This window comes from Gobius niger (genome assembly GCF_951799975.1).
Source record: "Gobius niger genome assembly, contig: SCAFFOLD_66, whole genome shotgun sequence".
Taxonomy (NCBI): Eukaryota; Metazoa; Chordata; class Actinopteri; order Gobiiformes; family Gobiidae; genus Gobius; species Gobius niger.
Genome location: NW_027639167.1, coordinates 111,868 through 173,213, shown reverse-complemented (window position 1 = coordinate 173,213; position 61,346 = coordinate 111,868). Strand labels below are relative to the sequence as shown.

The 61,346-nt window shown below is 42.8% G+C and overlaps 1 protein-coding gene across 1 annotated transcript; it reads left to right on the top strand.

Annotated features, from left to right (window-relative positions):
• Window positions 1-688: 688 nt before the first annotated feature.
• Window positions 689-19,745, top strand: LOC306982816 (uncharacterized protein; the record flags this gene model as incomplete). Its single annotated transcript, XM_079583266.1, has 6 exons — window positions 689-743; window positions 11,643-11,800; window positions 14,923-15,133; window positions 16,089-16,454; window positions 19,468-19,553; window positions 19,650-19,745. The coding sequence occupies 6 exons, from the start codon at window positions 689-691 to the stop codon at window positions 19,743-19,745; spliced, it is 972 nt and encodes a 323-aa protein (XP_079439392.1).
• Window positions 19,746-61,346: the final 41,601 nt, after the last annotated feature.

The following is a 61,346-nucleotide window of genomic DNA, read 5'->3' as shown; positions in this document are numbered from 1 at the left end:
CCTCTCCTCTCCTCCCCTGTCCTCTCCTCCCCTCCCCTGTCCTCTCCTCCCCTCCCCTCCCCTGTCCTCCCACCACTGTGATCTTTATGCTACAGTGGCATCACTGTCTGCTGTTTATTTAAAAAGCTCTTCTTGGGTCCTTCCAGATTATTGGTGTAATATTATAAATGTCAGGTCAGATGCTGACCAGCTGAGGTCTCTGGAGTCTCACCGTGTTAAGACAGAATGGTTCTTTCACAGGAAGTGACGGTATTCGACAGGAAGTACTTCAGTATAAAATAGTGTCCATTACACCTTGTATGTTTTAACAGGTCTCTCTTGCAAATGAGACATTGAGTCTCAAGAGACCACTTGTATAAATAAAGAATAATAATATTATTTAACTCTAACCCTCGGTCCAGTTCTGTGATGTCAATCATATTATTATATTATTTAACAACACTCCTGTCTGTCAGATATGATTGAAACCATCCCGACACATGACTCCAGACGGGATCTTTTTAAAACGGCCTCATTTTGACCATATTCACTTTATCATTTCTGAGCCTGAGCCTCGGCTTCAAGTCTCTGCAAGTGACGCAGTTCTTCTGTTCAGACGCAAAGCCACAGATGAGGAGATAAGACAGAGCAGAAAACAGGAAGCTCAGCGTCGTCCTGCCTCAGATCTGCTCGGAGACGTCTTTCAAACATGTCTCTCTTCGTGCTCGTCTTCGCCCTGATGCTTCATAGGCTCTTCACGCTCGGTGAGTACAAATACATTTATAATAGTATCATAAAATCCCCTCTTTGTCTAATAAAGACACATTCTGCCATAACTCACTATGATCTGATAAAACGTCCCGCTGTCCAAGCATTTGTAAATCATCATTTCCTCATTTCTAAGACTTTGTTCATCATTTATAAAGAGTAATGACCTTCCTGAATATGTTTAGAGGCGATAAAAGATCAGTCAAGAGTTTCAAAAACTTCCAAAACACACGTCATGAGTTCTAATTCAGCTTTAATGTGACTTTCAAAGCTCCGTTTCCGCCTCCACCTTCCTCTGATCGGAGCCATTTTGTTTTTCCTCTGATCGGAGCCATTTTGTTTTTCCTCTGATTGGAGCCATTTTGTTTTTCCTCTGATCGGAGCCATTTTGTTTTTCCTCTGATCGGAGCCATTTTGTTTTTCCTCTGATTGGAGCCATTTTGTTTTTCCTCTGATCGGAGCCATTTTGTTTTTCCTCTGATCGGAGCCATTTTGTTTTTCCTCTGATCGGAGCCATTTTGTTTTTCTCTGTCCCGTCGGTGCTGCTCAACTACGAGTGTGATGAGTTCAAGTGCTTTTGTAACATAGTAAATAAGTGGAAAGTACGAGTGCGATGAGTTCAAGTGCTTTGTGACGTAGTAAATAAGTGTCTGGTTGTGTGGCGTGTATCTATGCATGTGTATGGGTGTGTGTGCTGTGTGTGTGTGTGTGTGCTGTGTGTGTGTGTATGTGGGTGTGTGTGTGTGCCTGTGTGTGTGTGTGTGTGTGCCTGTGTGTGTGTGTGTGTGTGCCTGTGTGTGTGTGTGTGCCTGTGTGTGTGTGTGTGTGCCTGTGTGTGTGTGTGTGTTTGTGTGTATGGGTGTGTGTGTGTGGGTGTGCCTGTGTGTGTATGGGTGTGCGTTGTGTGTGTGTGTGTGTGTGCGTTGTGTGTGTGTGTGTGTGTGTGTGTGTGTGTGTGTGTGGGTGTGTGTGTGTGTGGGTGTGTGTGTGTGTGTGGGTGTGTGTGTGTGTGTTTGTGTGTGTGTGTGTGTGTGTGTGTGTGTGTGTGTGTGTGTGTGGGTGTGTGTGTGTGTGTGTTTGTGTGTGTGTGTGTGTGTGTGTGTGTGGTGTGTGTGTGTGTGTGTGTGTGTGTGTGTGTGTGTGTGTGTGTGTGTGTGTGTGTGTGTGTGTGTGTGTGTGTGTGTGTGTGTGGGTGTGTGTTGTGTGGTCTCGTGGCCTCGTCGTCTTTTCCATTGCCGCTGTTGTCACCATTGCATCACTGTTGTTTTAGCAAACAATCATTAATAATAATAGTAATAATAATTAAAGCCGCGCGCGGCGATAAAGGCCCTCGCCCCTGGCGCACTCCCCGCTCGCTCTCGTCTCTTACGACCACCCGCTCGCTCTCGTCCCTTGCTACCACCTCCGCTCTCGTCCCTTGCGACCACTCTTCATCACACTAGGTCCTTGCGAGCCCCATGATTGAACTCGCTCATTTTGATGCGAAAATCCCTATTAAGTTGCATTATTCTGCTTTATATGTGAAAATCCCTATCAAGTTGCATTACAGTGCATTATATGCGAAAGTCTCTTTAAATTGCATTACTGTGCATTATATGCGAAAGTCTCTTTAAGTTGCATTACTGTGCATTATATGCGAAAGTCTCTTTAAATTGCATTACTGTGCATTATATGCGAAAGTCTCTTTAAGTTGCATTACTGTGCATTATATGCGAAAGTCTCTTTAATTGCATTATAGTGCTATTGTGAAAATCCCTATGTAGTGGCATAATTGTGTTCCCTATTTTGTTGCAGAAACTGTAAAAACTGTTGAAATTGCAGAAACTCTTAAAACTGTATAAACTGTTAAAATCACAGACAGACTTCACTGTATCATAATCCTATTAAATTGCCGGCAAGAAAAGAGAAAGCATTAGAAAAGTGTCACAGCCATATTTGAACCAGCAACCTCCTACACCAAAGACAAGCACACTATCACTGAGCTGTAGCTCCATAGTAGTTTGATCCTGATGTGCGCTACTTTTGTCTATGTTATCGAGCAGAAGTTAGTTCCCAGCATCCCACTGGAGGAGAGAGGTAGCTTCAAGTCATGCCTCCCCCATATATTTCCCCGATTGTTTTCGACATTTTCCCTAGTGTTGCCTCAATTGTTTTCCTACGATCTCCCCATTTCTAGCTCTTTAGTGTCGCATATGAAAGCGTTTTTCATGAGAGTGGGACCGTAGGTGCGGTTAAAAAAAAAAGAAGAGCAAAGGTCAAAATTGACCCAGCAATCTCATGGTTGGAAATCCAATGCACAAGCATTAACGCTACACGGGCACAGCAAATCTTATGAAACGTGCTGTACTCATGTGACAATGTGTGCAGTGGCCCATGTAAAAGGTGAAAGCAATAGAAAAGTGTCAAGGCTGTATTTGGACTAGCAACCTCCTTCACTTGAAACATGGGCCTGATGACTGCTTGGGTTTTCTAAATTCACAGGCAGAAATTTGATCCCAGCAACACACTGGAGGGGTCATTTCCCTGTTTTTAATGAGTGTGGAACCATCGGCGACGATGCATGTTCCTCCCAGAAAGTGCTGAGTCCAAAAGAAAAAAAAATGAAAAACAGTCAAGGTCAGGATTTGATCCAGAAGCCTCCTGTACACTAACCCAGCTCTCTACCAACGGAGCTACTTCGGCTGAGAAAACAACAGCGGATGTGAAATAAATGTCATGAGAGACTGTGCACTTAAGTGTTTGCAGGAAACGGATAAACAGTTTAGAAAATAATATATTGTATCATTTTGTAATTGGGGTAAATTCCTGGCTGCCCAAAGAGTCGCTGAGAGGGGGTTTCAGCCCTGCAGCACCCTCGATATTGAAGCAATTATTTGGTAAAACCCATATAGTATGAGGAACACACAGAGAGACGGACAGGAAACTGTCGAATTGAACTTCCTGTTATTGTACAGTTGAGAAAAACGTGAATTTGGAGGCAAAAACGTCCAAATTAAAGCTGATGTCTGTGACAGAGGGGTAGTATAAGTATATACAAGTCCAAAAGTGTAGTTTTTGTGAAGAAAGGGGGAAATTTGGAAAACTGGCGAATTTCAGGAGAAACCTCTGACAGAAGCCAGCATGCTGCCAGGCTAAGACCTCTGGCGATTTTCACGGAGGATGGGCGGGCCACTTACAAGCCACTTAAAAGACATTTAAAGGACTTTTTGGCGCTAGCGGCTGCGTGTGCACACCATTAGGTCCAGGTGGGGAATGTGCACGCGCGCCGGATTGGGTCTGTTCCAATCCGGCCGAGTCTGTGAAAGTTATGAGGCTTTGAAATTTGCTGAAAATGGCCTCTCAGTTGCGGCCTTGTCATGACCACGCCCAATAGTTTAAAAAAAATGTAGTTGATGATTTTGAAAGCCACATGGGTTTGGGACATGTTGGCCAAAATTGGAGGCGTTCCATCGAAAACTCGGGGATCAGGGGCCAGAAGTTCAAGAGGTACTATTTTGAAGGTTTGAGGTTCGGGCCAAGATGGCCGACTTCCTGTAGCATTTAGGGCGGGGTCATAATATCATTTTTGACATGTCCTGACGTGGTCTATGTCCCTGGCCAATGTCACTTTTGTACCATGATTTTTTTTGCGACCCCTCCTCCATTGGGTCAATGTAAACTGCCTGTTTGAGGGGGCGCCACAGAGCCAACTTTTATTATTCTCTCTCGCGAACCCCACCCAAAATTAGAGCTTGCGGAGCACTACGTTTTGATCCCTGTTACTTGCATATCAGTTCACTTTTGCTACGTGAATTCTTGCGTTTTCGTCCCCCGTTAACGGTTTTAATGAGTCCCTCGCGGGACACTGCGTGTCCGTTGCTCGGGCCTAATAAAAATAAATAAATAAATACATAAAAAGTAAAATCGAAAGTTGATGACATCTGGTGTGTGTGTGTGTGTGTATGTATATGTGTGTACGTGTATATGTAATTGTTGTTTTTTGTTGTTGTTTTTTACATCGGTTAGGCCATCAAGGTTTTTTTATTTTCAAGAAATGGGTAGGAGTTTAGAAGATTTTTTTTTCTTCATCCAACTCCTGTTCTTTTTTTTCATGGAATGTATTGTTTGTTTTTTGTTGGATTGTTGCTTTACTATCATAGCCACTTTAGCATAGGGACCTCTGATGCTAACTATCATAGCCAATGTAGCATAGGGACCTCTGGTGATAACTATCATAGCCACATTAGAATAGGGACCTCTGATGCTAACTATCATAGCCACTGTAGCATAGGGACCTCTGGTGCTAACGATCATAGACACTTTAGCATAGGGACCTCTGGTGCTAACTATCATAGCCACTGTAGCATAGGGACATCTGGTGCTAACTATCTTAGCCACTTTAGCATAGGGACCTCTGGTGCTAACTATCATAGCCACTGTAGCATAGGAACCTCTGATGCTAACTATCATAGCCACTTTAGCATAGGGACCTCTGATGCTAACTATCATAGCCACTGTAGCATAGGAACCTCTGATGCTAACTATCATAGCCACTGTAGCATAGGAACCTCTGGTGCTAACTATCATAGCCACATTAGCATAGGGACCTCTGGTGCAAACTATCATAGCCACTGTAGCATAGGAGCCTCTGATGCTAACTATCATAGCCACTTTAGCATAGGGACCTCTGATGCTAACTATCATAGCCACGTTAACATATGGACCTCTGATGCTAACTATCATAGCCACTTTAGCATAGAGACCTCTGGTGCTAACTATCATAGCCACTGTAGCATAGGGACCTCTGGTGCAAACTATCATAGCCACTGTAGCATAGGGACCTCTGATGCTAACTATCATAGCCACTTTAGCATAGGGACCGCTGATGCTCACTATCATAGCCACTGTAGCATAGGGACCTCTGGTGCTAACTATCATAGCCACATTAGCATAGGGACCTCTGATGCTAACTATCATAGCCACTGTAGCATAGAGACCTCTGGTGCTAACTATCATAGCCACTTTAGCATAGGGACCTCTGGTGCTAACTATCATAGCCACATTAGCATAGAGACCTCTGATGCTCACTATCATAGCCACTGTAGCATAGGGACCTCTGGTGCTAACTATCATAGCCACATTAGCATAGGGACCTCTGATGCTAACTATCATAGCCACTGTAGCATAGGGACCTCTGGTGCTAACTATCATAGCCACATTAGCATAGGGACCTCTGGTGCTAACTATCATAGCCACTGTAGCATAGGGACCTCTGGTGCTAACGATCATAGACACTTTAGCATAGGTACCTCTGGTGCTAACTATCATAGCCACTGTAGCATAGGGACCTCTGATGCTAACTATCTTAGCCACAGTACCATAGGGACCTCTGGTGCTAACTATCATAGCCACTTTAGCATAGGGGCCTCTGATGCTAACTATCATAGCCACTGTAGCATAGGGACCTCTGATGCTAACTATCATAGCCACTTTAGCATAGGGGCCTCTGATGCTAACTATCATAGCCACTGTAGCATAGGGACCTCTGATGCTAACTATCATAGCCACTTTAGCATATGGACCTCTGGTGCTAAGTATCATAGCCACATTAGCATAGGGACCTCTGATGCTAGCTATCATAGCCACTTTAGCATAGGGACCTCATATGAATCTACAATATTGTTCCGGCAGTTGAACATGAGGGGTCAAAGGTCGAGGCTCCATGTTTGTGTGGTTGTAAATAGGGATTAAAAGAGTCCAGGCTTTTGAGGAAAGTAATAACGTCATAATGAGGACGTTCTTGTTCTGACCGATAATGGACTCACACATCAGTCTGACTTTGTTTCAAAAACACCTTCAAATCTTACATCACTTTATATTTGATTATGACAATTAGAAAAAAGACACTTTTCTTCTGTTCATGGTCCAACATCACGGCACAGGTGTAACAAAGAGGCTCCAGTACTGTAGCCACAGCTGCCCTGCTGTTTCACAAGAGGAGGTGCATTCACAGCTGAGCCTGCAGCGCCCTCTACTGGACACATGTGGTGTTACTCCTGTTAAATGCAAATAAAAAATGATGTTTCTTAACACTTTCTTAATACAGCAACAGACACTGTACAATTATGTGGATCTAATATTAAACTAGACAGACTTTAGAGGCACCTCCTCCTCCTCTCTCCTCCACACACTTATGGCAGGCCGTTTTAACATTTATTATTAAAACTTGACTATCCTTTATTACAGTTATGGATATCTTTAATTGTATTTTGTCTAGTCATATTTAATTTTGACTAGTAAAAATGACAGTTGCAGATATCTGAAACTCAGTTTTCACTCGTCTTAATTAGAGTTAGAGATATCCATAAGTGAGTTTTTACTAGTCAAAACTCAGTTATGGATATCTATAATGACGTCATTTAGTCATCACAACTAAACGTCATGTGTCTTAAATGACATCAGCACATATCCATGATTGAGTTCTTACTAGTAAAAACTACAGTTTAAGATATCCGTAACTTCATTCTCACTAGTAATAACTGCAGTTTGAGATATCCGTTACCTCATTTTTACTAGTAATAACTGTCACTCGCGGCGCCATTTTGAAAGTGCTGCGGATCTGGCAACGCATCAAAACAAAGCAGCTTCACCGGACCACACCGGCGGGCTCGCAAAAGGTTGGTATTGCTCAACTTATTGTTACTGTATGTTGGCTTTGTGCGTGTGGATTTACTTTTAGTGAAGAAAAAAAAAATAGAAGTTGGTAAAAAATAAAAAAGTGACGTTAGCTAGCTACTGAAGGTGTTCGTGATTAGTTAGCTAGTGTCCCATGTGTCGTGTTCGTAGGTAAGTGTGCGGGGCTTTTTTTTTAATAACCACGCAAACAAATAATGATCTAAGTTCTTCACAATCATGGTGATATAAATGCCGTTATTTTCACTGCTTGGCGGTGCAGAAGCACACAGGGTTTGAGCTGGAGCGGAGAGTTGAGAGAAAAGCAAACCAGTGACATCAGGATTACTTGTTTCAGATCCTTGACCCAGCTTTTGTTTATAATTGTCCAGATTGTTAATCACCTATTCTGTGTGTGTATTTTTCTATCTAACATTGAATGTGTCATCAGTGGATAAGAAAACGAGGCTTCCTCTGTCTAGCCATGAATGTAGTGGAATAATTTAAAATACAAAACTAATAACACATTGGGCAAGACACTTCACCTACTTGCCTCCAGTGTCTGCTACATTGGTGTGTGAATGAGAGTATGAATGGGTGACTGGTTCCTCACTGTAAAGCGCTTTGGGACTGGCAAAGATGGAAAAGCACTATATAACTTGAGTAGTTTTAAAGTCTCTTAAATCACGCATGTAAGTACACCACTGTATGCCTCTCTTTTGCAAATATAACGCTCAGATGGTTTAGACTTGTGGCTGTCATTGGAATGAGTTTTTTTCACCCTCCATCTTCTCCATTCTTTCTGCAAAACATGTGTCCTTTACAGATTTGGAGAGATGGTTGATCAAGGACATGGACAGAGGAGCACGGAGGAGATCGGTTCTCTCAAATGCCTCCATGTCATAGAAGAGTGTTTTCCTGAGGTTTGCAGCGGAAAACATCACCGACTGTATTGAACCTGCTTGCACAGACACCTGGTACGGAAGATGAAGGCACTTTTCACTCACTCACTTGGCTAAACTAATCATCCGTCTGGAAAAGAGCGCAACAATACTTTTTCGTAGGGATGGGAACAGATGGAATCTAAATAAAATTCTATTTGATATGAATTGATAACAATTGAAAATAAGACTATAACCTTTGTAAGGTGTGCAATGTTCAAATGCAGGTCGACAATAAGATCAGTTGAATAATCGTGATTTAGTTTACGACTAAAAACAATTGTGATTTACCTATTTTCCTATAATTGAGCAGCCCTACATTTTATAGAGCATACTTAAAGTCAATGTGGTAATGAACATGTTAATTTGAAGAATACATGATCGTTTTACTTCAATTCTTTTTTTTTTTTACTTCACACCTAACAACTATTTGTAAATTGTGCCCCACAAGGTTCTCGGGACATGCCCTGACAGCCAGCCCCACCTGCAACGAGCTTGGATTATCAAAAAGGGAAGACTTTGGGAAATGCACATTTACTTGTCATTGATTGTGTACATTGAGGAGTAAAGAGTAAGGGCTTCCAAACTCTACAGTTGTGCGCTCTATGCACAGCCTGAAGTCAGGGGGGCTTTTTTTCCCTTGGCAAGGGATGCTTTAAGTGTTTATTTAAAATACTGTTGATGCAACATGACTCACACTTCACAGAAGTAGAGGAAGAATCATGGGGAAGGCTGTTAGTTTTAGTATTTAAATGACAAGTCAGAGTATTTGAAGTCGTGCACTTTCATCCACGTGCACTTTCTTGGAGTGCAGCACTGGACAGATGATCCCTGATGAACCTGTGACTGGGTTTATATAAAGAAATCACATGACACACACATTACGTAATGCTGTAAACACACACACACAGTAATAGAATGTCATGTTATCATAACTTGAAATATAGATGCAGTAAAGCAAGGATACACATAGATAGCATATAGATTCTCCAGTCATATATTTTTTTACATTCATTTGTGATCCTGGTTTGTTGTTTTTTTTGCACAGAAAGTAGTATCACACAAACACTTATCTGTGCTGCAAGTGCATACTGATGGATTTATAAATGTACACTTTGCATTTTTTTTATTTTTGACTGTAGGTCACATCTCAAAAACATTACTGGAACCAGGAGTGTGGAGATCTTAATGACCAACCAGATTCACCAAATGAGGACAACGACGAGGTCTTGTGGGAGCTGAGGAATGTATTTGTTGCTAATACAAAGACACCTGATCTTGTTTTTTTTTTTATGTACAATCAACCAAGCTCATTAGACAGGACTCAGGATAGGACAACTGCATGTTTTTTCCTTCATACAAGCAGTGGAGGATTTACCCAGATTTACCCAGACTTTACTTAAAGTACAACTTCAGGAGTATAACATTTACTAATAAATATCCCATGGAAGTGTTTCACGTGGATCATACTGTGACAGCTTGTGACAGCTATATGACAAACCTAGTCAAACTGATTTCTGTAAAATATAGTAAAATAAAAGAATAATGTAATAAGTAATGTAACCTTTAACTTTGTACTTTGGTAAATACCGCTATATTTCCTTTTTTGTAAAGTATGTCACACGTTGAACACAATACCTCTACATATCTGAATTGCTGTATTTTGTGCCATGGAGAGGTTTGTATTATGTCATTTGTGTGATTGTTGATAATCCTGTTTTGAAGGTACACAAACATGCCATGGGAAATGTCAAAGAAACTTGTGTCCAATGGAATCAAAATATCCCTTACAAATAAATGTTTTAATACAGACACAAATGTTATTGCATCTAATAGTTTTATATACAAGGATTAAAACCACCTGCACATAAAACGTTTTAAGATTCAAACTGAAAATATAAACATAACTAATGAAGTGAAAAATGCTGGGTTGCTGTTCAGGTTATAATATAGACTATATATATCAACATACACAACCATAAATGTGTATTTCTATGAAGGTTGCAAAGGTGGCAACCATTGCAATCTTCATAAAAAAATATACATTAACAAAGGTATCGTAAAATTCATCATTACAGAGAAAAAAAAACACAAATCCCACTAGAGGGGGGTGTCGTCTTAATCAATCCAAATTAATTAGCGCCTCAACCACAGGCAAAACACTTAGTTAACGCTGGGGAGGTAAAACTGGCCAAGCACAGTGTTAGTAAGTAATTGCTTTGCAAACGGACATCGAAATACTAGTGTTAAGATAGTCCTGCCGCCACTGTGGGCCAACCTGAGCAGCAGAGACCCGTCTGGCCGCCCCAGCGCTCCTCCCAGACGGTGCAGAGGCTGCCGGGTTTGTTCCAGTCCCAGAGCACGGTGTCCCTCCCGCAGCTTTCCCTTCAAAATATACTGTCAAATATACTGTCAATGAGCTCTCCCCACTCCACAACAGTCCCCCACCATCCTCCGAGTAGAGCACAGGCAGAGCCCTGCAGTTCATCCACTCCTGGACTATCCTTCCACCGAGCTAAAACCTCTAAACTAGCGCTTTCTAGCAACAACAAGACATGTATTTGTAAAAAAAACTTTCATGGATTTGACAAAAGCTATTTTTACCACAAAAAGCCTCTTAGATGATGCCAGATTTGTAACGCAGACTCGGATACGGTGACGTAATTGACGTCATTTTTGATATCTCTTACGTCATTTCCACTAGTAATAACTCCAGTTATGGATATCCATGACTCAGTTTTCACTAGTAAAAACTACAGTTGGAGATATCTGTTATTGAGTTTTGTCTAGACAAAACATCTATTGAAGATATCTTGAATTGTGTAAAGACCTAATAAAAATGAATTGCGGATATCTGTAACTTAATTAAAGATATCTCGAACTACATTGTTACTAGTAATAATTACAGTTAGAGATATCTTTAACTCAGTTTTGACTAGTAGCAAAGCCAATTTAAGATATCCATATTTGTTTGAGTATAGTCAAAAAACAGTTTTGTATATACCTAAAACATTTTAAAGATATCTTTAATAAAGTTGAGTTTTAAATATCTCTAACTAGAATTATGTCTAGTAAAAATTAGGTTAGAGATATCTCAAACTAGAGTTAATACTAGTCATAATTCAGTTATGACTCTCTCTCTCCTCACACTTCTCTCTCTCTCTCTCCTCACACTTCTCTCTCTCCTCCTCACACTTCTCTCTCTCTCCTCCTCACACTTCTCTCTCTCTCTCCTCACACTTCTCTCTCTCTCTCCTCACACTTCTCTCTCTCTAACCACTGTGCCACTGCCTGTTGTTTCAGAGTCGTCCAGTCTGAGGTTGGTCGATGGTCAGAGTCGGTGTCAGGGGCGGCTGCAGGTGCAGAGGGCGGGACAGGACTGGACTGATGTGGATCCTAAGTCCTACACCCCTCTGTGGTTTGTAAACAGAGTGTGTTTGGAGCTGGGTTGTGGTTCAATTGTGAGTCAGAAGAACAAAATAGTTTCATACAGAGAAACCGTTGATCTCTCTCCTCAACTCTGTGTCGACTCTTCACTGATCGGCTGTTTTGACCCTGGCACTGATCGCTCTGACTTCACTCTGGATCTGAACTGTTCAGGTGAGTCTGAAACACCACAGTCATAAATAATCCTACTCATAGTTTTCAGTGACTTAAAGGGCAGTAACCATGGCAACCAGACACAGGAGCAAATACTTTACTGAAGTAAAAGGATCCAAGTACCTACTTTCATAAGTACTTTCAGTAAAAGTCAAAGTATTTGAGCCAGAATTCAGGGAGAGGGGGGAGGGGTCGTTGGGGAGAGGGGGAGGGGTCGTTGGAGAGAGGGGGAGGGGTCGTTGGGGGAGAGGAGGAGGGGTCATTGGGGGAGAGGAGGAGGGGTCGTTGGGGAGAGGGGGAGGGGTCGTTGGAGAGAGGGGGAGGGGTCGTTGGGGGAGAGGAGGAGGGGTCGTTGGGGTGAACATGTGCTTTTGTTTTTATCACGTTTCCGGCTGAGCGAGCGCCGAGCGAGCGCTGATCCGGCTGTAGCTTCATCTCTTTCTCTGAGACTCGAACATTGTTTATCTAACGATGAATAAAGTTTTGAGTTTGTGCTTCAGGAAGAACACGAGGCCGTGCAGGCCAAGCGGAAACATATGTTTAAAGACATCACTTAAAAACACAACATGTGTCACATTATTTAGACATTTATACAGAAATGATGCATTATGGGTAAAGTTATTACAAAATATATCTGATGTGCAAACTGGAATAATAAGAAAATGAGTCAAATATGACTTTTTAACTTGTTTTACAAACAAAACAAACATTGTAAAGTTTAAAATATGAAAGTGTCTCTGAAGTTCCCACATAAAGACGTGTCTGCAGAGCCTGTGTCGCCCAATGGACATGTTTTGTTTCTTCATTTGATGAAAAAACTCAAAATGTTCTTTTGAGCCAAATTCTCTGAATCCAGAGTTTGTTTTTCTCCCATGTCTTTTATTTTGGAGCATTTTCTACACGTGCGCCCCCTAGTGGACAAACATGTACATGCTTTTCAAACTGTATAAAAAACACAGACTTTCATTTTTTTCATAAATCTCCAGAATCACTTTTCACCTTCTCAAAACTCCCAAACATCTTTTGATTTGGGGATTTGAACCCTTTGTTTGTTACAAAACAACATAAAAACCTCATTCTCTTTCAATAATGAGCAGGTCAGAGCTGGACTTCGCTGGATTTTAGGGCCTTGGACGAGTCAAACATGAAACAAAAATGGATTTGAATCATTTGTAGTTTTTCTGTAGTGACAGATTTACAACTTTGCTCACATGCGCCCCCTAGTGGACAAACATGTACACGCCTAAAAACAGACATAAAATCTACATTTTTACAGATTTGTTTCCACTTCTTTTTACATAAATCACATGAAGTACTTTTTCCCAAACACGTGAGTGTGATGATGTTTGTAATAATCACATGTGGAGCTGAGGCTGTGTCTGTGTTTGTGTCACAGATGAAGTGAAATGGATTTAATGACATTCATAGTTTTTCTGTGTTGGACGATTCTTTATGTGAAAATGGCAGCGGCTGAAACAGCCCCATTGACTTCCATTATACATGTTTTTCTTTGCTCTTCCAGAGCCGTTTGAAACTTCACTTTTTACAAAGTCAGCGTTTCATTTGGAAGAAAAGGAGTGAATTTGAACATTTTGACTGAGTTTCATCAGATTGGAGCTCATTCCCAGTGTCGGCACATGAACAAAATCACTGTATTTTCTCCTATTGAATATAATGGAAATGAGGCTTTTCCAATGGATTTACCCTGAAAACTGAAACTTTTACATCTCACTGAAATACGGCATAAAATCACTCAATCTGTGATGAGTTTTTTGTGCTAAAATCTGAATGATCAGCTGAAAGTGACCTCGACACACAAAGAAACGTGGACAAAGACCTGCCGTCTGGATTTATTCTCCTGTTTCCTCAGGTTTATAAACCTGGGCCTCGTTTTCTGCTTCAAAACTAACCACTGACTGTGACTAAACATTACTGTTGATAAATCACTCGTTCATTTTAAAATATTCATGTATTTTATAGAAAACACAAAGACAAACTAATCCTGTAGTTTCCCCTGGGCCACAGCTTCAGTATGAGCTGACTGAAGATACAGCATCTGTTACAATGTTAGAAAAGTGGAAAAGTCTAAAATGCAGTGAAAATGTGAAGTTCAGCTCCTTTTCTTCCAAATGAAACGCTGACATCACAGATATGAGACTTTTTCCTGTATTACAGTGAGATTTAAAATGTGAAGTTTGATGTGAGAAAAGTCCAGGTTCTGCCATGGCTCCATTATATCCTCATGGGAAAATAACAGGATTTCATTGATCTGGACGACAGGAACAAGGTCCAAACTGAAGAAATACAGTCAAAATGTCAAACCTGACTCTTGTTCTTCCAAATGAAACGCTGACATTATAAATATATGACTTTTATACGGAGACAGGAGAGCAAAGAAAAGTGGAAGTCCTGAATGTGTTTCTAATGGAAGTCAATGGGAACAAGAACATTTAGACATAAAGAATCGTCACTACAGAAAAACCACTAAAGCTTCAAATCAATATTAGTCACGACTTTGACTCATCCAAGGCTCTAAAGACCACAGCCCAGCTCCAATGTTCATCACTCAGAACATATTCAGGTTTTTACTTTTCCATTATATGTTTTTAGGCGTGTACATGTTTGTACAGGAGGGGCTGAATGTAAGAAAATGAAAGGCTTAAAAAAACCTGTTTAAGAATCAAACCAAACTCAGCAGAACAAACAGTGCAGGACAAACATGGACTCCCCACAGCAAAGCTCAGGTCTAAAGAAACTCTGGTCTGGAAGAACCTCCCGCAGGTGCACACTGCCATTGTGTCCATGAGCTCCACACTTCAGCCGCCTTGTCTCAGTGTGAAGGTGGTGTGAGTGAATGGTGCTACATAAAGGAGAGACTTCCTGCAGAGCGGCTCACACTGTGACCTCATCTTCATACACAGACTCGGCGCGGCTGGTCGGGGGGCGGAGCCTGTGTTCAGGATCTCCTCTGATCCGGGACCAGTCCTGGGCCGGGGTCTGTGAGGGGGCCTTGGGCCGTCGCGGGGCAGAGGTGCTGTGCAGGGAGCTGGGCTGTGGGGCTCCTCTCCTCCAGGGGGCGCTCTCTCCTCTGGGGCAGACGTTCCACTGTGAGGGCAACGAGTCTAAGCTGATGGACTGTCCCCGGACCAGGACCGGCCCAGAGACCTGCCCCACTCTCAACCTCACCTGTGCAGGTAAGGGGCGGGGCCAGGGGCGGGGCCTGTAGAGGGGCGGGGCTCACCTGTGTTTGTGTCCAGAGCGGCTGAGGCTGGTGGGAGGGGCCAGTCGCTGTGAGGGGACGGTGGAGGCGGAGCTCGGAGGAGAGTGGAGACCAGTGATGACCCCTGACCTCTGGGACCTGGAGGCGGCGGCCGCCGTGTGTCGAGGCCTGGACTGTGGATCAACTGTTTCTGCAGAAAAGAGAGACGGGTTTAACGAGAGTAAAGCGTGGTGGGTCAAGACTGACTGTGTGAAGGACAGATCTGCTGTGAGAGACTGTCTCGATGATGGTTATGTCTCATCTGATTCCAGCCGTCTCCTCATGGTTTGTTCAGGTTGGTTTGAATCCAGAGTCTCTTCTTCTCACAGTCTCTGCTCAGAGTCAGTTCACTGAATGTGGCGACGCCCCCTAGAGGAGGACACAGATAATCCTCTGCTCCCATTGGCCGAGGCGGGGAGTACTCACTTACTTTTACTCGAGTACTTTTATTTAACCTCTTACCCCCCGCTTTAACCCAGCACATGTTCACCAGCTCGGCTTTACCCAAATCTGAAGCTTCAGGACTGGAGATCACAGCCTATAGGCCAGAGTAACGCCTCATTTGAAAGCTAAGAACTAACTGATCTTTATCTTTTCTTTTTCGCTGAGTCGTCGTCACTTTTCTAAAGTTCTTTTTCATCTGATTTTTGTGGCTGTTTTGTGGCTGTTGAAGCTTTAGATTTGGGTAAAGCCAAAGTGGAGAAGCTGTGCTGGGTTGAGGCGGGGCTTAAGTAGTGAATCACGCAGTACTTTTACTTGTACAGTAGTTATTGTGTATCTGATCTTCTTCTCTCTGACCAGTGTTTATGGATTATTGGTTTTTCCCTCAAACTGAAACATAAATCCTGGTCTCCCTGACGCTCTGAGCGTCTCCCCCTTTGTCTCCTCAGATCTGCTGAACGGTGTCCCGGAGGTGTCTGTGTCTGAGGGGGTGTGGGCTCCGCGGGCAGAGGGCGAGCTCTGGGGGCCGCGGGCACAGGAGGGTGAGTGGGCGTCGCCGGGAGAGGGCGGGGCCTGGGTGCAGATGGGGGCACATTTCCGGGTCAAATGCTCCGTGGAGCCGCAGTACCCGGGAGGCTCCTTCCAGCTGCTCTCTCCCACTCTCAACCTCACCCTGCCGGCCGTCAATCACTCCGCCCACTTCCTGTTTACTGACGTGAGCCCCGCCCACAAAGGGAACTACACCTGTGTTTACCTCCTGCAGGTGTTCAACCACAGCTTCACCTCCAACAGCTCCCTCTACATCCACCCAGGAGGTAAGGGGTACGGGGCGCCGTCTGGGACACAATTCAGAGCAAAACCACACAGGAGTTCAGCATCAAACACAGCTCTTCTCCTCACACTTCCCTTTAATGTGGACGTGGGAGTCACTCCTGCTGAGCCCCCTCTGGGTGGAAACAAAGCCCACAGTTATATTGGTCCATGTGAGAGCTCTGGGGTCATTTCTCCTTCTGGGGATCAAATATTCCTCCACAGAGTCAGAGCCAGAGGAAAATGTCCGTTCTCGCTCACGGACACATCAGTTCACTGTCAGAGGACGATCGAGAGCTGTTTGATTTTGTATCGATCGCTTCCACCTGTCAGGAATCATCATTGGGAAAACAGCTCCCCCTGGTGGCCGCGCATCATCAGCCAAACTGTTCTGTTTATTCCAGCGTGTGTTTCTTCTGAACTATAGTTGAATATATTTGAAATGTGAGGAGAAAGACGTGTGTCTGACCAGGCCAGTGTGTCATGGCCCTTTGACGCTTTAGACTTTTTAAACTTCGTCAGCGTTTGGGCCGAATTCATGATTCTCTGGCTCTAAAAACGCACTTTAACCTGAGCAATAGTTCAATAAAAGTCAAAGCTGCTCAGGGACATTTGACTTGAGTGAAAGTATTGAAAGAAATGGACGTTTCTGACCCGCAAACACAAGGAAGAATTGACTTTTTTACTTCCAGGCCTTTACAGAAAGTATCAAGTTCTAAACAGAAATACTACTCGAGTAGATTCTTAAAAACTCCACTTTAGTACTGAAGTAAATTTACTTTGTTTCTGACCCCCTCTGGTTCGTATACGAGCGAATGTGTGTGTGTGTGTTCTTGTAGTTAAGACATTGTGAGGACCAGTTTGAGTTTTTAACAGAGTGAGGACATATTTGTAAAGTGAGGACATTTTTGGTGGTCCTCACTTCTTTGAAGGACTGTTTGAGGGTCAAGATGTGGTTTTAGGGTCAGGGTTAGAATTGGGTTTAGATTAGGGCTCAGGTTAAAGGCTTAGGGCTCAGGTTAAAGGCTTAGGGCTCAGGTTAAAGGCTTAGGGCTCAGGTTAAAGGCTTAGGGCTCAGGTTAAAGGCTTAGGGCTCAGGGTTAGAGGCTTAGGGCTCAGGTTAAAGGCTTAGGGCTCAGGTTAAAGGCTTAGGGCTCAGGGTTAGAGGCTTAGGGCTCAGGTTAAAGGCTTAGAGCTCAGGTTAAAGGCTTAGGGCTCAGGGTTAAAGGCTTAGGGCTCAGGTTAAAGGCTTAGGGCTCAGGGTTAGAGGCTTAGGGCTCAGGGTAAAGGCTTAGGGCTCAGGGTTAAAGGCTTAGGGCTCAGGTTAAAGGCTTAGGGCTCAGGGTTAAAGGCTTAGGGCTCAGGTTAAAGGCTTAGGGCTCAGGTTAAAGGCTTAGGGCTCAGGTTAAAGGCTTAGGGCTCAGGTTAAAGGCTTAGGGCTCAGGTTAAAGGCTTAGGGCTCAGGTTAAAGGCTTAGGGCTCAGGTTAAAGGCTTAAGGCTCAGGTTAAAGGCTTAGGGCTCAGGGTTAAAGGCTTAGGGCTCAGGGTTAAAGGCTTAGGGCTCAGGTTAAAGGCTTAAGGCTCAGGTTAAAGGCTTAGGGCTCAGGTTAAAGGCTTAGGGCTCAGGTTAAAGGCTTAGGGCTCAGGTTAAAGACTTAGGGCTCAGGTTAAAGGCTTAGGGCTCAGGTTAAAGGCTTAGGGCTCAGGTTAAAGGCTTAGGGCTCAGGTTAAAGGCTTAGGGCTCAGGTTAAAGGCTTAGGGCTCAGGTTAAAGACTTAGGGCTCAGGTTAAAGGCTTAGGGCTCAGGTTAAAGACTTAGGGCTCAGGTTAAAGACTTAGGGCTCAGGTTAAAGGCTTAGGGCTCAGGGTTAAAGGCTTAGGGCTCAGGTTAAAGGCTTAGGGCTCAGGTTAAAGGCTTAGGGCTCAGGGTTAAAGGCTTAGGGCTCAGGTTAAAGGCTTAGGGCTCAGGGTTAAAGGCTTAGGGCTCAGTGTTAAAGGCTTAGGGCTCAGGTTAAAGGCTTAGGGCTCAGGTTAAAGGCTTAGGGCTCAGGTTAAAGGCTTAGGGCTCAGGTTAAAGGCTTAGGGCTCAGGTTAAAGGCTTAGGGCTCAGGTTAAAGGCTTAGGGCTCAGGGTTAAAGGCTTAGGGCTCAGTGTTAAAGGCTTAGGGCTCAGGTTAAAGGCTTAGGGCTCAGGTTAAAGGCTTAGGGCTCAGGTTAAAGGCTTAGGGCTCAGGGTTAAAGGCTTAGGGCTCAGGTTAAAGGCTTAGGGCTCAGGTTAAAGGCTTAGGGCTCAGGTTAAAGGCTTAGGGCTCAGGGTTAAAGGCTTAGGGCTCAGGTTAAAGGCTTAGGGCTCAGGTTAAAGGCTTAGGGCTCAGGTTAAAGGCTTAGGGCTCAGTGTTAAAGGCTTAGGGCTCAGGTTAAAGACTTAGGGCTCAGGTTAAAGGCTTAGGGCTCAGGTTAAAGGCTTAGGGCTCAGGTTAAAGGCTTAAGGCTCAGGGTTAAAGGCTTAGGGCTCAGGTTAAAGGCTTAGGGCTCAGGTTAAAGGCTTAGGGCTCAGGGTTAAAGGCTTAGGGCTCAGGGTTAAAGGCTTAGGGCTCAGGTTAAAGGCTTAGGGCTCAGGGTTAAAGGCTTAGGGCTCAGGGTTAAAGGCTTAGGGCTCAGGGTTAAAGGCTTAGGGCTCAGGTTAAAGGCTTAGGGCTCAGGTTAAAGGCTTAGGGCTCAGGTTAAAGGCTTAGGGCTCAGGTTAAAGGCTTAGGGCTCAGGTTAAAGGCTTAGGGCTCAGGTTAAAGGCTTGAGGCTCAGGTTAAAGGCTTAGGGCTCAGGTTAAAGGCTTAGGGCTCAGGTTAAAGGCTTAGGGCTCAGGGTTAAAGGCTTAGGGCTCAGGGTTAAAGGCTTAGGGCTCAGGTTAAAGGCTTAGGGCTCAGGTTAAAGGCTTAGGGCTCAGGTTAAAGGCTTAGGGCTCAGGTTAAAGGCTTAGGGCTTCGTCCCGCTTTAGTGACGTGTGTCCCGTGTGTTCCAGTGTCTGACCTCCAGACCTTGGTGCGAGCGCTGGTCCTTCTCCTGCTGATGCCGCTGAACTTCATCCCGTACTTCTTCTACCGCCGGGTACGAGCGCTCCCTGAACCGCTGTTTCCTTGTTGCCGTGGTTACACACTGCAGCGCGAGTCGGGAAAGTGACTGTTTTGTGCGGTGTCGTTTCAGGCCACCAGGGGGCGCGAGAGAGCACAGAGAGCCAGGAGACGCAGAGCCCGCCCTGAAGAAGAAGAACGCACTGACGTCGCCTTTGACCAGATGTGATCCTGATACTTCTCCTGTTAGAGGTCGACCCATAAATCAGGCCAATATTTGGGTTCAAAGAAGCACCAATTATAAAGGAATTATAAAGGTTTGAATGAATCAGACCTGTGCCCCTATTAAAGCGCCCCCTACTGTCACGCTCAAAACAGACACATTTTTACAGCTCTGAAGCTTCGTACGCAGGATTAGAGACGAGACGTTTGGAAACATCTGCCATAAATATGCTTGAATAATATGTGCGTATCTTAGAAAAAGCCGCCGGTCGCCCTTTAGACTGCCCCATGTGGTTTTCCTGTAACCGCTGGTATTTAACCAGAACCATCGCAAATCCTCAACAACCCCCATGTTTTCAGCTGGGATCATTTGGGTCAAAGCCTCGTTAGAAATCACTTCATATAAAAGATTCTAAAAGCATCATAGTGACGTTTGTGCTGTTTGTGGGCTTGGACACACGTCTTATAACATATTACGGAAAAAGAATGAAAACACAAATATATATTGTTACATTATATTAGGATGATTTATTCGTGTGTCTGAAGTAAATGTAGGAATTCTCCTGGCGAGATCCCACGGCTCCCGGAGCGGCAGAAGGACCAGGGAGGCTTCGTTTGAAAGTTTCCAACACAAAAGAGCGCGAGTCTCGACCACCTTCTGTGCCGACGTTATGGAACAGAAGTCTGGGAGTTTCAAAGATTAAAGCGCAATGCAGCCCCCGCTCCAGCAGGTGGCGCCCTAGATCATTATTATCATTATTATCTACCCGCTGTTTAAAGGACGCAGGTTCTTGAGTCGTCGTCTGGACTCTGCAGTTGAAGTGTTGGACGTTTGGGGGGGGGGCTGTACTCGCACCTAAAGGGAAACAAACTGCAGAGTACAGATGAAGACTCAAGAGCCTTCGTCTAGAGGACAACTCCTGCACGACTGAGAGCTCACACAGACATGGTTCTATCGTTTTATTATTGTGTTTTACTGCGATTGTTCTGAGACGAGGATTTATGGAAACAAATCAAACGGAAGTGAAGAGACGACGGACCATAAATATTGTAAATAACTTTAGACGTTTTATTGAGCTTTAGTGTCTTTTGTTTCCACGACTGTTGCATCTGTTCAGAGACAGATTAAAGTCGTCATTATGTTCATCCCCATTCAGTTTGATCACTTTAATGCTTTTCATTTTGTGTCACAGAGTGAGGGGCCGGTCGTCACAGAGTGAGGGGCCGGTCGTCACAGAGTGAGGGGCCGGTCGTTTTAACATTTTCTCCCATTGACTCCAATTATAAACTCTCTTTTTCATGGCTCGGCCGTCACACTTTAAAGTCAGATTGTTTTGGTTGTTTGTGTTTCTTCTGATCAGAGGAAACATTTGTGGTTTTTTATTTTTCAAACTGAATTTCGAGCATTTACCCTGAAATGACATTTCCAATGCATTTCTATGGGAGAAACCTGACATCACAGTGAGGCTGTTTCTGTGCAGTTATGAGGCTCATGGGGGAGGGGCTTATACAGGGCGGTGGGGGGTGTTGGAGTGAGTTGGGGGTGGTTGTCCATGGTGGGGGTAGTTGTCCATGGTGGGGGTGGTTGTCCATGGTGGGGGTGGTTGTCCATGGTGGGGGTGGTTGTCCATGGTGGGGGTGGTTGTCCATGGTGGGGGTGGTTGTCCATGGTGGGGGTGGTTGTCCATGGTGGGGGTGGTTGTCCATGGTGGGGGTGATTGTCCATGGTGGGGGTGGTTGTCCATGGTGGGGGTGGTTGTCCATGGTGGGGGTGGTTGTCCATGGTGGGGGTAGTTGTCCATGGTGGGGGTGGTTGTCCATGGTGGGGGTGGTTGTCCATGGTGGGGGTGGTTGTCCATGGTGGGGGTGGTTGTCCATGGTGGGGGTGATTGTCCATGGTGGGGGTGGTTGTCCATGGTGGGGGTAGTTGTCCATGGTGGGGGTAGTTGTCCATGGTGGGGGTGGTTGTCCATGGTGGGGGTGGATGTCCATGGTGGGGGTGGTTGTCCATGGTGGGGGTGGTTGTCCATGGTGGGGGTGGTTGTCCATGGTGGGGGTGGTTGTCCATGGTGGGGGTGGTTGTCCATGGTGGGGGTAGTTGTCCATGGTGGGGGTGGTTGTCCATGGAGGGGGTGGTTGTCCATGGTGGGGGTGGTTGTCCATGATGGGGGTAGTTGTCCATGGCTGTAATTAAGCAGCTCTTTATAAAACACCTAAACACAGATTATAAAAACACAAAAAGTGAGTTTCTAATGGGAGTCAATGGGAGAAAATGTGAAAACTCAACTTTACATAAAAGCTAAAAAACGACTGAATCAAAGTTGTTCCTGACCTTTGACCCAAGAGTGTTTTAACATTTTAAATCCTAATTCTGCCCAAACTCACTTTTATATGAGAAATGAGCCACTTTGTTCATTTTTGAAATTGTCTTTAAAATATTTGAATATTATGTATAGTTTTGTGCAGAACTGAAGTGGATTTACATAATTATGTGAAAAATATTACTCAACAATATTTTTCCGGCAGTTGAAAAAGCGTCAGTAACTTTTACGGCTGATACAGAAACAAATAAAGCAGAAGTGAAGAAACCAGACGGATAAATATTGTAAATAACTTTATTGACTTTTCTGATCGTTTGTTTTCAGCGACTGCATCAGGTCAGATCAGGGGGGCCCAAACTGTTAGTCTCCGAGGCCACAGTGTGGCCCGCGGGCCAAACACGGCCACGTCAAGCCAAACATGTAACTGCAAATAATAATAGTTACTTTATTTGATTCTTTAGTAACAGCTACACGTTTGCATTGTGTCTATGCAAATAACACGCTACATTAAAACACATGTTCAGATGAAGTATGTTCCTCCCCTACATGTTCAGATGAAGTATGTTCCTCCCCTACATGTTCAGATGAAGTATGTTCCTCCCCTACATGTTCAGATGAAGTATGTTCCTCCTCTACATGTTCAGATGAAGTATGTTCCTCCCCTACATGTTCAGATGAAGTATGTTCCTCCCCTACATGTTCAGACTAAGTATGTTCCTCCCCTACATGTTCAGATGAAGTATGTTCCTCCCCTACATGTTCAGATGAAGTATGTTCCTCCCCTACATGTTCAGATGAAGTATGTTCCTCCCCTACATGTTCAGATGAAGTATGTTCCTCCCCTACATGTTCAGATGTTCAGATTCACTGACCTCAAAGAAAAAGCCACATTAGATCATTATCAACATTATTTTATAAGTCATGTCTGATGTCGATGCTACGCTAACGCTCTGTGATAAACACCAAGACGCCACAAAGGAGTGAAACAGCGCCCCCAATATGACGCTGGTGGCCAAACAGTGAACTGCACCCACATTTACCATTGAGAATGAATGGGAGAGAGTTGGTCTTAAGCAGATGAGGCTCAAAAGGAGGTCACTCTCTGGACAATGGGATTGTTCTGGCCACATTTGTCCCGCGGGCCACACTTTGGGAACCCCTGGTCTAGACTCAGATGCAGTGGTCATGATGTGAATGGAGTTTTACGGCTTTAAGAGTTTGACTTTTGTGTTTTACTGATGTTGAAGTGTTTTCTGCTGTGAAACGTTTGGTTTGTGACAGATTGAAACGTGCATTAGGGGAGAGAGAGCGGGGCTGGTCGTCACACTTGTTTAGACTCCAGTCTAATTCTCATCCACAAAACGTCCCACAAGAGTCGCACAGACGGAACAGGAAGTCTCTTCCTTTGAGACGACGAAAAACCTGAACTTTCTCTAATTATTCAGAAACGACTTTAACAAACGCTCAGTTATGAAAATAGTTTCTACTAAATAAAGATACAAAGACATGGAGACAAAGAGCAAAGAGGTTTAACAGCCCATAAATACATGAAGAATGGAGAACATGATGCTTCATGTTAGCATCGTGCTAATGCTAACGCTAGCTAGAGTTAGCTAGTTTTTTGCTTCTGACTTAGTTTGTACGAGATAAATGAGTTTATTTCTCGTCAGAAGATGAAAACATGAGTAAAAAACTGTGTTTCCCCCTCGGTGAGGCCACGCCCCCTTCTATGACGCCATGTCGTCTGTATCTATTGACGACGCACCAAGACACGCCTCTAAACATCCATATTTGGGCATGACCATGAGTTCATCAAGTACATGAGTACTTTATAAGTACTTTATAAGTACTTTATAAGTACTTTATAAGTACTTTATAAGTTCTTTATGAGTACTTTATGAGTACTTTATAAGTACTTTATGAGTACTTTATGAGTACTTTATAAGTACTTTATAAGTACTTTATGAGTTCACGAGTCATTTTGATTTCTTATTGAGAAACATCATTTTGAATTAAAAAAAACGTCCTTAAAAAAAATATTTCCACAGAATAAACTTAAGTAACAAGACTTTGATGTAACATGAAAAAGAATCAAAGTTGAATTATTTAAACTCACTGTTAAACCAGGACTTAAAACGATCAGTTATTGAAATTATAATTTATAGTTTTTTTTGTGGCGACATCAGTGTTTGAAGCCGTTTTATTGACGACCAGCCCCGTCTGAACTGATCAAAAACAGCAGAAATGAGAGATTTTGTAAATAACCAAAGTTTTTTGAAACGGTGTCATTTATTTCCTGATGTTAATCCTCAGTTTATACTTTTATTCTTGTATCTTTCACTGATGACGTATTTCCTGCTGATTCTGCTTCTTTTATAATATTTGACTTTTATGAGTTGATTCATGTATTAGACAAAAAAAACAATAAAAGTGAACAAAACCTCTTCATCCCAGAGTGACGTGTCGTCTCTGCTCCTCTTCATCCCAGTCGCTCAGATCAGAGCCGACCAATCAGAGCCAGGACCGTTCTCTTTGTCCAACAAGCTCAAGATCACATGACTCTCCTTTTAGCCAATCAGCACGAGGCTGTGTCTCCACCACACGAGACGCCATGAAGGGCCCGAGTAGAACATCTGTGAACATCTGCAGCAGCTCCTCTTCACTGGTTACAATCCAACACTCAGGAAACACTGAACTGGACTAAAGTCTGAGAGAGTGAATGTCCACCCTCGTCCTTAAGCCCACACTCACCACACAGGCCCTCACTATATGTGTCTGAATGTCCACCCTCATCCCTAAGCCCACACTCACCACACAGGCCCTCACTATATGTGTCTGAATGTCCACCCTCATCCCTAAGCCCACACTCACCACACAGGCCCTCACTATATGTGTCTGAATGTCCACCCTCGTCCCCCACACTCACCACACAGGCCCTCACTATATGTGTCTGAATGTCCACCCTCGTCCCCCACACTCACCACACAGGCCCTCACTATATGTGACTTTCTTCAGAGTGAGACTTTAGGTCAGACATGAGTGACAGTAACATGAGGCTAAACACAGTGAGCTCTTTGTTTGCAGTAAAAAGGCTGAGGCCTCATTGCTCTTCAGTCACAGACTGAGAAGTGAAGAAGGAAGTCATGGAGCTTCTGCTTTAGACACAACTTCAGACTCTGCTGCAGGTAAGAGTCATGTCATATTCTGAAACTCAAATCTGTAGTAAAAACATAATATATGGAAAAGTATTATTACAACTACAAAAAGAAAAATATTTGAAAATCCTGTATCTACTACATTTTTTAATTTTTTTTATTTACTCTCGAGTTTGAATTTTGGGCCAAAATCTGGGACTTTTCATCGATGTTCACTGGGTGAAAATTGTGACGGCGTGAAAGAAAGAAAGAAAGAAAGAAAGAAAGAAAGAAAGAAAGAAAGAAAGAAAGAAAGAAAGAAAGAAAGAAAGAAAGAAAGAAAGAAAGAAAGAAAGAAAATAATTTTCTCTCAGGAAAACAGTGTTTCCGCTCACGCCGGCGCCATAAACTATAGATTTGTGGAAAGTGCTCGCGCATTCCTACCTCATGGTCGAGGTCCTGTCGCCCATTGACTTTTATGGGCTCTGTACAATTACAATGTTGATTTTTGCATTATATCTGTATGTGCACGAGACGTGCACGACCAGAAGAAGAGTGCATTAGTGAGTGTTTGAGAGGAGGCCAGCGCTTCGTGCTCGTTTTTCTGTGGGGGAGTCTATACGATTACAAGAGGCCCTTCCCCAGCCCTGTCGTGTTAACTGCTAATGCTATACTCTGTGTTAGCCACTAATGCTAACCTCTGACCGTGTTAACTGCTAATGCTATACTCTGTGTTAGCCACTAATACTAAACTCTGCCGACCGCCATCACTTAACTCTGCTAGTCCTTATCTCTGCTAATGCTAAACTCCGCTGATGCTAAACTCTGCTAATGCTAAACTCTGCTAATGCTAAACTCTGCTGATGCTAAACTCTGCTGATGCTAAACTCTGCTGATGCTAAACTCTGCTGATGCTAAACTCTGCTGATGCTAAACTCTGCTAATGCTAAACTCTGCTGATGCTAAACTCTGCTAATGCTAAACTCTGCTAATGCTAAACTCTGCTGATGCTAAACTCTGCTGATGCTAAACTCTGCTGATGCTAAACTCTGTGTTAGCCACTAATGCTAAACTCTGCTAATGCTAAACTCTGCTGATGCTAAACTCCGCTGATGCTAAACTCTGCTGATGCTAAACTCTGCTAATGCTAAACTCTGCTAATGCTAAACTCTGCTAATGCTAAACTCTGCCGGCCTCCAGACACAAGCGTCTGCAAAGGTTGAGTGGCTGTCGGCTGTTTTAAGCTGTTATTGGTTATTTGTCATGTGTTGCTCAAGACCAGTTACGAAGTTGGTTTGCTTCAAACAATTACAATGCTTAACCCCGTCTAAACCTAGCTCATTTTCTCCAGTTCGGCTTTATCCAAATCGACAATCTTGACTGGAGAGCTATAGGCGCGTGTATTGTGTAATACCTAATTTGAAAGCTAAGGCCCACAAAGCTGATTGTAAGTTTGTCGTGTGGTCGCTGAGGTTTTGTCACTTCTTTGTTGTGTTATTGTTGCTTTTCTAGCACACTTTTATTACTTTTTTTCATCTTCATCCTTATTATTTTGACGCTTTTAGGTTTGGGTTAAACTGGAGAAAATGTCCTCGGTTCAGGTCGGGGTTAAGAGTTTGAATGTGTTTAAAGGGTATCTAACCCCCCCTTCCAGAGGCTCAGCCTGAGAGTGTCAGATTTGAAAATCTCAACAGAAAAGGGGCGTTGCCTGGAGGACTAAGGGGCACGCGGGAGGGGTTTCGGGGTCTGATTGACAGGCCTGAGTCATTTGACTAATGATGCACTCGCAACGCTCCTCGTAAACAAAGTTCGAGCACAGCGAGCTAACTTATTTAGCAACATGGTGAGACAGCTCTACAGCTCTCTTTACACAGGACAGGCATCGTGGCAGACAGTGGCCTTGTACCCGAGACTGCTCTGAGGCGCGGGGTTATTTTATTAGTGATTCCGCTGTCATTTACAAAGCTAACGGCTTAGCATTGAGCAAGATCGATGTTAGCATCGCAGCTAAGGGACCAAACGTAACTGTCCTGGCTGCTTTCAGAATCTACCGATCTATTTTAGATGTAGACTTTTCACTGTGGTCTACATAAGCATTGCAGATGTATCTCAGTGTCCCAAGCAGAGAATGTGTGAGGTATAGAGACTTGATTATATGTATTACAAAGCTTTATTTTATTTCTCTCACAGCAAAGTGCACAAAACATGTCACATAAAAAAAAAAATATTGTGCAAGAACACTGTCCTAGAAATAGTTTTCGGTTGGTCATTGAAGATAAAGCAGATAAATCATCCATGTTTATCTAAAGGCTTAACTAAGGGTCTGTAACATTAGGCTCTTGTGTCCACAAAGTCATTTCTATTATTACTACATTTAGTGATTTACAGGTTTAACCAATGTAACACACGCACTGAACTACCACTAAATGATGAGTAAAGGCTATAATAAAGTCTTTACATGTATGCTTATTTAGTTGAAATAGTGAAAAGGATAGATCTTATTTTTTTGGTAAGTTTTCTTACTTAATTTTGTACTTCCTGGCTTTTACAACATTGCAATTACCCAATGCAATTTTTCTTTTGTTAATCTTACTACGACAATATCAATCAATCAATAATGCCTGTTTATATTTCATTTGAGGATCAAGCTGCATGTGGTACTCTATTCACTTAGTCTACCTAGATGTGTGCAATAAACAAATTGAACAAATACAATTTAAATTAATACTTGCCATACAATATCGAACTTGACTGTTTAATACTTAATTTATAAAATCAGAACTAGAACACACTGAACTGAATTTTTAAATGTGGCTCGATCATTCATCAAACTTTGATACGCCTTTTAGATTGATATAATTACAGTTTTGAGGGGAAAAGGCATTAAAAACATAGCAGTAAAGCTGAATTCTTGCATCCACAGTTGAGCTACAGGATGGCTTAAATTAACCAAGTAGCAGTAGCTCATGTACAGTATGCTGCATGCATGCATACATGCAGGTCTTCTCAATGCACGGGAGACAAAGTTGATTCTTATGGCTATACAGTTGTTGGGTTGCAGGTTAGTGTTCTAAAGGCCTATAATGTTATATAGAGGTACAATTATTTCATTTTTGAGGAAATGTTTGGTCTTGTATAAGAAAGATAATGGACCCAGTGACTGAAATTAGTGATCATTTTTGTAATTCATACATTTATTTTTTTGGCTGCAACTTGTGAAAGTGTAATGCAGTTAATATGAAAAACTGGCTCCTGCCTCCCCACTGGGGAGTGTGACATCACATTTTAGAACCTGCAACCCAGCAATACCAACTAAAATAATTACACATGCACCATTAAGTTTTCAGCTTCTAGAGACAAAGTGGTGCTGGTTCTACCTCACCAAACCATCCTGTGAAATATCTGACAGAAACAGCTAAAGGCTTCATTTTGTTCTTGGATTGCTGATCAGTGTCTACAATTAAATCTTGCATGGAATATTGATTTCATCTACTATGTTGTCCAGTGGCATGTCAGCTTATAGAATTCTTCATATTGCAATGTTTACTCCCATCGTTCTATATGTGGTTGGCGACTGTCCTTGTCCAATGTGCCTCCATTTCCAGAAACATTCTTTCTTTGCCCGATAGAGAGGTCGTCTGAAAATGTGAATTGAAATGCTCTAAAAAAAAAACACACACAAAGACATAAATTACTTTAAATGGGAAGTCTGTCATCAATATACTGATCAAATGCATCACCGTGTGATCCGATACATACAGTGGACATGAAGAATGGTTTGCATGCATTTTCTCCACCTCTTTCTCCACCTCTGACTCTGCATGGACAAGAAAAGTCTGTTACAACTCAGCATACATTTTTGCGTGCAAGATGTGTTAGCATCATTCTAATTTACATTTAAAATATAGTCCTCAATAAGGCAAAAAACTGTTTTCAATGAGAAGAAATATAAACCACTTGGGGAAATAGTAATATAAACAAAATGATAGGTGTCAACAAATGCATTTATTGGTCAACACTAAAAACGATTCTCCCACTTACTGGTGTAAAATACAATACTCCTATGCTACATTTGTTAGAATTTTAATGCGAGTTGAGCAATATTGTGATGTGCTCACCTACAGGTACTTATGACAGTTCAAATGAGTGGCCAGTCCTGTCTTGCACACACCTCAAGCTGGAAAATCCAGAAAACCACTCATACACGGGCTTTTTTCATCCACTGGACTTTGGTTCATGGTTAGCCACTGCTCTCAGGCAACACAGTCTGCATTCTGAAAAGATTTTGTTCCATACTGCCAGGCCAGTCTGAAAATATAATAATGCATATTCCACAGTCAATCCATAATCATCTGAGAATTCTAATGATAACTGGTGCATTATTTCCCTGTAATCGCAGTTTGTCTGAAAATCATCTTCTATATCACTCTACTGCAGCAATTTCCACAGTAATGATTAAAAATTAAGCTACTATTGTTGTGGAAGTCGCTTTAGATAAATCATCTGAAAAAACTGACTCTGCGTTGTGCATTAAACCTGTGTAATACACAGCTTCTTGTTGTTTAATCCTTATTTATTCTACATTTGCTAAACTAGCACTATAGTCTAGCATTATAAACTAGCTATGTAATCTACGTATTATATTTGCCACACAAAATAATCAAGCCAAAACTTAACATGCTCACCTTATGTCCTCTTGAAAAATCTGGACCTGTGCCTGCTCACAGCCTCCTGCTTGTCTGGCCTCTCATACTGGGCACAGAGTGGTTCAGGCACAGGTACTTTGTCTGTGTGCTCCTGGTATGGGAGAGGATCCTCAACCACACTTTCAAACAGCAGGGCCATTAGTTGGTCAATGTAGACTGTAAACAAAGCACAAAACATTTGTCTTTGTAAAAGCATTGGTTGTGTTGTTTTTAATGTGACATACCTGAGGTAGCTCTGGTCTTCAAGGCTTGCACGGTGTAGTCGCCACGTTTGTACTTTGGGTACACTATCGCATACCGCAGTACACCTTCAAGTGTTGTAGCATGTGACCTTGTAGCATTTTCATTGTAGTGCAGGGCAGCAATTTGCAACCTACAACATTTTTAGGTACAGATTCACACAACATTTTTTTTTTTTAAATGTATTATATATATATATGTATAATGTAATGCATTACCTTGCTAACATTCCTCTGAAGGAGAAGCCTGCACTTTTGGGGGAGAACCTAATTATCAGGCTGTGGAAGGCCTCAAGGGTTGACGTGTGGTACACCGGGCTGATTTTCTCCACATCCTTCACAAAGCGTGGAGCCAACACAATGTCACTGAGCCTCTCACATGCTGCTGTGCCTACAGAGTAAATTACCATGACATAATTGTAAAGCAATTTTTGTTTCGAATGACAATGCCAACCTTACATTTTTGAAATGTACATAAAATACAATGAGTAGAGGGCCAGTATTACTGATAACAAATGCAAAACTTACTTGGTTTGAGCCACACTCTTGACCCTTCCCCAACCAGAGGCCCGTGTAGGCACCGAGGGAACAGGGCATTGTCGTGCGTGTGCACATTCTGCATGTGGTTGGCCACAGACGTCCACTTAGCGACAGCCTCTTGTCCCGAGGTGGAAGTCGAAGCTGCCCAATAGAGATGATTTACCACGCTTTTTCTCCACTGGCCAGCGTCCTGGGTGCTCTTTCTCTTTGCGAGCTCATCAATTTTTTTCCCAATTCCTAGAGTTTAAAATACATATTTACTAAATGCAGAATAACCATAATATTACACAGCATTGCCCAAATGCATACCCTTTCCCATGTGCCATGGGTCAAAGTAGTGCCTGATTTCCTTCTTTTCCTCCCTTAAAAACTTCTGAACGCCGGTGTGTCGGTCCGTCACAATGGCCTCCACATTGACACCCCTCTCTTCCAGCATGGTCAGACTCCGCACAAACCCCTCCTTCTCCATGCGCACGCTGTTTCCAACCTCATTGCTCTAATAAGACAAAAAATAAATTAGGTGCTGAAATGCACAGAGTGATCCCAAATTCCATATTGAAACATTCCTTGAATTCCATTACCTGGACTAGTTGGATGTCAATGACTTTGTTATTACTGAGATTCATCATCGTATAACTGCCATATTTGGCCGAATGTCCTACACGAATGCAAGTTGTACGTTAGCTTACTTTTAATTAATACTTCTGATAAATGTTAATGAAATGTATTTACCAGGTGAATCTGCCCGCATGTCCCCACCCAGTGACACAGAGCCGCTTTCAAGAGCCTCCCTGATGAGGTCCTCCTGCTCCAGCTTCCACTGCCAGTTGACCGTAGGGATGAGGAGCTTTGCCTGATGCCTGTAGAAGCACTGCTCTGACAGTCCCTGAATATTGAAGGCCCCCAAGAACTATAAAAGGAAAAAATAGGTTATCAACTGATAATAGATGGAAACAAAATCCAAACAAAATAATTTGTGCAGTACCTTTGAAATCTGGCTAAACGATGAGCCGGTGAACAGCACAGCAGCACAGAGCTGTAGGTTTCCAGCTGGGATGTTGTTCACCATGGGCTGACTGGACCACTGACTGGAGAACTCACAGCGAGGACACTGTTGAGTGACCCGAAGCAGTGTGCCGATGGTGATGGTGTCCACAGCACAGCGACCAGTGCAGACAGGACATCGCCTGAACAGCTCCAGCAGTTGGTCCTCAAGAACAATATGTTCTTTGTCCTTGTGTGGAGGGACTTCAGTGGGAATGCTATATAAAATAAAGGATATTTCATCCCTCAAAAAAACAGGACGCTGTATATATTTTTTCTATTAAAAAGCTAGAATTCCTTTGTACCTTGAACAGTTCACAGTGCTGGCACTGTCATCTATGTGGAAGCTGGGGTCAGACGCTGACACCTCACACCTTCTCCTTTTTAAAGGTGTAGAGGCTGCTCTGGGACTGTCAGGAAGAGGGATTTCCATCAGGTCCTCAGTACCACAACCGACGCTTGTGTAAGCGGTCCGGGCTTGAGTAGCTGTACAAAACACAAACAAAATAAACAAACATGTTAAAAATGGCCGTAATTATCATTTACACAAAACAGAGTGTTTTTAGAAATAAAATGACTGTATAAACAATAAAAAGAGATATCACCTTTGCTTCGCCTGCTCGGCTTCACATTGGCCTGGACACTTGCATGCCTTACAATGACTGGATCAGTCTGGCAGCCAAATTCTCTGGTCACTGGCTGAAAACGTAAAAATACATATTATTTTTAAAATGTACACTACAGAAGAAGGGTAATGTGTTACATTTCCTTAGTGCATTTAATTGTTGTCTAATGCAGATTAGTGAACGTAAGCCAACATATGGATCCCAGCACCTGAGCACCCAATAACCATACGGTCCACCTGGAGTGGTCAGCCCTCTCGCCCTTCACTGACCACGATCACATATCACACGAGCGCGCGCGGAGCCACGGGCACCTGCCCGGTCAGTTTAGCCACACATTAAATGATAGCTATCCGTTAGCTTTATAGGTTAGCTTGTAGAGGCACTCACGTTTTGCGCAGCTGTTGTCGAATATGAAAGCTACTGTCATCGCGAAAATGTAGACTAGTTTGGTGCTCAGTCTCAAGCACAATTACGCGCGGTCTCAGCGTAACTTTGTTGTGCAGACTGATGCATTAGCCACTCCCGCTAGCTACAAAAGGCTATAAAAGTTCACATGTCATAATATACAGCGGTGTAACTGTCAGCTCACCGTCTCATGCGGTTCATAGCTCTCTGTTTGAGCGCGGTTAGAGAGTTGCCAGGCAGCTGATGGATGCAGACTGCTGTTCCTCTGCCCAAGTCAAGTGAACGAGTGCGGGGCGCACCGCTTGGAGCACACGCAGCCACAAGCCTCACCCAGTGCATAGTTTATTTACACGCCAGATCCCGCATTGTTTGAGACACTACTACAATCTATTTCAACGTGCACTATCGAAATTCTACTTACATGACATTAGTAGCAGTTTTAGGTTGTTGTTATTCTCACTCACCTCAGATTGGCGCCTGAAATCATTCTGCTGGCGGGGCAGCAGTGTCGGTGGGCTCAGTCGTGGAAGAGCAAGGGTGGGGACTGCCTCATTCTTCAAACGAAGAACCTTACTGTAGCCCAGCTCAAACTCCAAGGAGTTGGCGAAGGAATCGCAAGTAAAATGTTGGTTGCAAACTCCAGCATGAGGCGGGAGTTCGCAGTTTTCCCCCAGGCCAATTGCGCGCAGCCACTGGCGCCTAATTTCTAAGTCCTGAGGAAAGTAATGTAAACCTACAGAACTATGACAACCTACAACACTACACTTTCTCCCCATCCTAACAAACAAGACTACAACACTACACCTAATATTACACAATACAGAACACTAAATACAGCTAACCTAGGTAATTCTTATGCTAAATGCTACTAATCTCTCACTAAGACTAAACTACAACTAAATCTAATAACTATCTAAACTACGACAAGCTAATAAATCTAACTAAAAGCTATGTAATAAATCTAACTAAAAGCTATGTAATAAATCTAACTAAAAGCTACGCTAATAAATCGCAAACCTGAAAATCGATATAAAGACACTCGCTATTCCAAACTCCAACTCGCTACGGGGGCGTGTGCGGAGTGGGCTGCTTTTATACTCCACAGTAGAGAGGCTGCTGACGTCGGCGCCCTCCTGCTGACGTAAGCGCCCCGCTCAGAGCTAATCACAAAGGAGACCAACAGTAAAGCATGTAATGCACTCGATAAGGTGCAGATGGCGCCACACAGACGGTTTTGGACACAAAGACAGGATTTCAACAAATATGCACTAAATTGTTGAAATAGTGACAGATACATGTAGACAACACTATAAGATACCAATTTATACAACTTAGCAAGACAAAAAAGTTGATTTTGGGGTTAGTTGTTCTTTAAAGAGGGGGTATTCTGCTTTTGTCAGTCCCATAGCACCAGTCTATATCTCACTACAATGATGACAAACCTTCTGTTGGTCTGTAAATGCAGTAAATTAGAATAACTGCCTTGTATAAAATGTCTCTCTCAAAATGGCTGTAGTGAATGTCTTGAAATAGGCCTCTGTCTCTTTAAGAACCTCTGAGCCTTTAGACACGCCCCCTCCACACGCTGTCTGTGGCATCAGTGGGGAGGGGGTTCTGCTGAGGAGCAGTGGTTGGTTACTCGGCTCGGAGGCGTGTCCAGGAGGTGGGGGCGTTCCTAGGAGGACTCAGGCAAACCTATCCCTAAAATGGCCGCCATCAGAGTTTTTACAGATTACTCAGAAATACGAGAATGTGCCAAGGCAACACGTCAGGCATGTTTTTAACCTCTTAACTCCCGCCTGAACTGAGCATTTTCTCCAGTTCAGCTTTACCCAAATCCTGTAGGCCAGTGTAACGCCTGCTTTGAAAGCTAAGATCTACAAAACTCATCTAAATGGATCTTTTTCCTCACGTCGTCAGATTTTTTTTCCATCATTTTTTGGGGGTTTCAACTCATTTCTGTAACTTTTTTGTAAATGTTTTGTCACTTTTATAATTTTATCGTCATTTTTTATGTCATTTTATCACATTTTTGTCAATTTTCGCTATTTTTTGTGACATTTTTGTCTTTTTTTTGTGTCATTTTTCTGTCAATTTATTGTCACTTTTTGGTCATTTTTGGCACTTTTTCATCATTTTATGTCATTTTTTCGTCAAATTTTTTTACATGATTTTTTTTTGACATTTATGTAATTTTTCGTACATTTTTCGTCACTTTTTTGTCACATTTTCTTCATTGTTTTCGTCTCAGTTCTGTTGCTATTTTCACAACTTTTTTCCAGAAGATGGACCGTAATCATCAGGCTCACATTGACCCGTGATGATTCTGTTCACAGGAGAGCGGTGCCTCGACTGGCGTCCTGGTGGAGCCCAGAGAACCTGGAGCTGATGATTGAAGTTGGACCCTCTCCCCCCCTGGACACTGTTTAACCCTCTCCCACCCTGGACACTGTTTAACCCTCTCCCACCCTGGACACTGTTTAACCCTCTCCCCCCCTGGACACTGTTTGACCCTCTCCCACCCTGGACACTGTTTAACCCTCTCCCACCCTGGACACTGTTTAACCCTCTCCCTGCTGATTAATTTGCCTCGACTCTGCTTCTTGTGTGGATAAAGTCTCATCCAACCAACTCCGGACATGACATGGCTGCATCAACCCAGAGTGAACACCAGATGGCAGCAGGTGTCCCTCTACAGCCCTGGTTGCTTTTAGTCTGGATTAAAAGTTATTTTCCCCGTTTGCACCTGGGAACTGTCCATGGTCCTGAACCCAGAGGAGCTGGATGAGGAGGCAGCAGTGGGGCTGGCTCTTAGGGTTAGAGGAGCTGGATGAGGAGGCAGCAGTGGGGCTGGCTCTTAGGGTTAGAGGAGCTGGATGAGGAGGCAGCAGTGGGGCTGGTTCTTAGGGTTAGAGGAGCTGGATGAGGAGGCAGCAGTGGGGCTGGCTCTTAGGGTTAGAGGAGCTGGATGAGGAGGCAGCAGTGGGGCTGGCTCTTAGGGTTAGAGGAGCTGGATGAGGAGGCAGCAGTGGGGCTGGTTCTTAGGGTTAGAGGAGCTGGATGAGGAGGCAGCAGTGGGGATGGCTCTTAGGGTTAGAGGAGCTGGATGAGGAGGCTTTGTTTAAGAATAGAATAGCTGAAGAGAGCAGTTCTGATCCTTGTGCTTAATGACGAGGATGTTTTTTATATTCAGTTTAATGTCCACACTATTGGCATAACAGGAGAGATACTCATGATGTGGACCCCCTCCTCCCCTGACCTCAACCTTATTGAGAACCTTTGGAGCCTCAAGCAAAACTTCTATGAGGGTGGGAGGCAGTTCACATCCAAACAGCAGCTCTGGGAGGCTATTCTGACATCCTGCAAACAAATCCCAGCAGAAACTCTCCAAAAACTCTAGTTTAATGAATGCAATAATTTTGATGCTGCTCAAATCAGGGTCCTGTGCTAAAATGTCACTTGACCTAAGATGACTTGTTTTTGATCGAAGTAAGTTTTGATTTCCGTAAATATGACCTGCTAATGCTGCAGATTCAAAGTGTGATGCAGAGCGAGGAAAAGGTGAGTTTATAACGGGAGTCGATGGGGCAGAAAAAAACACTAACTAGGGAGAAAATGTCGTTCATATCAAAGTGTCTTGAATAGGAACAGCGTATAGTCTCACTACCCACAATGCCACAGTCACCGCCACCTGCCGCATCCACGCATCACTAATTCTCTTGTCCCAAAGAAATTAGCGACCTAATATGGAGTACTTATTACTGGTTACTCTACTCTAGACAGTACAGACACTCGAAAACGGTACATTATTTGCGGATAATAATGAATTTCTTTTTTTCTTTTAAACTAGGTGAAATTGGATAATTTTCCAAGGCACACCAGACAATATCTCACGGCGCACTAGTGGTTGAAAAACACTGCTCTAGTTAACCCTCGTCTTTCACCATCCCCACTGTTTTATCTACAAGAGTTAGAATGATTCAAGTTAAGATTTTACCTTAATTCGAGTAATGTTTACTTTAAAAGTCTTTAAACTGACGGGAAAAACATCTTTCATGTAAATTGACATTTAATTGTGATTTTGTTTTTGTTTTTTTGTATTTCAAATCTGTTTCTCGAGTAGTTGTAGAACATTCTTCACCCTCCCACCCTGGACACTGTTTGACCGTCTCCCCGCTGATTAATTTGCCTCGACTCTGCTTCTTGTGTGGATAAAGTCTCATCCAACCAACTCCGGACATGACATGGCTGCATCAACCCAGAGTGAACACCAGATGGCAGCAGGTGTCCCTCTACAGCCCTGGCTGCTTTTAGTCTGGATTAAAAGTTAATTTCCCCGTTTGCACCTGGGAACTGTCCGTGGTCCTGAACCCAGAGGAGCTGGATGAGGAGGCAGCAGTGGGGCTGGTTCTTAGGGTTAGGGGAGCTGGATGAGGAGGCAGCAGTGGGGCTGGCTCTTAGGGTTAGTGGAGCTGGATGAGGAGGCAGCAGTGGGGCTGGCTCTTAAGGTTAGAGGAGCTGGATGAGGAGGCAGCAGTGGGGCTGGTTCTTAGGGTTTGTGGAGCTGGATGAGGAGGCAGCAGTGGGGCTGGCTCTTAGGGTTAGAGGAGCTGGATGAGGAGGCAGCAGTGGGGCTGGCTCTTAGGGTTAGAGGAGCTGGATGAGGAGGCAGCAGTGGGGCTGGCTCTTAGGGTTAGAGGAGCTGGATGAGGAGGCAGCAGTGGGGCTGGCTCTTAGGGTTAGAGGAGCTGGATGAGGAGGCAGCAGTGGGGCTGGCTCTTAGGGTTAGAGGAGCTGGATGAGGAGGCAGCAGTGGGGCTGGTTCTTAGGGTTAGGGGAGCTGGATGAGGAGGCTTTGTTTAAGAATAGAATAGGTGAAGAGAGCAGTTCTGATCCTTGTGCTTAATGACAAGGATGTTTTTTATATTCAGTTTAATGTCCACACTATGGGCATAAAAGGAGAGAAACTCATGATGTGGACCCCATCGTCCCCTGAACTCAACCTTATTGAGAACCTTTGGAGCCTCAAGCAAAACGTCTATGAGGGTGGGAGGCAGTTCACATCCAAACAGCAGCTCTGGGAGGCTATTCTGACATCCTGCAAACAAATCCCGGCAGAAACTCTCCAAAAACTAAAACTAAAGCTGCAGATTCAAAGTGTGATGTAGAGCGAGGAAAAGGTGAGTTTATAACGGGAGTCGATGGGGCAGAAAAGACACTAGGGAGAAAATGTGAAAACTCAACTTTACAAACAAACTAAAAAAAACGATCTAAATCAAAGCTGTTACTGATCGTTGACCCAAGGGTGTTTTAGAATAAATGTAAATCCAATTTCTGCCCAAACTCACTTTTTATACAAAAAATCAACCATTCTGTGTTGTCTTTTTTTTTGTCCATTTTTTACTTGGCTCTAACAAAAGGAAATAACTCATTACAAAAATAACCCAGACATTAAATGATGGGAAAAAAAATAATCATGTCTTCAGTCCAAATGAGAAAAAGGTTTTTGGAAGAGAAGAAGAATGCTGATCCCCCACTGTTACTTTGAACTGACTCCTCAGAGTTCAACTGCAGGTCAGACGCCATGAGTGACACTGAATACTTTATTGTGTTTCACTCTGAAAACAATCACACCATTATCCACATCACGCAAGACAACACAAGTCTTTCATTACAGTTCAGTTTATTTTGAAAGATTTTTCCTCCCAATATCTACCAGACGTCATTTGATTAGTTTGGAATTCATGCTGTAAGAAACACGACACATTCGACAGCACTGGTCAAGCACAAAGCCAGTATCAGCACTCTGGACAAGAGGTGGTGTTCTGTTCTGAAACCTCCATCCCTGTGGTGCTACTGCTACATCCCCTGCCCGTGTTGTTGTGAAGCACTCTTTGATTGTGTGGCTATCTGCAACTTCCCTCATTGCTGTGGTGACTGGATCTAAGTCACCATGCCGAGGGCAACTGCCAACAATGGTGAGGACTACATCTCCGCCTTGCAGGTACGAGAGCTGTTAGAACAAGAACGAGTTCATTTTAAAGAGCTACTGCAACAACAAGAGCAGAGTTACAGAAACTTCACAGAAATTATTATGAGCACTAACACCAAGAGAGTGGATGACCTGATGAAAGATCTTCAGGATTTAAAGACAAGCTTACAGTACACCCAAAAGGAGGTGGATGACCTAAAGGCTGCACAAAAGGAATTAAATAATGGATGCAATTCTAATACAGATGACATTCATAAATTAGCAGAGTCAATGCTAGCTTTAGATTCAAAAGCTGATAATCTGGAAACACAATGCAAACAAAACAACATTCTCATTGATGGTATCCCAGAGATACCTCAGGAGAAGTGGCAAGATTCAGAAGAAAAGGTGAAGCAGGTTTTTCAAGACAAGTTAAAACTAGACTACAACAAGATGATCGTGGACAAAGTGCACAGAATTGGGAAGTTCAAGAATACATCTACCAGGCCAAGACCAATTATGGTGAGGTTCCAAAGCCATAAGGACAAACAACAGGTCATGGACAAAGCAAAATGCTTAAAGGGCACGAAGATATTTTTAAATGAAGACTATCCGGAATCTGTGCGCCAAAAACGTAAAGAACTCATACCAGCAATGAAGGCAGCCAGAGAAAGAGGCGAAATAGCCTTCCTTCGTTATGATAAACTGATTACGTATCCATCTTCAGAAGCTAAAATGTAATCCAAGTGAAATCTAAACAATAAGTTGTGTTTAATTGCCCACGATGATGTTTTTGGGTAAAAGTGATGCATGTACAATTGCCCAAAAAAGGGTTAAAACTTGCACACTTAAACGTTTGCAGTGTGAGAAATAAACTTGCCAAATTATCTGAGATTTTAGAAAACAATAATTTTCATATCTTAGCATTGACAGAAACACATCTTGATTCATCTTTCTCTGATAATGCAGTCTTGGTTCAGGGCTATAATATCTTTCGGGAAGATCGAAATAAGCACGGAGGTGGGGTTGCCATATACATCCAGAATCATATACCAGTAAAATTGAGAAAAGATCTTATGCATGACAGTGTGGAGGCTCTCTGGTTGCAAGTGCACCTTCCACATGTTAAACCAGTGCTGGTAGGATGCTGCTATAGACCACCAAGTGCAAGTGCTACTTACTTCAGTGAATTGTGTCATATGGTTGACTATGTCTGTGATTTGGGAAATGAAATCTACCTATTGGGTGATTTTAATATAAACTGGATGTCAGCAGATTGTCACCTAAAGAAGCAACTTTTAAATGTCACTGATGCAGGAAACCTAGAACAAGTTGTTGACAAACCAACTAGAATACATTACAACAGCTGTGGTAAAAGAACATCTACCTGTATAGATCTTATTTTTACTAATGTAAAGGACATGTGCACAAAAGGATTATCTGTCTCTGTTGGTTTCAGTGACCATCATATGGTGGCTATAAATAGGAAAACAAAAGTGCCAAAAGGTAAACCCACTGTTGTCTATAAAAGATCTTATAAATTTTTTTGTCAGAGAACATACTGTAATGAGATTGAAAACATATGTTGGGCTGATGTGTATAAGGAAGATCACCCAGACCAGGCACTACAAGTTTTTGAAAATCTATTATATCCAATAATTAACAAACATGCTCCTATAATAAAATGTACAGTGAGAAAGAAAAGAGCATCTTGGATAGATGCAGAACTGCGCAGCCATATGAAAGACAGAGATACAGCTAAACAAACAGCAAATAGAACAGGTCTGAAAGAGGACTGGGAAACATACTGTAAACTACGAAATAGAGTGACCAGTATGAACAGGAAAAAGAAAAAGGAACATTTCCAACAGAATATAAGGGAAAATTTAAAGGATGGGAAGAACTTGTGGGCAACTATTAACAATATGTTGGGAAAACAGTCCAGTCGAACACCTGCTTTTGTTGAAACAGAAAATACATTTTTGACTAAACCTAGTGAAATAGCAAATTACTTTAATAATGTATTTATTGATAAGGTGGACAAACTCCGGTTAAATATATCAATTTATAACTCTGTAAGAAAAACTCATGAGATCAGCCAAATTGTTACAGATAAAACCGATATAAATTTTGAATTCAAAAAAATTAACACGAAGCAAGTGACAATGCATTTAAACTCTATAGATATAACCAAGCCGGGAGGTATTGATGATTTAGATGGAAAACTCCTGAAAATAGTGGGCAATTACATAGCTGGACCTGCTTGCCAGATTTTCAATACAAGTATAAATAAAAGCATTTTCCCGGTTTCATGGAAAACTGCTAAAGTGATCCCAATTCCGAAAAATACCACGCAAAGTTTGAGTGGGTCAAACTGCAGACCAATTAGCCTGCTATCAATATTAAGTAAAATTCTTGAAAGGATTGTTACTGAACAAGTAAAACAATTCTTTACGGATAATAAGTTATTTACACAATTTCAACATGCATATCGTGTGGGCCACTCAACCGCAACTGCCCTGACACAGATGGTAGATGACTGCTTTCACTCCATTGACAACAACAATTTGGTTGGAGCTGTTTTATTAGATTTTAGTTCAGCTTTTGATTTATTAGATCATGAGTTGCTACTAGAAAAACTAAAGTATTATGGGTTTTCATTACATGCTATTGGGTGGTTTTCCAGCTATCTTTCACATCGTAAACAATGTGTTTTTTACAATGGTAGTTTCTCTTTCTCAAAGCGATTGCAATGTGGTGTACCTCAGGGCAGCTGTTTAGGGCCTTTACTTTTTTCAATCTTCACTAACGACCTGCCATTGGTGTTGGATCATGCTAAAGCTGTGATGTATGCAGATGATACCACGATATACCTGCCTGCTTCATCAGCTGATGTTCTGTCCAGCTCCTTAGACAGCGATCTAAAGTCTGTCGCAAGGTGGGCTCATGCAAACAAACTAGTGTTGAACACATCCAAAACAAAAAGCATTATACTGGGATCTAGTTGGAAACTAAAGGAAACACCACAATTAGAACTATCAGTCGATGGCACAGTGATCACTCAAGTAGAAGAAACCAAACTTCTCGGAGTTATTATGGACAGCAGACTGAAGTGGTCCAAGCATATTGATCGTACTGTTGCTGTCATGGGAAGAGAATTGGCGGTTATCAGAAGATGCTCAAATTATTTAAGCCAAAATGTTCTTACACTAGTGATCAAGACCATTGTTCTGTCCCATTTACATTACTGCCCAATGGTTTGGTCCAGTGCCTCCGAAAGAGATATTGAGAAGCTACAGTTAGTGCAAAATAAGGCAGCACGTCTCGCGCTACGGTGCTCAAAATATACAAATATTCAAAGGTTGCACCAAACTTTAGGCTGGACATTGGTGAAGAATAGACTGCACTTTGCCCTTCTTTGCTTCTTTAAAAAGATTCTTGTGTTAAAACTCCCTAAGGTTTTGTATGATGTACTTGTATTCAGCTGTTCTATACATAAGTTTAACACAAGACACGCAGTAAACGGTCATTTTACTCTTCCATCATGTAAAACCCAGACTGGACAGAAGGCTGTTATGTTCAGAGGGATGAAATCCTGGAACTCTCTGCCTAAAGACATTTCTAACATCGCAGACATAAACATTTTTAAAAAGACTCTGTTGTCACACTGCAACAAATGTAATATGTTGTAATTGTGTATTTATATTTTTATGCTGTTGTGATCTGTGATCATTGTATGAAAATGTGATTTTATAATCTGGACCCCAGGAAGACTAGCCATTGTCAAGGGCAATGGCTAATGGGGATCTTAATAAACAAACAAACAAACTCTGCCCTCCACCAGAAATCAGGGCAAAAAAAAGATAAAAGTAAAAGCTTTAAATTCCCACACTGTTCTCCATCAACTCTGGATCCAGATACGTGTACGGCAGGTCCAGATTTGTGTTCCGTTTGCCAATAGCTGCACCCAACTCTTTCAGTTCTTCTTGAAACTTCTTGATCAGGTCACGGGGAACCTCCTCACAGAACAGTTCTTCTGGGTACCGACCGAGAGGAACCTGAGAGAACAGCAAAAGTCATGAAACCAATCACACAACAGCAACAGTAGCTCACATGGTAAAAGTAAAAGTCATATACAAAGTCTGTGGACTGTTTGCTGAGGAGCCAGAGAATGGCCAGGATGTTCACGGTGGCGTTGACGTCAGGGAGTGTTTGCAGAAAGACGTTCTCGTTGGCTCCGCCCTTCACGGTGGGCGGGGCGCGTTGTAAGGTGGGCGGGAAGTTGGGCATCCAGTTCCCAATGTCCAACTGCAAAGCATCAAAATCACCCGAGGCTGACTCATTAAAATGACGCACACTCTCGATGACAATTGAGTTTAGATGTAACAGTTTAAAAGTAGCTGCCTCCTCCCCCAGACTCTGAGTTTCTCTGCTTAGACTTAGAGGTCCGGTTTACTCGATGTGCGTCAGCGTCTGCCATGATCAGAAGCGTCCGAAAAGAGCTGTCAGTGAGGAAGGAGTTTGGGAAAGGAGCCTGTGCTTCCTCCTTTAGCATAGGGACCTCTGGAGGTTCCTCACTAGCGGTTAGGTTTTACGTGAAATCCCATAAGCCACCGCAAGACCGTCTAGAACAGGGGTGCCCAAAGTGGGGCCGAAACAATTCTGTTGGCCCGCCAGAGAGAGACCAACTTTTGCGCTGTGTGTGGTTAATACTAACTCTCTCCCATTCATTCTCAATGGTAAATATGGATGCAGTACACTTTTTTAACCACCAGCGTCAAATTGGGGGCGCTGTTTCACTCCTTTCACAGAGTTAAGGAAACACTGTTGTGGTGTCTTGTTATTTATCAATTACAGAGCGTTTTAGCATCAACTTTCACAGTTTTCCAACATTTATTGCAAAGGTTGTTACATCAACATCAGTATATGTTAAAAATTGACTTATAAAAGAATTGATGCTGAACTGACACTTTTTCAAAATAATCTAATGAGGCATTTTCTTTGAGTGAACGAATGAGGTAAAGTTACTGTAGGTGATGTAGATGCCGGTGGTTTTTTTTTGCACTAAATTGCCACAATGGTTGACTTTGTTCTACTAAAACTAGGCATGTTATTTTCATGGATAGAATCAAATGCAAATGTAGGCGATCGAAAACATTAAAAGTAAATAAAATAAAGTAGCTTTATAATTTGCAGTTCTATGTGTTTTTCATGCTTGACATCGCCGTGTTTGGCCCGCGACTCACAGGCACTTTGTCATTTTGGCCTCGGAGACAAAAAAGTTTGGGAATCATCACCCACACCTGTTCCTCAGATCACATAACATCAGTTCTGAACAACTCCACCGCTGCCGGTCAAGTAGCGAACAGAACAAACTCCTCCTGCTAACATTCAAAGCTCTCCATAATCTGGCTCCGGCTTACTTCGCCCCTTACACCCCAGCACGCTCACGCCGCTCCTCATGCGGGCGCTCGGGCCTTCAGCCGCTCAGCACCCGGGCTCTGGAACTCACTCCCACTGCACAAGCGTTCACCCATGTGCTGTCGTTTTTACCCTCTTTTAAATGTAAGGTGACCTTGGGTGTTAAGAAGGGCACCAACAAATAACATGTATTATTATTATTGAAGTTTTAAACAGATACCACTGCATATTAAAATTGGATATAGACGTTAATAGGTACAATCCTATAGTGCAGATATACAATATACAAGGAACCTTTTTCATAGTTCACATCATCACCTGTCCATTGTTGACCGCTGAGTGCTGGGCGGAGGAGGTGAAAATGACCATAGTGACAAACTTCACCAGTTCATCCACTGCACTGAAGCTCTGGGGGATTCCTAAAACATCACGACTTTCATTATAAACTTCATTATTGTCCAACTGTGTTTGGTAAAGAGCTGAGTTTTCCAAATGACTCACCTGATTCTTTGCGAGACAGAAATCCATTTTCAAATACATTCTTGATGAAGTTCTACAGCTCCGAGTCCTTTTGGACGTCGCTGTCGCTCTTGTAGTAGTTGGTCAAGATGCCGCTCACAAACCTTAAAAGATCATCATTTCACAGTCACATGTGTCTCTGTTGCAGCAGTAGAACGAACAGCCTCCTCAGAATCCTTTGTACCTGTGTATGATGTCCCACAGCCGGAGGCCGTCGTCTCTGTAGTAGTATTTGGGCACTGACTCCACCCCTCTGTCCTTAATGTCCTCTGTGAGACAGAGGGAGCGGTAGGTCAGTGAGGACAGCGCCCTCTCCAGGATGGTGATTATACCCTCACCACCAGCGGCTGCATACTGAGACAGAAGTTTGATTGTTTTTAATCATCTTTGTGCATTAGGGACATACTATCTATGAAATGATGGCTTACCTTTGTCAAAACCCCGTCTTCTGAAATGAGTTGTTTTCTCGCCAAAGTGTTGATAGCAAAGGTGCAACGAGTGTGAGGAATCAGAAGCTGATGAGCAAAACAAGGGACAATTCATAATGTTGACGAAAAGCTCTGCGAAAACCCATATCACTAAGATCAGAGCCAAAATGGCAAAAAACGTGTCTTTAATGGGCAGAGCGAGACATTTCTTTGATAAGCAGTCATTACATATGTACAGTTCTCTTATACTACCTTACCTGACCTACTGCGCGGAAATCTGGGGGAACACGTATAAAAGCAATACAGATGTTCTATATAAATTACAAAAGAAGGCCTTACGAATTATCCACAAAGTCGGATATAGGGAGCTCACCAACCCACTATTTGTACAGTCGCAGATTCTCAAATTCACAGAATTGGTGCAATTAAAAACTGCCCTAGTTGTCTTCAAAGCCAAAAACAGTTAAACAGTACTCACTGCAAACATTCAAATCATGTTTTCAGACCGTGATGGGGATTATAACCTAAGAAGGAAAATGAATCTTAAGAAAAAATATTCCCGCACATCACAAAAAAGTCTGTCTGTTACACGAAGTGGAGTCGACCTCTGGAACTCATTAGAAGAGGATTTAAAAATGCATTCAACTGGCATTAGCAGAGTTTAGCATCAGCAGAGTTTAGCATCAGCGGAGTTTAGCATTAGCAGAGATAAGGACTAGCAGAGTTAAGCGATGGCGGTCGGCAGAGTTTAGTATTAGTGGCTAACACAGAGTATAGCATTAGCAGTTAACACGACAGGGCGGGGGAAGGGCCTCTTGTAATCGTATAGACTCCCCCACAGAAAAACGAGCACGAAGCGCTGGCCTCCTCTCAAACACTCATCACTCTGAAGAAAGTCACATATAGTGAGGGCCTGTGTGGTGAGTGTGGGGGACGAGGGTGGACATTCAGACACATATAGTGAGGGCCTGTGTGGTGAGTGTGGGGGACGAGGGTGGACATTCACTCTCTCAGACTTTAGTCCAGTTCAGTGTTTCCTGAGTGTTGGATTGTAACCAGTGAAGAGGAGCTGCTGCAGATGTTCACAGATGTTCTACTCGGGCCCTTCATGGCGTCTCGTGTGGTGGAGACACAGCCAGCCTCGTGCTGATTGGCTAAAAGGAGAGTCATGTGATCTTGAGCTTGTTGGACAAAGAGAACGGTCCTGGCTCTGATTGGTCGGCTCTGATCTGAGCGACTGGGATGAAGAGGAGCAGAGACGACACGTCACTCTGGGATGAAGAGGTTTTGTTCACTTTTATTGTTTTTTTTTGTCTAATACATGAATCAACTCATAAAAGTCAAATATTAGAAAAGAAGCAGAATCAGCAGGAAATACGTCATCAGTGAAAGATACAAGAATAAAAGTATAAACTGAGGATTAACATCAGGAAATAAATGACACCGTTTCAAAAAACTTTGGTTATTTACAAAATCTCTCATTTCTGCTGTTTTTGATCAGTTCAGACGGGGCTGGTCGTCAATAAAACGGCTTCAAACACTGATGTCGCCACAAAAAATAAATAAATTATAATTTCAAAAACTGATCGTTTTAAGTCCTGGTTTAACAGTGAGTTTAAATAATTCAACTTTGATTCATTTTCATGTTACATCAAAGTCTTGTTACTGACGTTTATTCTGTGGAAATATTTTTTTAAGGAAGTTTTTGTTTATTTAAAATGATGTTTCTCAATAAGAAATCACAATGACTCGTGAACTCATAAAGTACTTATAAAGTACTTATAAAGTACTTATAAAGTACTCATGTACTTGATGAACTCATGGTCATGCCCAAATATGGATGTTTAGAGGCGTGTCTTTGTGCGTCGTCAATAGATACAGACGACATGGCGTCATAGAAGGGGGCGTGGCCTCACCGAGGGGGAAACACAGTTTTTTACTCATGTTTTCATCTTCTGACGAGAAATAAACTCATTTATCTCGTACAAACTAAGTCAGAAGCAAAAAACTAGCTAACTCTAGCTAGCGTTAGCATTAGCACGATGCTAACATGAAGCATCATGTTCTCCATTCTTCATGTATTTATGGGCTGTTGAACCTCTTTGCTCTTTGTCTCCATGTCTTTGTATCTTTATTTAGTAGAAACTATTTTCATAACTGAGCGTTTGTTAAAGTCGTTTCTGAATAATTAGAGAAAGTTTCGGTTTTTCGTCGTATCAAAGGAAGAGACTTCCTGTTCCGTCTGTGCGACTCTTGTGGGACGTTTTGTGGATGAGAATTAGACTGGAGTCTAAACAAGTGTGACGACCAGCCCCGCTCTCTCTCCCCTAATGCACGTTTCAATCTGTCACAAACCAAACGTTTCACAGCAGAAAATACTTCAACATCAGTAAAACACAAAAGTCAAACTCTTAAAGCCGTAAAACTCCATTCACATCATGACCACTGCATCTGAGTCTAGACCAGGGGTTCCCAAAGTGTGGCCCGCGGGACAAATGTGGCCAGAACAATCCCATTGTCCAGAGAGTGACCTCCTTTTGAGCCTCATCTGCTTAAGACCAACTCTCTCCCATTCATTCTCAATGGTAAATGTGGGTGCAGTTCACTGTTTGGCCACCAGCGTCATATTGGGGGCGCTGTTTCACTCCTTTGTGGCGTCTTGGTGTTTATCACAGAGCGTTAGCGTAGCATCGACATCAGACATGACTTATAAAATAATGTTGATAATGATCTAATGTGGCTTTTTCTTTGAGGTCAGTGAATGAGGTCAAGTCACTGTCGCTGCTGTAGATACAGGCTGTTGATTCTGTTCCACTAAAACCAGGCTTTTGCCAGAGTTAAAGGGACTGGATGAGTGTTGGTCCTTTTGATGCTCACTACTGCCCCCTCAGGTCTTATGTGTAACTGCAGGTCTGAGCTCATTCTACACATGAGGACACGGCTGGAACATGTAGGGGAGGAACATACTTCATCTGAACATGTGGGGAGGAACATACTTCATCTGAACATGTAGGGGAGGAACATACTTCATCTGAACATGTAGGGGAGGAACATACTTCATCTGAACATGTAGGGGAGGAACATACTTCATCTGAACATGTAGGGGAGGAACATACTTCATCTGAACATGTAGGGGAGGAACATACTTCATCTGAACATGTAGGGGAGGAACATACTTCATCTGAACATGTAGAGGAGGAACATACTTCATCTGAACATGTAGGGGAGGAACATACTTCATCTGAACATGTAGGGGAGGAACATACTTCATCTGAACATGTAGGGGAGGAACATACTTCATCTGAACATGTAGGGGCGGAACATACTTCATCTGAACATGTAGGGGAGGAACATACTTCATCTGAACATGTAGGGGAGGAACATACTTCATCTGAACATGTAGGGGAGGAACATACTTCATCTGAACATGTAGGGGAGGAACATACTTCATCTGAACATGTAGGGGAGGAACATACTTCATCTGAACATGTCTGGACCCACCACGGTTCACTCTCGTTAAACCCGTCTCTCTCTTCTGTAGAAACAGTTGATCCACAGTCCAGGCCTCGACACACGGCGGCCGCCGCCTCCAGGTCCCAGAGGTCAGAGGTTATATAGGTCATCACTGGTCTCCACTCTCCTCCGAGCTCCGCCTCCACCGTCCCCTCACAGCGACTGGCCCCTCCCACCAGCCTCAGCCGCTCTGGACACAAACACAGGTGAGCCCCGCCCCTCTACAGGCCCCGCCCCTGGCCCCGCCCCTTACCTGCACAGGTGAGGTTGAGAGTGGGGCAGGTCTCTGGGCCGGTCCTGGTCCGGGGACAGTCCATCAGCTTAGACTCGTTGCCCTCACAGTGGAACGTCTGCCCCAGAGGAGAGAGCGCCCCCTGGAGGAGAGGAGCCCCACAGCCCAGCTCCCTGCACAGCACCTCTGCCCCGCGACGGTCCAAGGCCCCCTCACAGACCCCGGCCCAGGACTGGTTCTGGATCTGAGGAGATCCTGAACACAGGCTCCGCCCCCCGACCAGCCGCGCCGAGTCTGTGTATGAAGATGAGGTCACAGTCTGAGCCGCTCTGCAGGAAGTCTCTCCTTTATGTAGCACCATTCACTCACACCACCTTCACACTGAGACAAGGCGGCTGAAGTGTGGAGCTCATGGACACAATGGCAGTGTGCACCTGCGGGAGGTTCTTCCACACCAGAGTTTCTTTAGACCTGAGCTTTGCTGTGGGGAGTCCATGTTTGTCCTGCACTGTTTGTTCTGCTGAGTTTGGTTTGATTCTTGAACAGGTTTTTTTAAGCCTTTCATTTTCTTACATTCAGCCCCTCCTGTACAAACATGTACACGCCTAAAAACAGCCACAACATTTACACACTCACAGTTTTTATACTTTTTATTGCATAAATCTCTTGATCTGCTCGATGTCTTTCCAAAACCACCAAACATATAATGGAAAAGTAAAAACCTGAATATGTTCTGAGTGATGAACATTGGAGCTGGGCTGTGGTCTTTAGAGCCTTGGATGAGTCAAAGTCGTGACTAATATTGATTTGAAGCTTTAGTGGTTTTTCTGTAGTGACGATTCTTTATGTCTAAATGTTCTTGTTCCCATTGACTTCCATTAGAAACACATTCAGGACTTCCACTTTTCTTTGCTCTCCTGTCTCCGTATAAAAGTCATATATTTATAATGTCAGCGTTTCATTTGGAAGAACAAGAGTCAGGTTTGACATTTTGACTGTATTTCTTCAGTTTGGACCTTGTTCCTGTCGTCCAGATCAATGAAATCCTGTTATTTTCCCATGAGGATATAATGGAGCCATGGCAGAACCTGGACTTTTCTCACATCAAACTTCACATTTTAAATCTCACTGTAATACAGGAAAAAGTCTCATATCTGTGATGTCAGCGTTTCATTTGGAAGAAAAGGAGCTGAACTTCACATTTTCACTGCATTTTAGACTTTTCCACTTTTCTAACATTGTAACAGATGCTGTATCTTCAGTCAGCTCATACTGAAGCTGTGGCCCAGGGGAAACTACAGGATTAGTTTGTCTTTGTGTTTTCTATCAAATACATGAATATTTTAAAAGTAACGAGTGATTTATCGACAGTAATGTTTAGTCACAGTCAGTGGTTAGTTTTGAAGCAGAAAACGAGGCCCAGGTTTATAAACCTGAGGAAACAGGAGAATAAATCCAGACGGCAGGTCTTTGTCCACGTTTCTTTGTGTGTTGACGTCACTTTCAGCTGATCATTCAGATTTTAGCACAAAAAACTCATCACAGATTGAGTGATTTTATGCCGTATTTCAGTGAGATGTAAAAGTTTCAGTTTTCAGGGTAAATCCATTGGAAAAGCCTCATTTCCATTATATTCAATAGGAGAAAATACAGTGATTTTGTTCATGTGCCGACACTGGGAATGAGGTTCAATCTGATGAAACTCAGTCAAAATGTTCAAATTCACTCCTTTTCTTCCAAATGAAACGCTGACTTTGTAAAAAGTGAAGTTTCAAACGGCTCTGGAAGAGCAAAGAAAAACATGTATAATGGAAGTCAATGGGGCTGTTTCAGCCGCTGCCATTTTCACATAAAGAATCGTCCAACACAGAAAAACTATGAATGTCATTAAATCCATTTCACTTCATCTGTGACACAAACACAGACACAGCCTCAGCTCCACATGGGATTATTACAAACATCATCACACTCACGTGTTTGGGAAAAAGTACTTCATGTGATTTATGCAAAAAGAAGCGGAAACAAATCTGTAAAAATGTAGATTTTATGTCTGTTTTTAGGCGTGTACATGTTTGACCACTAGGGGGCGCACGTGAGCAAAGTTGTAAATCTGTCACTACAGAAAAACTACAAATGATTCAAATCCATTTTTGTTTCATGTTTGACTCGTCCAAGGCCCTAAAATCCAGCGAAGTCCAGCTCTGACCCGCTCATTATTGAAGAGAATCAGGTTTTTATGTTGTTTTGTAACAAACAAAGGGTTCAAATCCACAAATCAAAACATGTTTGGGAGTTTTGAGAAGGTGAGAAGTGATTCTGGAGATTTATGAAAAAAATGAAAGTCTGTGTTTTTTATACAGTTTGAAAAGCATGTACATGTTTGTCCACTAGGGGGCGCACGTGTAGAAAATGCTCCAAAATAAAAGACATGGGAGAAAAACAAACTCTGGATTCAGAGAATTTGGCTCAAAAGAACATTTTGAGTTTTTTCATCAAATGAAGAAACAAAACATGTCCATTGGGCGACACAGGCTCTGCAGACACGTCTTTATGTGGGAACTTCAGAGACACTTTCAGATTTTAAACTTTACATTGTTTGTTTTGTTTGTAAAACAAGTTAAAAAGTCATATTTGACTCATTTTCTTATTATTCCAGTTTGCACATCGGATATATTTTGTAATAACTTTACCCATAATGCATCATTTCTGTATAAATGTGTAAATAATGTGACACATGTTGTGTTTTAAGTGATGTCTTTAAACATATGTTTCCGCTTGGCCTGCACGGCCTCGTGTTCTTCCTGAAGCACAAACTCAAAACTTTATTCATCGTGAGATAAACAATGTTCGAGTCTCAGAGAAAGAGATGAAGCTACAGCCGGATCAGCGCTCGCTCGGCCGGAAACGTGACCAAAACACAATTACATGTTCATCCCAACGACCCCTCCCACTCTGACCCAACGACCCCTCCCACTCTGACCCAACGACCCCTCCCACTCTGCCCCAACGACCCCTCCCACTCTGACCCAACGACCCCTCCCACTCTGCCCCAACGACCCCTCCCACTCTGACCCAACGACCCCTCCCACTCTGCCCCAACGACCCCTCCCCCTCTGACCCAACGACCCCTCCCACTCTGACCCAACGACCCCTCCCACTCTGCCCCAACGACCCCTCCCACTCTGCCCCAACGACCCCTCCCACTCTGCCCCAACGACCCCTCCCACTCTGACCCAACGACCCCTCCCACTCTGCCCCAATGACCCCTCCCCCTCTGACCCAACGACCCCTCCCCCTCTCCCCCAACGACCCCTCCCACTCTGCCCCAACGACCCCTCCCACTCTGACCCAACGATCCCTCCCCCTCTCCCCCAACGACCCCTCCCCCTCTCCCCCTGAATTCTGGCTCAAATACTTTGACTTTTACTGAAAGTACTTATGAAAGTAGGTACTTGGATACTTTTCCTTCAGTAAAGTATTTGCTCCTGTGTCTGGTCGCCATGGTTACTGTCCTTTAAGTCACTGAAAACTATGAGTAGGATTATTTATGACTGTGTGTTTCAGACTCACCTGAACAGGTCAGATCCAGACTGAGGGAAGAGCGACCAGTGCCAGAGCGAAAACAGCCGATCAGTGAAGAGTCGTCACAGACGTAAGGAGAGAGAGAAACGACTTCTCTTTCTGAAACTCTTTTCCTCTTCAGACTCACAATTGATCCACAATCCAGCTCCAAACACACTCTGTTTACAAACCACTGAGGGATGTACCATGGATCCACATCAGTCCAGTCCTGTCCCGCCCTCTGCACCTGCAGCCGCCCCTGACACCGACTCTGACCATCGACCAACCTCACACTGGACGACTCTGAAACAACAGGCAGTGGCGCAGTGGTTAGAGAGAGAGAAGTGTGAGGAGGAGAGAGAGAAGTGTGAGGAGAGAGAGAGAGAAGTGTGAGGAGAGAGAGAGAAGTGTGAGGAGAGAGAGAGAGAGAAGTGTGAGGAGAGAGAGAGAAGTGTGTGGAGGAGAGAGAGAGAAGTGTGAGGAGAGAGAGAGAGAGAAGTGTGAGGAGAGAGAGAGAAGTGTGAGGAGAGAGAGAGAGAGAAGTGTGAGGAGAGAGAGAGAAGTGTGTGGAGAGAGAGAGTCGTAACTGAATTATGACAAGTATTAACTCTAGTTTGAGATATCTCTAAGCTAATTTTTGCTAGACATAAATCTAGTAAGAGATATTTAAAACTCAACTTTATTAAAGATATCTTTAAAATGCTTTAGGTATATACAAAACTGCTTTTTGACTATACTCAAACAAATATGGATTTCTTAAATTGGCTTTGCTATTAGTCAAAACTGAGTTAAAGATATCTCTAACTGTAATTATTACTAGTAACAATGTAGTTCGAGATATCTTTAATTAAGTTACAGATATCCGCAATTCATTTTCATTAGGTCTTTACACAATTCAAGATATCTTCAATAGATGTTTTGTCTAGACAAAACTCAATAACAGAAATCTCCAACTGTAGTTTTTACTAGTGAAAACTGAGTTATGGATATCCATAACTGGAGTTATTACTAGTGGAAATGACGTAAGAGATATCAAAAATGACGTCAATTACGTCACCGTATCCGAGTCTGCGTTACAAATCTGGCATCATCTAAGAGGCTTTTTGTGGTAAAAATAGCTTTTGTCAAATCCATTAAAGTTTTTTTTACAAATACATGTCTTGTTGCTAGAAAGCGCTAGTTTAGAGGTGTTAGCTCGGTGGAAGGATAGTCCAGGAGTGGAGGAACTGCAGGGCTCTGCCTGTGCTCTACTCGGAGGATGGTGGGGGACTGTGGTGGAGTGGGAAGAGCTCATTGACAGTATATTTGACAGTATATTTTGAAGGGAAAGCTGCGGGAGGGACACCGCGCTCTGGGACTGGAACAAACCCGGCAGCCTCTGCACCGTCTGGGAGGAGCGCTGGGGCGGCCAGACGGGTCTCTGCTGCTCAGGTTGGCCCACAGTGGCGGCAGGACTATCTTAACACTAGTATTTCGATGTCCGTTTGCAAAGCACTTACTTACTAACACTGTGCTTGGCCAGTTTTAACTCCCCAGCGTTAACTAAGTGTTTTGCCTGTGGTTGAGGCGCTAATTAATTTGGATTGATTAAGACGACACCCCCCTCTAGTGGGATTTGTGGGGTTTTTTTTCTCTGTAATGATGAATTTTACGATACCTTTGTTAATGTATATTTTTTTATGAAGATTGCAATGGTTGCCACCTTTGCAACCTTCATAGAAATACACATTTATGGTTGTGTATGTTGATATATATAGTCTATATTATAACCTGAACAGCAACCCAGCATTTTTCACTTCATTAGTTATGTTTATATTTTCAGTTTGAATCTTAAAACGTTTTATGTGCAGGTGGTTTTAATCCTTGTATATAAAACTATTAGATGCAATAACATTTGTGTCTGTATTAAAACATTTATTTGTAAGGGATATTTTGATGTCCATTGGACACAATTTTCTTTGACATTTCCCATGGCATGTTTGTGTACCTTCAAAACAGGATTATCAACAATCACACAAATGACATAATACAAACCTCTCCATGGCACAAAATACAGCAATTCAGATATGTAGAGGTATTGTGTTCAACGTGTGACATACTTTACAAAAAAGGAAATATAGCGGGATTTACCAAAGTACAAAGTTAAAGGTTACATTACTTATTACATTATTCTTTTATTTTACTATATTTTACTAACCTGGCTAACACCATGCTGCTGTGTGCGCTCGAATTATTTCGAACTGCACAACAGCCTGGGGACCATGGCCAAATCTCCGGTGGATTTGGGAACCAATCACAGAGCGAGGAGGGACGGCAAGACGATGACGCGCTATTCGATATATGGAAGCTTGTAGTTTATTTACGGATAATTTAAAAAAAAGTTTATTTACGGATCCAACATGACAGCAGCAGACACGATGGTATTTTTTGATCAAGCTTTAGACCTTGTTCTAAATAATTTAGCTCAAAAGTTTACAGCGGGTACGTCATACGTCATCTCATACGATGATATGATTGGCTGGGGCTACGTGCAGACGCATGAGACTTTTTTTTTTTTTTTTTCGTATCGCCCAATAAACGACCATGGACGATCGTAAACCACACCTCTCCTACGAGAAAATGAATTGGTGGTCCCCAGACTAAATATCACTTGTGATTTTACTCTGGTGTTAGCCAGGCTAATATTTTACAGAAATCAGTTTGACTAGGTTTGTCATATAGCTGTCACAAGCTGTCACAGTATGATCCACGTGAAATACTTCCATGGGATAATTTTGAGTAAATGTTATACTCCTGAAGTTGTACTTTAAGTAAAGTCTGGGTAAATCTGGGTAAATCCTCCACTGCTTGTATGAAGGAAAAAACCTGCAGTTGTCCTATCCTGAGTCCTGTCTAATGAGCTTGGTTGATTGTACATAAAAAAAAAACAAGATCAGGTGTCTTTGTATTAGCAACAAATACATTCCTCAGCTCCCACAAGACCTCGTCGTTGTCCTCATTTGGTGAATCTGGTTGGTCATTAAGATCTCCACACTCCTGGTTCCAGTAATGTTTTTGAGATGTGACCTACAGTCAAAAACAAAAAAAATGCAAAGAAAAATGCAAAGTGTACATTTATAAATCCATCAGTATGCACTTGCAGCACAGATAAGTGTTTGTGTGATGCTACTTTCTGTGCAAAAAACAAACAAACCAGGATCACAAATGAATGTGCATCAACAGTATTTTAAATAAACACTTAAAGCATGCCTTGCCAAGGGAAAAAAAGCCCCCCTGACTTCAGGCTGTGCATAGAGCGCACAACTGTAGAGTTTGGAAGCCCTTACTCTTTACTCCTCAATGTACACAATCAATGACAAGTAAATGTGCATTTCCCAAAGTCTTCCCTTTTTGATAATCCAAGCTCGTTGCAGGTGGGGCTGGCTGTCAGGGCATGTCCCGGGAACCTTGTGGGGCACAATTTACAAACAGTTGTTAGGTGTGAAGTAAAAAAAAATAAGAATTGAAGTAAAACGATCATGTATTCTTCAAATTAACATGTTCATTACCACATTGACTTTAAGTATGCTCTATAAAATGTAGGGCTGCTCAATTATAGGAAAATAGGTAAATCACAATTGTTTTTAGTCGTAAACTAAATCACGATTATTCAAATGATCTTATTGTCAACCTGCATTTGAACATTGCACACCCTACAAAGGTTATAGTCTTATTTTCAATTGTTATCAATTCATATCAAATAGAATTGTATTTAGATGCCATCTGTTCCTATCCCTACGAAAAAGTATTGTTGCGCTCTTTTCCAGACGGATGATTAGTTTAGCCAAGTGAGTGAGTGAAAAGTGCCTTCATCTTCCGTACCAGGTGTCTGTGCAAGCAGGTTCAATACAGTCGGTGATGTTTTCCGCTGCAAACCTCAGGAAAACACTCTTCTATGACATGGAGGCATTTGAGAGAACCGATCTCCTCCGTGCTCCTCTGTCCCTGTCCTTGATCAACCATCTCTCCAAATCTGTAAAGGACACATGTTTTGCAGAAAGAATGGAGAAGATGGAGGGTGAAAAAAACTCATTCCAATGACAGCCACAAGTCTTAACCATCTGAGCGTTATATTTGCAAAAGAGAGGCATACAGTGGTGTACTTACATGCGTGATTTAAGAGACTTTAAAACTACTCAAGTTATATAGCGCTTTTCCATCTTTGCCAGTCCCAAAGCGCTTTACAGTGAGGAACCAGTCACCCATTCATACTCTCATTCACACACCAATGTACGCAGACACTGGAGGCAAGTAGGTGAAGTGTCTTGCCCAATGTGTTATTAGTTTTGTATTTTATATTATTCCACTACATTCATGGCTAGACAGAGGAAGCCTTGTTTTCTTATCCACTGATGACACATTCAATGTTAGATAGAAAAATACACACACAGAATAGGTGATTAACAATCTGGACAATTATAAACAAAAGCTGGGTCAAGGATCTGAAACAAGTAATCCTGATGTCACTGGTTTGCTTTTCTCTCAACTCTCCGCTCCAGCTCAAACCCTGTGTGCTTCTGCACCGCCAAGCAGTGAAAATAACGGCATTTATATCGCCATGATTGTGAAGAACTTAGATCATTATTTGTTTGCGTGGTTATTAAAAAAAAGCCCCACACACTTACCTACGAACACGACACATGGGACACTAGCTAACTAATCACGAACACCTTCAGTAGCTAGCTAACGTCACTTTTTTATTTTTTACCAACTTCTAATTTTTTTTTCTTCACTAAAAGTAAATACACACGCACAAAGCAAACATACAGTAACAATAAGTCGAGCAATACCAACCTTTTGCGAGCCCGCCGGTGTGGTCCGGTGAAGCTGCTTTGTTTTGATGCGTTGCCAGATCCGCGGCACTTTCAAAATGGCGCCGCGAGTGACAATTATTACTAGTAAAAATGAGGTAACGGATATCTCAAACTGCAGTTATTACTAGTGAGAATGAAGTTACGGATATCTTAAACTGTAGTTTTTACTAGTAAGAACTCAATTATGGATATGTGCTGATGTCATTTAAGATACATGACGTTTAGTTGTGATGACTAAATGACGTCATTATAGATATCCATAACTGAGTTCTGACTAGTAAAAACTCAGTTATGGATATCTCTAACTCTAATTAAGACGAGTGAAAACTGAGTTTCAGATATCTGCAACTGTCATTTTTACTAGTCAAAGTTAAATATGACTAGACAAAATACAATTAAAGATATCAATAACTATAATAAAGGATAGTCAATTTTTAATAATAAATGTTAAAACGGCCTGCCATAAGTGTGAGGAGGAGAGAGGAGGAGGAGGAGCCTCTAAAGTCTGTCTAGTTTAATATTAGATCCACATAATTGTACAGTGTCTGCTGCTGTATTAAGAAAGTGTTAAGAAACATCATTTTTATTTGTATTTAACAGGAGTAACACCACATGTGTCCAGTAGAGGGCGCTGCAGGCTTAGCTGTGAATGCACCTCCTCTTGTGAAACAGCAGGGCAGCTGTGGCTACAGTACTGGAGCCTCTTTGTTACACCTGTGCCGTGATGTTGGACCATGAACAGAAGAAAAGTGTCTTTTTTCTAATTGTCATAATCAAATATAAAGTGATGTCAGATTTGAAGGTGTTTTTGAAACAAAGTCAGACTGATGTGTGAGTCCATTATCGGTCTGAACAAGAACGTCCTCATTATGACGTTATTACTTTCCTCAAAAGCCTGGACTCTTTTAATCCATATTTACAACCACACAAACATGGAGCCTTGACCTTTGACCCCTCATGTTCAACTGCCGGAACAATATTGTAGATTCATATGAGGTCCCTATGCTACAGTGGCTATGATAGTTAGCATCAGAGGTCCCTATGCTACAGTGGCTATGATAGTTAGCATCAGAGGTCCCTATGCTAATGTGGCTATGATAGTTAGCATCAGAGGTCCCTATGCTAATGTGGCTATGATAGTTAGCATCAGAGGTCCCTATGCTAATGTGGCTATGATAGTTAGCATCAGAGGTCCCTATGCTAATATGGCTATGATAGTTAGCATCAGAGGTCCCTATGCTAATGTGGCTATGATAGTTAGCATCAGAGGTCCCTATGCTAATGTGGCTATGATAGTTAGCATCAGAGGTCCCTGTGGCAGGCATATCGGGGACAGGAAGAGAATTGGAGACAGGAAGAGAATCGGAGCTAGCGAACGCTGGAGAATCGGGGCTACGGTGTTTAGCGCATGCGCAGGCCTCGCATGTTTACGGCAGCTCTTTGATACTTTATTGATCTTACAGATGGAGAAAGTGTTAATTAGGCAATGTGTAAATTATGTAGGCTATATTTATGTAAAAAACATTGAAATAAATAATTGTAATGATGATGTTAGAAATGATAATAACAATTATGAAAGATTTGACAAAGCAACAGAACAACAAGTTGTAAATTGTGTATATTTATAGAAAATACAAATGAACAAAATAATGATGATGTTGATGATGATATAAATTATAATAACAATTATAAACGATCAGATTTGACTAAACAAAAACACAACAATTGACTATTAAAAAATGTACAATCTATGATAATATTTATAGGCCTATATATATACACACACAAGGCAGCCAAATATAAGATTTAAATAGGTTAGGTCCTCATTAAGCTGCTTTGCTTTGTCAAATCTTTCATAATTGTTATTATCATTTCTATCATCATCATTACAATTATTTATTTCAATGTTTTTTACATAAATATAGCCTACATAATTTACACATTGCCTAATTAACACTTTCTCCATCTGTGAGATAAGAGCTGCCGTAAACAAGCGAGGCCTGCGCATGCGCTAAACACCGTAACCCCGATTCTCCAGCGTTCGCTAGCTCCGATTCTCTTCCTGTCTCCAATTCTCTTCCTGTCCCCGATATGCCTGCCACAGTCCCTGTGCTAATGTGGCTATGATAGTTAGCATCAGAGGTCCCTATGCTAAAGTGGCTATGATAGTTAGCATCAGAGGTCCCTATGCTAAAGTGGCTATGATAGTTAGCACCAGAGGTTCCTATGCTACAGTGGCTATGATAGTTAGCATCAGAGGTCCCTATGCTACAATGGCTATGATAGTTAGCATCAGAGGTCCCTATGCTAAAGTGGCTATGATAGTTAGCATCAGAGGTCCCTATGCTACAGTGGCTATGATAGTTAGCACCAGAGGTTCCTATGCTACAGTGGCTATGATAGTTAGCACCAGAGGTCCCTATGCTAAAGTGGCTATGATAGTTCGCATCAGAGGTCCCTATGCTACAGTGGCTATGACAGTTAGCACCAGAGGTCCCTATGCTACAGTGGCTATGATAGTTAGCACCAGAGGTTCCTATGCTACAGTGGCTATGATAGTTAGCACCAGAGGTCCCTATGCTAAAGTGGCTATGATAGTTAGCATCAGAGGTCCCTATGCTAAAGTGGCTATGATAGTTAGCACCAGAGGTTCCTATGCTACAGTGGCTATGATAGTTAGCACCAGAGGTCCCTATGCTAAAGTGGCTATGATAGTTAGCATCAGAGGTCCCTATGCTACAGTGGCTATGACAGTTAGCACCAGAGGTCCCTATGCTACAGTGGCTATGATAGTTAGCACCAGAGGTCCCTATGCTAAAGTGACTAAGATAGTTAGCATCAGAGGTCCCTATGCTACAGTGGCTATGATAGTTAGCATCAGAGGTCCCTATGCTACAGTGGCTATGATAGTTAGCACCAGAGGTCCCTATGTTACAGTGGCTATGATAGTTACCATCAGAGGTCCCTATGCTAAAGTGGCTATGATAGTTAGCACCAGAGGTCCATATGAAACAGTGGCTATGATAGTTAGCACCAGAGGTCCCTATGCTAAAGTGGCTATGATAGTTAGCACCAGAGGTCCATATGCTACAGTGGCTATGATAGTTAGCACCAGAGGTCCCTATGCTAAAGTGGCTATGATAGTTAGCATCAGAGGTCCCTATGCTACAGTGGCTATGATAGTTAGCATCAGAGGTCCCTATCTTACAGTGGCTATGATAGTTAGCACCAGAGGTCCCTATGCTACAGTGGCTATGATAGTTAGCATCAGAGGTCCCTATGCTACAGTGGCTATGATAGTTAGCATCAGAGGTCCCTATGCTACAGTGGCTATGATAGTTAGCATCAGAGGTCCCTATGGTACAGTGGCTATGATAGTTAGCACCAGAGGTCCCTATGCTACAGTGGCTATGATAGTTAGCATCAGAGGTCCCTATGCTACAGTGGCTATGATAGTTAGCATCAGAGGTCCCTATGCTAAAGTGGCTATGATAGTTAGCACCAGAGGTCCCTATGCTAAATTGGCTATGATAGTTAGCATCAGAGGTCACTATGGTAACGTGGCAGATAGTTAGCACCAGAGGTCCCTATGCTAAAGTGGCTATGATAGTTAGCACCAGAGGTCCCTATGCTAAAGTGGCTATGATAGTTAGCACCAGAGGTCCCTATGCTAAAGTGGCTATGATAGTTAGCATCAGAGGTCCCTGTGCTAAACTGACTATGATAGTTAGCACCAGAGGTCCCTATGCTAAAGTGGCTATGATAGTTAGCACCAGAGGTCCCTATGCTAAATTGGCTATGATAGTTAGCACCAGAGGTCCCTATGCTAAATTGGCTATGATAGTTAGCATCAGAGGTCACTATGGTAACGTGGCAGATAGTTAGCACCAGAGGTCCCTATGCTAAAGTGGCTATGATAGTTAGCACCAGAGGTCCCTATGCTAAATTGGCTATGATAGTTAGCACCAGAGGTCCCTATGCTAAAGTGGCTATGATTATTAGCATCAGAGGTCCCTATGCTACAGTGGCTATGATAGTTAGCACCAGAGGTCCCTGTGCTAAACTGACTATGATAGTTAGCACCAGAGGTCCCTA